Here is a 72,089-nt window from a genome sequence, read left to right as displayed (position 1 = left end):
ATTAATTGCTCTTTGAGCAGTTTGAGTGGGAAATGTTAATACTTTCTAACATTCCAGTTCCAGTTCCCATTCCCTAGAATTGATTATCCTATTATCTGTCTCCCAAACAACTCCTACTTCTCTTCTACGCTTAGAACAGAACCACCATTTTGTTGGAAAATAAACCCTGATCCAGCAGTACCTCAGCACATTCGGAGGTAGGTAAGCTGAGGCTTAATGCTTTTCTGACCTCACAAATGCAGAAACCCTGCTGATACTTTTGTTCTTGAGCAAGGTAATCCAGACTTTAGGATGACTCACTGACTGTGTTCACATTCATTTTCACAAATATTAACACAGATTACTGCATCACCTCCCTCTTGGCATGAGTTTACAATTCGTTAAGAGCAATTGCGAATTAGATTGTGACAGAAGATCTGTCTGTGTGACGAACACCATGCTCTCTTCAATTTCTGGGAAATGTAATGCTAGAGACAGACTAATGTAAACAGCACATAACGTAGCAATATCTTTCTGCCTACTCTTAATTCATCAGATTCATTATAGATGTTTCAAAATGACCTCCAAAGCCTTTTTTCAATACATTTGATCAACAGTTTTGAGCACTATTATGTGTAATTTTATTTACACTAGAGTCAGTGGCTTTTTCATGTTAAGGTGACATACTGATTTTGTGAAATATCAAATAACACAGAAATTTGGTGAATTTTTAATAATACTTACTGTTACACAAACCTTAGAGAAATACAAATATGAGCATATTTAAGTATCATGTAAACTTGGGATGTAGTTTTATATTTTTGTAGACATTCCACATGGTAAAACACCTAAAATTCTTTAAATAATTTTTTAAACCATGGCATAAACAGTTTTTGCTGGCATTCCAAAAACCCACACATTTTATTAGCATATGCCTCCCTGTCATATTTTAACAGTCCCTAATAATAACCAAAACACTTAGTACATAAATAGCATTGATAAACTGAGCCAAACCATAATGTGGAGAGAAATTGCGGTGCAGTGGGAAGAGCACTGAAAACGTGTCAGGATGTGTTGTTTCTAGGCTTGGCATCTGCACTGACTGCATAACCTTTGACAAATTACCTCATCTTTCTGAGCCTCTATTCCCTATTTCTCAGATGAGAAGTATCAGCACTAAGATTTCCTGAAAGCAGAACCTGGGAAAAAGGCCTACATGCATGTAATTTATTTCAGAAATGATCCCAGTGAGCAGAAGTGAAGAATGAGAGGAATGAAACAGGGAAAGAAGAGAAGCCAATAGAAGTATATAGAAGGCATTGAACTGATGACAGCTCTGGGCTCCTGGTACTCAGAGCCTTTGGGGAGTCCCATGAAGTGTCTCTCAGAGTAATCTGTCCAGAAGAAGAAAGGGGCAAGCATTGATTTACCAGTACTTCATCAGGCAATGATGGCCCTAAGGGTGCTGAAGCCCCCACACTTAACGTTTTGCACTTGCATGAGTGTGGAGCAGGATCTCACAGGTGTCTGTTCAGAAATGTCAGAGAAGCCCTGGATCAGGAAGTGAGAGGTATGGAAAGAAGACTAAAACAAAGTGCTCTTAGGTTGCCCTGCAGGGAAGCAGGGAAAAGCCTGCACAGAAGTGATCTCCTTGGCAGTAACTAGAATGAAAGGAAAGCCCCGTAAATGTGAAATGGAGCAAAGCAGTTGCATGATTCAGAAAAACATGCTCTCAAAAACCTTCCAGCTCTAATGACATACAGAGTGGCATAATGGACATTGGAGACTCAGAAGTGAGGAGGATGGAAGGGGGATAAGGACTGAAAATTATCAGTTTGGTACAATGTACACTACTTGGGTGACAGGTGCACTAAAAGTCCAGATTTCACCACTAGACAATTTATCCATGTATCTAGAAACCACTTGTGCCCCTAAAACTATTGAAAAAAGGAAAGAAAGAAAGAAAGAAAGAAAGAAAGAAAGAAAGAAAGAAAGAAAGAAAGAAAGAAAGAAAGAGATTTTTAAAGTCAAAGAAAACCTTTCTAGCTCTGATAGTATTTTGTACTATTTATACTATCTATTTAGTTTCTATTAAATGGATCAATCTGTTTATATTGTTAGGCATTTACATGTTATCTAATTTATGTTGTGCAAAAGTCTTTTGAGTATATATTGTTATATGCATTTTGTAATGAGGAAACTAAATCTAGAAAGGTTAAGTAATTTACCTAAGGTGGGATTTCTCAACCTTCACACATTTGATATTTGGGTCAGAGAATTATTTGTTGGGAATGAGGGGGACTGTCCTGTGCATTATGGGATGCTTAGCAGCATCCTTGTCCTCCACCCACAAGATGCCAGTAGTACTCCTCCAGTCATGAGAATCCAAGGTATCTGCCAAATGTCTCCTAGCAGGCAAAATTACTCCCAATTAAGAATTCCTGGCTTAAAGTCACAATTGTAATAAATGGCATAAGTGCAATTTGAAACCAGAAATGATTGACTCTAAAATTCATTTGAAGCACAAAGGAAGAAGAATTATTCTTACTACCTCAGATTAATCCACCATATGTTTTAAGAGAATCAAAAATCTATAACAAATAGTTTTTTAAAAATCAATTCTTAATTATTATGTTTAAATAAATGCAAAAGTAGGGACAGAAAGTTGGTGATAAGAATCCTAAAATAAGATACAGGATTCCAGTACACTCCTGACAATGTAGAAAATGATTGTACATTTTTCAATTTAATCTAATTTAATTATTTAATTCAAAAAGTGTAATCATTCATTCAACAAATACAAAAGAGCACCTTCCGCATGCCAGGCATCGTGTTAGAAGCTGGGGTTCATTCTTGAGCATAAACAGACATAATCGGTGCCCTCGTGAATGACTGCCAGATGGATTGGTAGACACCCATAAAAAATCACACAAATATGAAGTTACGGTCTCATAAAGTAAAGACACTGGGTGATATGAGAATTAAAATAGGAAGGATTTACTTACTCAAGGAACATTTGGTCCAAGAAGTGATGAGAGAGATTTCTACTCATCACTGAAGAGATGAGTAGAAATTAAATAAGAAAGAAGGGGGAGGGGAAGACTTCCAAGAAAAGGAAGAACATGCATAATTTCTGTTGAGAAAGAAGAAAAATGAGGCAGTGCAAAATAAAGGCCAGAGAAGTAAGTAAAAATGAGAATACACATGTTTAAGACCAGTTAAGACTTCAGTCTTTAAGAAAAAGGAGAAGTCACTGGAGTGGCTTAATTTGAAGCTGAGAGGAGAAATGGAGGTAGGAAGTGATATGACCAAGCTGACACCTCAGAAACTGTAGCATAAGATATAAAGGTCAATGGTATGGTCTTAGGGTTCAAGAGAAGAGCCAGTAAGTGGGAAGAAGGCTCATTTTCAGGGTCAAATTAAATTGAGCAAAGTACAATAACTATTACGAGTTCATTATGTACCCTAAGAAATTTTGTGTGGCACTGAAGGACAGGAGATACTCAAAATAGAGAAGCCACATGAGAAAAATAACCCAACCAATTGTACCAGGAATGTTAAAAATCTTAAAAAAAAGTCTTCTTGTGATATTTTAGGATGAGAACACATGATTTCCTTTTGTTATTGTTGTTTGTTTTTAGAATTCCCATAAAAGTCATATATGTTCATTTGTAAAGTACTGGTGTAAAGAGGTACATAAATAATAATAATAGTCTTGCATAATCTCAACTAGACTTTGTAAAGACATTATTGCTGTCTGACTCACCACTCTGTAAAAGAACAGCCCAGCTCAGTGGCCCAGGGTACATATTTGCTCTTGTGAAGTACAAAGTATCTACATTTGGTAATTGATGACCCTGACTAAGATTACTAGTTAAGTCAAGTATAGTCATTAGTGAAGAGGCAAAAATCTAACTCCTGGAAAAAGCTCATGTGAACACCAAAGGCTCATATGAATAACATCAAAAAAAGCTCCTATGAACACCAGGTGTCAGCGACAAGAATTAAGGTTAGTGGTCCAATGTCAAGAGATGAAAGCTGACAGAGTCAGAATTGCCTTGAACACCAGCTAGTGTTTGAAGCTTATGATTATAAGCAGACACATTTGTGTTTGGGATGTATAGGAAAATCCACATGGTGCTAACAACGTAATCTAAGTTTCAAACTATGGTTCTGAAGTGTCAGACAAGTGTCAGAACTACCTCAGATGTTTCTCAAACACACACACACACACACACGCACAAATTCCTGGCATTTCCCCCAAACTTAATGAATAAAGAACCTCTGAAGTTAAGTTCAGGATTATGCATTTTCAACAAGTCCACATCATTCTTACAAGCACCCAAATTCGAAAATCACTGGTCTGGGCTATGACTACCAAGACACCTGGCACTGAAGAAAGCTCATGCCTATGAATAGTAACTATTCAAGAACACTGACCCACTCACCCTATTCAAAGAGGTTCTTTTTCTCAATAATTAGAGGCAACTAAGGTCCAAATTTCCTAATCCCTTTCTTCACTATAATCTTCCCAAAGCCCAAAGTTTAATGGAACAACTTCCCCAATAGCATAAAATACTTAGTATCAGCAATATTTTACAAATGAATTCAATTATTAGCTACCAAGAGCTGAGTGGAATGATAATTGAGTTTCATTTTAAAAACCGTCATTACTATAGCATTCCTTAAACAAAAACAAAAGAGGACTCATTGTGCTTCCTTTACTTGAATTTCCACCAAAGTATATTAGGAGGTTGGTTAAAACCTTCTATACCAACGATTTACAACTTTTTAGGCTTCTAAAGTTCTTAGCTAATACTAGAGAAGCAAAAAATATCAAGTGTCACTTTTTGTTGTAGGCTAACACACAGTAGAGAAGGACAGGCTCTGTATAGGAATAAGAGTATATAAACGGTAAATCACCAAGCATAAAATATGAATAAGAATTAACAAAATATCAGTTTTTTTAAAGTAGACACAACTGAAATTCATAAACCAGGTACCAGATTTAAAAATTATAAAATAATCTCCCTAATATATTCAGTGCCAGATACACAAATATTGGATCCAATTTTGTAGTTCTAAAATTCACAGAAATATGTGACAAATTTATTTTTAAAAATTCAGAGGGCTTGGCCGGGCGCGGTGGCTCAAGCCTGTAATCCCAGCACTTTGGGAGGCCGAGACGGGCGGATCAGGAGGTCAGGAGATCGAGACCATCCTGGCTAACATGGTGAAACCCCGTCTCTACTAAAAAATACAAAAAACTAGCCGGGCGAGGTGGCGGGCGCCTGTAGTCCCAGCTACTCGGGAGGCTGAGGCAGGAGAATGGCGGGAACCCGGGAGGCGGAGCTTGCAGTGAGCTGAGATCCGGCCACAGCACTCCAGCCTGGGCGACAGAGCGAGACTCTGTCTCAAAAAAAAAAAAAAAAAAAAAAAAAAAAAAAAAAAAAAAAAAAAATTCAGAGGGCTAAAACCTGAGTATAGGCTTAGAAAATGCTTCTTTTAAGTCACCTTAGCTAGCAAAAAACAAAAGTGAACCTATCTCATGTATAAGCAGGAATACATGTCTTGTTAAAGCAAAAATCTGAAAGGTGTAATTTTATTTTGTTTGCCCTCTAGGCATTAGAATCTTTACTATTTAACTAAAAATTCTGTATAACAATTTATGGGATTTTTTTAACCTAGATCTTTACAAAAACACTAACAGAAATTCAGGACAAATTCACATAAAGGAATAAGAATTACATGTAATTTTTTCCAGCTAACTTGGACATATTTATATATACCAACCCATGATTCATGATATAGAATTAGAATCTGAAATAAATTTCTGATGCCTTCATTCAACAAATATTTCTTGAGCAGTTATGTATCAGGTATTATTTTAGATGCTGAGACGATAGCAGTTAATAAAACAGGCAAAAACTCCTGACTTCACAGAACTCATATTCTAGTGAGGAAAGTCAGACATCAAACATAATAAATAAGTAAATGAAATATTTTAGATAGCAGTAAGTCCTTGAAAAAGAATAAAACTAGAAAGAAGATAAAGCAATTGGGGCATGATGTCAGTTCTAAATGGGGTGAAGAGTACAGATGTCAGTAAGAGGGTGATAACTGAGCGGAGGCCTGAAGGAAGGCAGGGAGCAAGTCATGAGGATATCTGGAAAAATTCTTCCATCCAGCAGGATCAACAGAAGAAATTCCTATGATGGGAAAATGCTTGATTGAAGACTAGCAAGGAGGCTGGTGTGGCTGAACCAGATTGACCAACGGAACAATACTAACAGATGAGGTCAAAAAGTCTTCCAGGAGCCAGATAACATAGGATCATGATGGTCAGTAAGGCAGGTCAGAGCCATTGAAGGGGTTTTAGCAAATGAGTGGCATATTCTTATGTGCCTTACCAGGATCATTATTGCTGTTCTGTTGACAATAGGTAGGAGGAGTAACAAAAGGTTAAAAAGAGAGGTCAATAAGGAGGCTATTGCATTGATCCAGGGAGACAATGGTGGCAATGGAGGTGACGAGGCCTGGTGAGGGTTGATTTTGAAGGTAGAGCCAGTATGAGTTGCTGAAAGATTTGGAGGTGAGAAGAAAGAACAGAAGGGGAAGCAAAAATGATTGCAAGAACTTTGGCCTGAGTAGCTGAAAGTATGAAGTAGAGATAAGGAAAATTTGTTAGGCAGACTCAGCTTTCTGCTTTTGGGGCTTACTTTCATGTGTGGAGTGCATGGAAGTATCAATTTGCCAGCCATGTTAAAGTGTCATGGGCAGAACAGTGTGCATTTCTTCCTGGCTCAAAATTAATTTCTTTTTATTTTAACTTATACTTCTTTGGGTTAGTTTTGTAGGTTGGAATTGATTTTTCGATATGCAGTACTGATTTAGCATATGTTACTCAAGAGTGCCTAACTCACTACTTTTCCATTACAAGACTGAGCTGGGTCAAACCACAAAGGACTGACCTGATTCAAATAATGAAGAGAATGATAACTCAGAATTGTTTAAGGTTGATTTCACTTTGGCTAATTGCCAAACCAGCAAACAAGTGGGCAAAAGTCAGAAAGTAAGTATACGTGTAAGTAGACATAGCTCCCTTGTGCTTCTCTAATTTTTAGCAGTCCAGAGTTTGGTGGCTGATGTAAGCACATAAAGTTTAAAATTTGAGGGACTGGAGAAGAAACCACAATCCATTAACTTTTTTGCTATTAGACTGGGGGAAGAGCAATATCAGAACTCAAGGGCCTACATAGTACGAAATTTGGCAATTCTTCCAGAGTCACAGTTCCATAATTTTACATTGTAGTTCCCACTGTGGTGAGGCAAATAGATGCCTGAGTGAATGGCTTCCTCCTAAATAGTGGCCATTCAGGGAAATTAAACCCATATCACTAATCACCTAAATTAGTATGAGATTAGGAAAAAAGAGGCTATTATATGTCATAATTCATTTTAAGCTCTCCAAATTCATGAATTTGCATGAATAACTCCCTAATATGCCATATTTTGGTATCACTAGATAGCTAGGGCCTGAAAGGGTCTGCTGATTTATCTAGTATCTGTAATATCATTTTAGGAACATAACTATTTCTGAGAAATATCTGGCAAATCTCAATGCAAGGTTAAAACAAATTTTACTTCTTTAAAAGTAAGAACCTTCAATTATTAGGATTGCATTACTCCCATATGTATCTCACATAGCAGAACTCTAGCCATGATGGAACTCTGCATATATATTTAGGGCTAAAAATAGTTTTTATTCAAGCTTTACATTTCATCTCTAAAATCTACTGGCACCACATTGTTTACTCATATCCATCTTTGTCCTCTCAGCACTATTAATGAAACTCACTGGTATCTGAGGTAGAGGGGAAAGACAGCATGGGGAGAGTCTTCCAGGCTCCACCAGGGTGATAATCGTTAACCACTATGCATATCAACTATTTATTAATTCTTACAATGTGTGCCAGGAATTGTGTAAGTACAATTAGTTTAATCCCTACAACAAACTTGTCCAACCCTTGGCCCACAGGCCACGTGTAGCCCAGGACAGTTTTGAACGCAGCTCAACACAAAGTCATAAACTTTCTTAAAACATTAAGAGTTTATTTTTTTTCTTGCTCATCAGCTATTGTCAGTGTTAGTGTATTGTATGTGTGGCCCAAGACAATTCTTCTTCCAGTGTGGCCCATGGAAGTCAAAAGATTGGACACTCCTGCTCCACCAAAAATTCTCTAATTATTTCTATTTTACAGATGGAGAAACCAAGGTAAAGAAAGTTTCAGTAATATGAATAAGATCACATAAATAGCAGTGGAACCAGGATTCAAAACCCAGGTCACTTAGCTCCAGAGACTGTGCTTTCAATCACTACACTATGTGAGTCTACTTTTAGTCCCTATCATGGAAAGTGACATAAGAAATGATTAAGCAAAAGAGAAATATACTATCTTAGATTAAAAAAGACCAAGACTTTATTATCAAGGCAAAGTTGCTCATTTATTATGGCTTTATAAATGAAGTTCTTTATTTCATATCATAGAATCAGAGAATCAACTAGCTCTCACATTCACATATCAAACTATTTCTAAAAGAGTTGCATATGGTTCTTAGAGAAATTTAAAATGTTGAAGAGCAAGCATAGTCTAGCACTGCCTCAATATATTAGTTTCTGGTCATTTTCTCTATGAAGAAGTTATTTCATATTCAAGAGTCTCCCATAGAAGATAGTGTTAATTTTGTCACAACCAAGTTATACTACATTATTTCTTTCAAAACTCCACCACTTTTCATCTTATTTTTTTCTTCCATGGGTTGCTTCTGGTATTTCAAACATATATTTTAAACAACAAAGAAAAATAGAAGAAAGGCCAAGTGCTACCTATGGTTCACGACTGTAATCCCAACACTTTGGGAGGCTTAGGCAGGTGGATTGCTTAAGCCTAGGAGTTTGAGACCAGCCTGGGCAACATGGCAAAAACCTATCTCTATAAAAAATACAAAAATTAGCCAGGCATAGTGGTGCACACCTGTTGTCCCAGCTACTAGGGAGGCAGATGGGGGAGGAACGTTTGTGCCTAGGAGATTGACGCTGCAGTGAACCATGAGCATGCCACTGCACTCCAACCTAGACAACAGAGCAAGACTCTGTCTCCAAAAAAGAAGAAGAAAGAAGAAGAAGAAGAAGAAGAAGAAGAAGAAGAAGAAGAAGAAGAAGAAGAAGAAGAAGAAGAAGAAGAAGAAGACGAAGAAGAAGAAGAAGAAGAAGAAGAAGAAGAAGAAGAAGAAGAAGAAGAGGAGGAGGAGGAAGAGGAAGAGGAAGAGGAAGAGGAAGAAGAAGAAGAAGAAGAAGAAGAAGAAGAAGAAGAAGAAGAAGAAGAAGAAGAAGAAGAAAAAGATTTGCCCAGCTAAATATACTTAAAGCATACAAAACAAATAGAACTCTTTTTTCTTTTTTTTTTTTTTTTTTTTTTTTTTTTTTTTTTTGAGACGGAGTCTCACTCTGTCACCCAGGCTGGAGTGCAGTGGCCGGATCTCAGCTCACTGCAAGCTCCGCCTCCTGGGTTTACGCCATTCTCCTGCCTCAGCCTCCCGAGTAGCTGGGACTACAGGCGCCTGCCACCTCGCCCGGCTAAGTTTTTGTATTTTTAGTAGAGACGGGGTTTCACTGTGTTAGCCAGGATGGTCTCGATCTCCTGACCTCGTGATCCGCCCGTCTCGGCCTCCCAAAGTGCTGGGATTACAGGCTTGAGCCACCGCGCCCGGCCTTCTTTTTTCTTTTGTTTTTATAATCACTAAACACCTAACATCATGGAGATTTTATGCTAAATGCTGTGTTACCCCGATGTAGATTCAATTCACAGATACAGTTTAAGTACTGTAGAACTAGTGTATATATACTTATAGGTGATTCTATACAGCCCAACATTTTCTGGGCTCAATTTTCTGCATAATTGAGACTGTTTGCTTTGTTTTACATAAGATGTCCTATTTTATTAATAGTCAGAAGAATATATGGATAATATCTGAGTACTATTTGAGAAAATAAAGCTAATAGCAAGCTATAATGTGTTAACTTTACCTTATACTTCATATTGCTTAATGTGTCCATTCTGAGATTGGTCGCCTTAAAAGGATAAAATTTATTCAGAAAGATTTTGCATTGTGTTTTTTATAGGTTTTCACTTTTTAAATAAACAAAGTTTAGATTTTTGTCTGGCAAGCACTGTCGTTTGAATGTAGTCTATATTATCTAAATTAATACTCACACCAACCCTGTTAAATAAATATTATCTCAAATTTTTGGATGAGAAAAACTCTAACTCAAATATTTGAAGTCACTTGCTCAGAACAACAGATCTTAATAACTAATTCCTGATTTAGACCCATATTCAAACTCTGAATCAGGAGTCCTTTCCACCAGCTATATTTGACCATTGGTTTGAACTTATAAAATGTTATATTTCATATACAAACATTTCTAGTCAATGAATGACACATAAAGTATAAAATTTTAGGCAAATATGTTAAGAGTGTCAAGTCCATAAACATTAGGCTAGGCATATTAAATATTTGCAATTGATGAATTCTAATGTACAGTTTAGAATCAAAGTGAAACAATTATTCACATAGATTTTAAATGAGTATTACAAATAGAATTAAATATTTTTTTCCAGTCTCTACTAGATATCTAGATAATATCCATTTTCACCACTTAAAGCTGTTCATTTTAAATATAATTGAATGTCACAGATACAGCAACATTAGTAAGCACCATGCTTGACATAAATAATAGATTTGAATGATATATACTAATGATAATTATCACCCCATGTGTCACAGCACCTCAATAATATCTTTCTAATCTTCCATCCTTTGTGTGTTGCTTTATCGTCCCATGGTCCCAGGTGACCGTTGTAGTTCCAGGCTATGCCCACAGAAGGAACAACAGGGAAATTTCAAGGAATGCTAGAGATATTGTTTCTTTTATCAGGAAATCAAAAGCTTTCTTAGAAGACATCAGCAGAATTCCTACTTTATCTGGCCAGAACAATCACATGCTCTCCTACTCCCAATTGCAAGAAAGCTAGGGGGTCGGGTGGGAATGAGCATTTAACTTTTTCAACTTCTATTGTTAAGACAACAAAGGAAGATGGAGTTGGAAAATACACTTGGGCTAGCCCATCAAGTGTCTAGTGCAATATTATTTGTCCCATTTAACAGATAAAGACAAAAATAATGACTTATCTCAAAGAATTAAAACGAAATAGGCAAGGTAATAAGGTTTTTAGAAATTCTGAATTCGTCATTGAGCAAAGAAGCATATCCTCCTAATCCAAAGAAAAAACAGTGGGGTCAGGAAAGTTGAAGATAAGGACAGCGTCTAAGGGTCAGAGGTAACAAAACAGGACTATCTGGAGCCTATGAAAACTTGTAGAACAGGTCCATGAAGTTGTATTCCTAATAGCCGCCAGTGGGCTTCTAGCTTTGACAGGACATTTGAATTTGAAGGCAAGGTTTCACCCTATCTGACAAGGCGTGTTAGTTCATTTTCACACTTCGATAAAGAACTACCTGCGACTGGGTAATTTATAAAGAAAAGAAGTTTAATTGACTCACGATTCATCATGGCTGGGGAAGCCTCAGGAAACTTACAATCATGGGAAAGTGAAGGGAAAGCAAGGCACAGCTTACATGATGGCAGGAAAAAGAAGCCGGGGTAGGTGGGGGGGACTTCCACACACTTTTAAACTATCAGATCTCATAAGAACTCATTCACTGTTCTGAGAAAAGCATGGGAGAAATCGCCCCCATGATCCAATCACTTCTCACCAGGTTCCTCCTTCAACACGTGAGGATTACAGTTCGAGATGAAATTTGGGTGGGAACACAGACCCAAACCATATAACAAGGCTATTTAAATTTTAAAAACCCCTTTTAGTTTCTGCCCAACCATCACCAACATTGCTAGTAATATCATTTAGTGAAGATAAAAAATAACTTGGACACAATGGCAGCTACAAATATTCAGCATTTTGAAAAAGAATTAGAACCTTCTGCCTGGGAAAGTTGAATTACAAAGTCAATTAGTTTATTTTCAGTGTTTTATGCAGTAGAAACAAACAATAAGAAGAAAAACTATATACAACTTCCAATTCCATATGGTGCACTGCACCCATACTCTTTCCTTCTCCTTTCTCTGAAAATCCTGTGAAGATGATAGAAAGATAGAATAGGCACATTTCCTGAAGTTTGTACATTGAACAATCTTTGGAATTACTTTCAAAGTAAATTGGAGAACTACTGGGCTGGAAAATAGAGTGCTTCTAATTTGAAAATTGGGCGAAGCACAGAAGTGGGGCAGTGTTCTCAAGAACACTTGGTCTCTTCAATAGATATTAAAGAAAATAAACAAAAGTCAGCAGGCTTGGCTCAGCATAGTAATGAAATTTCCTAAAGCACTTTACCTTCAAGTTATGGAATTGTCTATATGCTCCATCTGGGGAGCTCACCAGTGTGTCAACTTGTTTCCTTCCCCCACAACCTTAATGGAAGTCTGAATATTGGCAAGACTTCATTTGTAGTCACAAAGCTCTGCAATTATCAGTCAGGATTAGGATTTTCCTGCTAAGTAAAATCCATACCAGCTATCATAATGGCTAAGAAATCCCACAGTGGCTATCAGTACTCACCAAACCAGTCTTTTACTTACAAATAGGATTATACCACCAAGAATTATCAGACATTTGGGGAAAAACAGTAGTCTGAAAAGGCAGAATCATACTAACTACTCATTTAGAGAAGCAAGACAATAAACCATCATAGAAATAGAGAAAACAGAATTAAACCTTGAAAAAATAAGAATTATCTGAAGAATTCTAGAGAATATCACAACCATTAAATAAAAACAGGGGCCTATTAAAAATGGCATGAGAAAAGGATTTTAGGAAGATAAAACATGATAAAATAAGAAAAAGTTTACAGCAGCACTGAATGGTAAAATGCCCCCATTATTTAAAACCTAATTAGGAATTTAGAAAGCCATGGAATGCTTCCAGAACATATTGCAAAACATCAAAGCAAAAGGAGATTTTCTGAGAAAGGTTAAGATATAGTGCAGTTAGGAAATTCAACATTTATTTAATAGAAATTGGAAAATAGAAAAAATAAATGTATAATAGAAGAAAATTTGAGCTGAAGATAAACTGAAGTTGATTATGTATACCTCAAAAATTTATTAAGTTTCTATTTTTTTAATTATACTTTCAGTTCTGGGATACATGTGCAGAACGTGCGGGTTTGTTACATAGGTATACACGTGCCATGGTAGTTTGCTGCACCCAAAATCCATCATCTACATTAGGTATTTCTCCTAACGCTATCCCTCCCCTATCCCCCAACCTCCCGACAGGCCCCAGTGTGTGATGTTCCCCTCCCTATGTCCATGTGTTCTCATTGGTCAGCTCCCACTTATGAGTGAGAACATGCGGCGTTTGGTTTTCTGTTCTTGTGTTAGTTTGATAAGAACGATGGTTTCCAGCTTCATCCATGAACTCATCCTTTTTATGGCCGCATAGTATTCCTTGGTGTATATGTGTCACATTTTCTTTATCCAGTCTATCTTGATGGGAATTTGGGTTGGTTCCAAGCTTTTGCTATTGTGAATAGTGCTTCAATAAACATAGGTGTGCATGTGTCTTTAGAGTAGAATGATTTATAATCCTGTGGGTATATACCCAGTAGTGGAATTGCTGGGACAAATGGTATTTCTGGTTTTAGATGCTTGAGGAATCGTCACACTGTCTTCCACAATGGTTGAACTAGTTTACACTGCCACCAACAGTGTAATAGTGTTCCTATTTCTCCACATCCTCTCTAGCATCTGTTGTTTCCTGACTTTTTAATGACTGCCATTCTAACTGGCATGAGATGGTATCTCACTGTGGTTTTTATTTGCATTTCTCTAATGACCAGTGATAACGAGCTTCTTTTCATATGTTTGTTGGCTGTATAAATGTCTCATTTAAGAAGTGTCTGTTTATATCCTTCGCCCGCTTTTTGATGGAGTTGCTTTTTTTCTTGTAAATGTGTTTAAGTTCCTTGTAGAATCTGGATATTAGCCCTTTGTCACATGGATAGATTGCAAACATTTTCTCTCATTCTGTAGGTGACCTGTTCACTCTGAGGAGAGTTTCTTTTGCTCATTTGTCAATTTTGGCTTTTGTTGCCATTGCTTTTGGTGTTCTAATTATGAAGTCTTTGCCCATGCCTATGTCCTGAATGGTGTTGCCTAGGTTTTCTTCTAGGGCTTTTATGGTTTTAGGTCTTACATTTAAGTCTTTAACCCATCTTGAGTTAATTTTTGTACAAGGTGTAAGGATGGGGTCCAGTTTCCGTTTTCTGCATATGGCTAGCCAGTTTTCCCAACACCATTTATTAAATAGGGAATCCTATTTCCATTGCTTGTTTTTGTCAGGATTGTCAAAGATCAGATGGTTGTAGATGTGTGGTGTTATTTCTGAAGCCTCTGCTCTGTTCCAGTGGTCTATATATCTGTTTTGGTACCAGTACCATGCTGTTATTGTTACTGTAACCTTGTAGAATAGTTTGAAGTGAGGTAGCATGATGCCTCCAGCTTTGTTGTTTTTGCTTAGGATCGTCTTGGCTATACTGGCTCTTTTTTTGTTCCATATGAAATTTAAAGTAGTTTTTTCTAATTCTGTGAGGAAAGTCAGTGGTAACTTGATGGGGATAGCATTGAATCTATAAATTACTTTGGGCACTATGTCCATTTTCACTATATTGATTCTTCCTATCCATGAGCATGGAATGTTTTTCCATTTGTTTGTTTCCTCTCTTATTTCCTGGAGCAGTGGTTTGTAGTTCTCCTTGAAGATGTCCTTCACATCCCTTTTAAGTTGTATTCCTAGGTATTTTATTTTCTTTGTAGCAATTGTGAATGGGAGTTCACTCATGATTTGGCTCTCTGTCTAATATTGGAGTATAGGAATGCTTGTGATTTTTGCAAATTGATTTTATATTGTAAGACTTTACTGAAGTTGCTTATCAGCTTAAGGAGATTTTGAGCTGAGACAATAGGGTTTTTGAAATATACAATCATGTCACTGGCAAACAGAGACAATTTGACTTCCTCTTTTACTATTTGAATACCTTTTATTTCTTTCTCTTGCCTGATTGCCCTGGCCAGAACTTCCAACACTATATTGAATAGGAGTGGTGAGAGAGGACATACTTGTCTTGTGCAGGTTTTCAAAGGGAATGCTTTCAGCTTTTGCCCATTCAGTATGATATTGGCTGTGGGTTTGTCATAAATAGCTCTTAGTATTTTGAGATATATTCCATCAATACCTAGTTTATTGAGAGTTTTTAGCATGAAGGAGTGTTCAATTTTATCGACGGCCTTTTCTACATCTATTGAGATAATCATGTGTTTTTTGTCATTGGTTCTGTTTATGTGATGGATTATGTTTATTGATTTGCATATGTTGAATCAGCCTTGCATCCCAGGGATAAAGCCAACTTGATCGTGGTGGATAAGCGTTTTGATGTGCTGCTGGATTTGGTTTGTCAGTATTTTATTGAGGATTTTCACATTAATGTTCATCAGGGATATTGGCCTGAAATTTTGTTTTGATATGTTTCTGCCAGGTTTCGGTATCAGGATGATGCTGGCTTCATAAAATGAGTTAGGGAGGAGTCCCTCTTTTTCTATTGTTTGGAATAGTTTCAGAAGGAATGGTACCAGCTCCTCTTTGTACCTCTGGAAGAATTCAACTGTTAATCTGTCTTGTCCTGGACTTTTTTTGGTTGGTAGGGTATTAATTACTGCCTCAATTTCAGAACATGTTATTGGTCTATTCAGGGATTCAACTTCTTCCTAAGTTCATATTAATAGTTGAACACAGTACTGACACTGAACACTATTTTGATTTTGAAGAACTGTGCGAGTGCTGGAAGCTAGTATTAAAAAAAGACACACCTGGATACATCTTACGGAAATTTTTGAACTCTAAAAAAAAGAAAAAAATATGCTTGCTTTGGAGAAGAAAAGGCAATAGAGTAGAACAAATATCAATATTTCATTGGGGGAGAGGAATGGACAAACGTCTATAGAGGACTAGAGGAAAAGGATTCTAAACATAAAATTCTTTGCCCAGAGAGAATTTTCATACTTTCAAGTATGAAGAGAAAATTAAGACAATTTCTAACATGCAAAGACAAAGAAATATTCTACCTGCCTTGCTTCGGATTATTTTAGGTGCAAGGGAAATCAATCTAATTCAAACAAGTTTAAACAAAAGAGAGACTCTATTGGCTTATAAAACTGGGAAGGAAAAGATGGGTGGACCTCAGGCATGACTGCACCAAGGGTCTCAACTATTATCATCAGCTCTCTCTCTCTCTCAGAATTTTTCTCTTTCCTAATGAATATCTTTCATCCTCATCACAGGAGATAGGGAAAAAAACTTGGTTCAAACGACTCTGATTTAACACATCCACTAATAAAAACAGAAGAATTATATCAGTACATATAAGTCCCCTGGAAAGATTCTGATATATCTTGAATCATACACCCATTTCTTGAGAAAAAAAAAAAAAGAAAGAAAGACATCCTTGCGATCAGGGTGATTTTGTACTATGATTGGCCAGACTATATAGATCAGCTACTCATATTGTGATCACAGGCATAGGATACTGTGACTAGCAGCTCTACGGGAGTCATTTCAAAGGAATAGTGTTGAAAAAGAAATTTTCTAAAGGAAAGCATATTACTGGGGGAAGGTAGAAGAAATACTAGGCAGCTAAAATAGCAGTAATACATTATTGCTTATTAATTTTTTTCTGGAAACAAAAATTTTAGAGAATATTCTTCATAATATAAAAAGAAGCAAAATAATTATTGAGAGAAACAAAAACACAATTGTGAGAAAAGAAACAAGCAAAATGTACAGTTCCCTTCAAAAAAATTATCAACAATGCACATGAAGTAAAGTATAATGAAATGTGTATATTTACATAGTTGTTAAGAAATGAGTTCTAAAAGCAAAATAGGCACTTTTTTAAACTCTGAAAAATTTCAGATGATTCAAGACTGTAGTGGAGGGTGAAGAAGAATATCAAGAACAACAACAAAAAAGATGTCCTAACAGTCTCATTTTATTTGAGTGGATAAGAGAGAGGAAGTTTTATATATACTGTTTAATTATCTATGTTAATAAAATATATGTTGAAATTTTAAATGCATCCAATTATTTAAAAACTTAATTAGGGATTTCAGGTAGCACTAAAATAGTGATCCTCAACACTAGCTGTATATCTTAATCATCTATGATGTTTTATTAAAATGCGAATGCTTGGGCCTCAACCGGAAAGATTTTAATTCAGTAAATCTGCTCTTTGAGCTTAGAAGAAGCATTTTTTTTAAAGTTTACACATGATTCTGATGGGTAATTGAGAAACACTGTGCTAACAGAAGTAGCATTTAGAATTTCTAAAACACTAGAAGGGGAAGAAAATTAGAAAAATTATCATCCAGAAAATGGGTTAAATATAGGTAAATCAAAAATCATAATATAAGGAAGAGATAAAATAATATCACAAAAAAGAGAAAGCATATAAGTGGATACAGTAAATATAACTGAATTTCCCCTATTCTAAGATCCTCACATACAATTTTTTAAAATAAATATAGAAGTTCACTTTTTAATTATTCTTTTTATCCTAAAAACATTTTTTAAGAAATGATAGAATGGGATTGAAAATAATAGAAATATCAAGATATTCCTGTCAAATAATACCACATTTCTATCAAGAGTGGCAATGTTAATATCAAAGCAGAATGAAGGACAAAATCATCAATGTAACAAAAAAGAAAATTTTATATTGAAAAAAGATAACTACACAAAGAAATTTTAACAACATAAACCTTTATTCACCAAACAACACAGAAGCAAAATATATAATGGAAAAAAAAGAAGTTTGATCCAACGAGATTTAACAAAGATTGAATCATGTGGAAATTTTATCATACCTCTTTTATAAACTGACAGAAGTACACAAGAAATAAAAATAAAGAGAAATGTAATTCTATAATGACCATGTTAGATTTATTATTAGGCACAACTTTATACCCAATGTCTAAAATGATACATTATTTCCAAATGTCTATGACATATTTACAAAAATGAATCATGTAATAGCCCACAAAGTATATCTCAATATATTGTAAAATGTAGTGATAGTATAGGCTACGTTGTCTGTCCATGAAGCAATACATCTGTAAATTAACATAACAGGAATGCCATTAATCTCTTTCCAAGCTTGCAAGCTTAGCAACGACACCTAAGATTAATGAGAAGATATGCTCCTCCAGCACCCCACCGGGCCCTGACACCCTATTCTTGATATTAATGGGGTCTTCAGAAAGAAGGAATATGAATATGGAATATGAGATGGAGCAAACAATTCTTGAATATGGAGGGTTTCACTCCTGTAGGTGAGGATGCACTGCCCCAAAAGCTAGTGGGAAGAGTAGTCAGGATACTTACTAACACAAATTTCTCAAGGAAACTGGGCATAATGCAGGTCATTCTAAGAATGTCTACTATTCTAAATATGACATTATTGATGAGAAAATGACATATAACTTATTTATTAAGTTACTAGGTGACTTCAAGTACAGAACAAAGTGGGAACAGGCATGAGGTAGAAGGTACAGACTGAGACAGATTCCACGAAGCTGCTGATAGCAGCACCAAACCTAAATAAGCTGGCCTCAGCTTCTCCTAGGTCCACTCTTCCCCACCTGTATACTCAGTTATCTGAGTATGGTCTCCAACAGCCCCCATGACCTGTTGTCCTCAGTCTTTGTATTTCTGCCCCATGAATCTCTTAAGTTATCAGCCTTCTGCTGAACATTACCCCTTCCCTTACTAGACCAAAGGAAACTTATTTGTCTCCTAAGAACACTGCTCCTCTTGCAACTTTCTCAAAAAGGGGATGGTTTTTCTCCCACAGCACCTCTGCCACTGAGCCTGCAGTGGGGTAAATGCCCCTCGTGTTTCTCTTTGCAGCACTCAAGCCCTCTCCCTCTCTCCTTCCTAAAAATGCATAGCTTTGAATCTCAGGTTGTCAAGTTATATCACCCTCTACCCCAATCATTGTTGCTGTCTGTACATCCCCAGGTCATCCACCTCACTTCTCAACAATTTTGCCTGGCTCACTGTCACCCTTTAGTACTATACCTTTCTTAATTCTTGGTGATTTCAATGTATATACAAATAATTATTATAGAATTCTAGCCTCTTAGCTACTTGAATTTATTTCTTAAAATAATAATCTTCTCACACTACCTCAGTCACTCTTCCACATTGACATATCTTATACAGAAACTTCTCCATAATTTCAATTTCATGCATCTCATTTTCTGACCACAACCTCCTATCTTGTCAGCTCATTTCCTATAGTCTTCCAAACCCAATAATCCTGGGCTCCCTCTTGAACTTCTAAGTCATTAATCCTACTGCTCTTTTATTGTCCCTAATCCTCCCTTGACATCCTCACTCTGTTCCTCACCCAATTTAGATTATATAATTAAAGCTGAAAATCATGCTTTGCATATATTCTCTATTTCCTTGACTCTCTTTTTCTGTTTTAAATTTGCCTGGCAAAATCATACTCCTGATTATAGCCAATCCTCTACCCACTCTGAGCCTGAGTACATGAAGTTGAACATGACTGAAGAAAAATGCAAGGCCATACATGACTTCTCTCACTTTAAATTCAAGACCATGAACCTGAAATGGGAACTTAACAATGCCAGACAAACATACCATAGAGCCTGAGTCAATTTCATCTACTCTCCTTGACAACTATTTCTTATTTTCTGCTCCATTTGGAAATCCTATCAATAGTTCCTTCCTCAACATAAATTTCAGGAGAAAAAAACAACTTCCTATATTATGAAGGATTTAAAATAATCAAAAGAGAACATCCAGAGACTCACAACCACATCTACACCCACTTACCTTCTCGCCTGTTACCAAAGATAATAAACTTTCAGGCTCCTACCTAAAGCCAATTATTCCTCAAGTTCTCTAGATACCATCCCTTCTGCCTACTCATTGACCAGTTTCGAACAATTCTTTTCTTTGTCTCCCACGTCAAGTCCCCATGATCATACAAATTTCCCATCATCATACAAACAAGCTATTATTTACTCTGTGTTTAGAAAGAAATCCTCTTCCCTCCTTTCCCCAAAGTTACCCCAACTCCATTTCTCTATTCCCTTTGCAGGGAATAGAGAACGTTGTTGGCGCTCTCCATGGCCTATTTCTCTACCATTCTTTCTTAATCTAATGCTAGTCAGGCTTTGCCTCATCACTGCACTGAAACTATGCTCAAGGGCATCAATGACCTCCACATTGCTAAATTCTGTCATTAATCTGGATTAAGAAGAGAGTGATATACTCTTTCTTCAGTTGGCTGTCAAACTATTACACTCCCTTGGTTTTTCTATAATCTTATTTTTCTCCTTTAATTTATCTTCTTTTCACTATCCATTTAGTATTGGAGCATCAATCCTTAGTCCCCTTCTCTGTGAACACTCACTCCCTTGGTGATCACAGCATTCTTGCAGCTTTAAACACCTTCTATGAGCAGATGACTCCCAGATTTGTATCTCTGACATGTATGTCTTTCGGAAGCTCCAGACTTATATATCCTATTGCATCTTCAGCAAACTCCCCACTTTGATATCTAATGAACATCTCAAACTTAATGTCTAAAGCCAAACTTCCTGGTATCAACCGCCTAAACCTTCTCCACTGTCAGCCTACTGCTTCTAATTTGATAGCAACAGTATCCTTTAAGTTGCTGGGGCCAAACATCTTAGTTATCCCTGACTGTTTTTTTCTTATACCACACACCCAATGTCAGAAAATTATTTTGCTTCTATCTTCAAAATATATCCAGAATACAATCAATTCTCACCAACTCTATGGCCATCTTCTCCTGGTTTTCTGTTCTATTTAACCTTCTAACAAGTGGTGTTTCCCACCTGTTTCAAAACAAAGTTATCCATTCAAATCATGTCAGATCTTACTCTCTCACTTCCTTCAAGTCTTTGATTCAATCTGATTTTTTCAGTGAACTCTACCCAAACCACTCTGTTTAATATTATATCTCATCCCCAGCATACTACCGTAATCCTTACCCTATTCTGCATAGGCTTACCACCTGCTAATATATTGCATAATTTACTTTATTTTTTATATTTCCTGTTTATTGTCTCTGCCTCCACTAGCATGTAGGGTCTACAAGAGCAGAAAATTTTGTCTGTTTTGTTCACTGATGTATCCCAAGTACCTACAACCAGTCTTATACATAGTAGTTACTCAATAAAGATTTTTGAATAATTATTTGACAGTGTTTAGTTAAGTATCTAAGCACTAGATATCACAATTATTAATGATTATAATAAACATCACATTATTTAATATTATTTAAAATAATACTATTTAAAAATAAACATTTGAGCAACTGTTTTATGACAAGCTCAGTTAAATATTAATTGCTACCATTTATTAAATATTTATCATGTACCAGTCACCCTATTGGACAACTTGTAAGCATTATCTGTAATTCTGATAGAAACACTGAAAGATATATTTTACTATCAACAATTTGCAGATGAAGAAACAGAAAATCTAAGAGGTTGCTATGGATGAGAGTCAGATCTCTCTGTCTCCAAAAACCATGTCCTTTCTCCTACAACACTCTGCTTCTGCTTTCAGTTTGTTTCACACCCTATTTGGAAATGCTGAATATGATGCAACCAAAAGTCATGATGATGCATTTATTTCATTTCTTGCCTGGCTCCTTTTCCACTATAAAAACCACAACTCAATCTGCTGAATATGTCTCCATATGTCAGAGAAAGAGGTACTGGTCATTTTTCCATAGTGCTCAGGTTGAGGGAAATACTGAAATAACTAAGTTATTAGGTCAGAAAGATGAATATCCAACATAAACTCTCATTAGTGAGGCTGAAAAGTAGCACATACTTTTTGGGAGAAAGATTTTTATTTCTCCATCTTGCTTCAGAATAGAAAAAGGGGACAAGCGTATTTTGCCAAATTCTGTAATTTTCAAAACTGGGAAGTCTCATGGCTGAAGGCCCAGCAATGTTACAAAACTTAAAGTTTTAAATCATATTGAATCCATGTATCAAATATTTCTTTAAAAATGTTTAATCTCCATTAATAAATAAATTTTACCTCTTACAGTCTGCAGTTAGGAATGCAATGAGATAATCATTCATTATGAACTCAATTTTAGGGATGAACATTGGATAAAATCCTTTTTCAGATAATGGTGAACCTTGTCAAATCTTACCTCATTATTCTAATCTTGTCCCGTGACAACTTGAAAACCAACGTGAGAAGGTTGTGTTTTAATTTTTAAAATATGTTCTATGTAATTAACGTAGAAAATTTTCTACTAATTTAGCAGTCTGGGGCTTCAGGATAAATAAAACTAGGATTAAAATATAGGGGAGTGTGTCTATATATATATATTTTAACTCATATTAGATTTAACTCTTATATTTTTAACTCTTATATTAGATTCAGGGGTACATGTGGAACTTTTGCTATGTAGGTAAACTCGTGTCATGGGAATTTGTTGTAAAGATTATTTCTTCACCCAGGTCTAAGCCTCATACCCAATCATTATTTTTTCTGATCTCCTTCCTCCCACTATTCACCCTCAAGTAGGTCCCAGTGTCTGTCAATCCCCTCTTTGTGTCCATGAGTTCTTATCATTTAGCTCCCACTTATAAGTGATAAGATGTGGTATTTGGTGTTTTGTTCCTGTGTTAGTTTGCTAAGGATAATGACCTCCAGCTCCATTCCTTTTCCTACAAAAGACATGATCTTGTTCTTCTTTATGGTTGCATAGTATTCCAGGGTGTGTGTGTGTGTGTGTATGATATTTTGTTTATCCAATCTGTCACTGATGGGCATTTAGGTTGATTCCATGTCTTTGCTATTGTGAATAGTGCTGCAATAAACATTCACGTGCATGCATCTTACGGTAGAATAATTTGTATCCCTTTCGGTATATACCCAGTAAAGGGATTGCTGGGTTGAATAATAGTAGGAAGGAGGAAAACTTGAGTAGCATGCCTTACTTTTGAATTATACTTCAGCACAGAAGACTTAGAGAAAGAATTTCTCTAAATGCATATGAATCACTAGAAAATGAGGCATTCATTATTCTTTATTGAGACTGTAATGTGTGAAGTACTAAAAATTAATTTGTACTAAATTCTAGGATTTCAGTCTACTGCTTCCTATCCTAGAAAGCCTCTTTTAATTTGATTTATTGAACACAAATCAAATTCTCAAAATTAAAGAGGATTTCAAAATATAAAATAAGGAAAAATAATTTTTCACCATAAAAACAGAATTAAATCCTTTAACATATTTTATTTTTAATCTATAATCCCTCAGGATTTTGTGTAAACAGTAATAAAATAAAAAATACACCACTAACATTTATAAATCTCTACCTAAATTGCTTGCCTTCATGACGTTCTGAATAGAATCTTCTTACTCTACCTAATCTATATTTTTAAAAAATCTTTTAAGATTTATTTTAAATACCAGATTTCATATAAATCCCTCTTTCCAATCAGAATCACTCCCTAGAATTTCTGCACCTCCATAGCACTGTTGGTTCACTCTGTTCTGTATTACCTGTGAATGTGTTTTTCTCTCCGATGAGATTTAAACTCCTTATCTTGTCTATCCTTGCAACTCCCACAGTACTTAGCAAAATGCCTTGTATATAACAAATTCTGAAGGATGTTTGTTCAACTGAATAATGCATTTCATCTATCTTAATCTAACAAGATTTCATGCTTTCTTTCAAATTTACTAATATGCAGTATTTTTCTATGCGTAAATATTATTATTTTGTCAATTTAATTGCGTTTCAAGTACAGTCTCAATAACTTTCATAATTTGATCCCAATTTAAAACTTTTCTCCCTGGTGTAATGTCTTTGCAAGAAAATGCCATTAAGCAAAGGAACTTTACATTCAAGTTCTAACAAATTTGCAAGCAGTTTTCAAAGACACATAGGAATGTGTTAACTATAGCTAAGAACTATACCACAAAATCAGTTTGAGTCAAAACCCAGAAAGAGATGCAAAAATGAGTTTTCCCCCTCTGTCATTATAAAGTTATGATGTCACCACTCTTATGGTAAAAATACGAAAACTGAACAAAATATATTTATTAACTAAGGCAAAGTTCCAAATTGCCACTCAACCATATACCACACCTAAAAATGATTAAAATAAAAAATTGTATGTTATGTATTTATATTTTATTATGATTAAAAAACTGCTGTATTCTTTTTAATAGTTAATTTATTTATAGTAAAAGGTCTTCCATGGAACATGACACAATACACTACACTCATTAAAATAAATTCGCCCAACATGTAGAGTGTTTGAATTGTGCCCTGAACAAGTATTCTGAAAAGTAAAAATTCAAAATATATAATAAACACTTCTTAGCATAAAGGTAATATTCCTCAACCCATGCTTTATATGTGGAATCCATTAAGACTAGATAACTTATGGTAATCTTGTTATTTATAACCTGTAAAGGATGAGAAAACTCTTTTCTAAAATGTTAATATCTTAGCTACTAGTAGCCACATGCTTGCTATGTGCCAGAAGCTATGCTAGACATCTCATGCGTATTATCTCTAATGCTGCTTCCATGGAAGTCAGTCAGGTAATTCCTACTCCATCCCCCAAATCTCTGTAATAACAAACATTAAAACTTCATTTTATCCAGATAGGGAAAATAGGTCACATCTGCAGGACTGTCTTCACAATAGCCTTCAGAAAATCCAAGCAATCATTATTGAGGTTCACCTTCTATTATTTATATGGAACAGGAATTGATTTAAAAACAAGTTCCTTATTAGTTAGAGCTAAACTATTCCTTGAATAGATTCCTGTCAAAAGCTATTGTACATAAAGAATGTTAAGTGACCTGAGCTTCATAAATGAGAGAATTTATAGAAATTAAGTCATTGGTTCAGTTCCAGACTCCTGATATGTCCTCAGTAAATGTGTGTTGAGGACATAAATATTAAATGAATAAATGAATGAGTTGAGAAAGAAATCAGATACTTCCTATGTGAAATAAATAAAAGATAAATAATAACAAATACCCTGATTTTTATTTTTTTACTCTTCATTTAATAGAAAGTAAAAGTTGCTAAAATACCTAAAAATATTACACATTCCTTTTTATTTACATTTACTGTATTTCCATCTTAGTATTTCTCCTTCCATTTACAATTAGTAACCCACAGTGTATTTCATTTGTGAACAGAGTATCAGAAGTTAATTCAGTGATTACAGTATGCCAAATGAGGAAACACCTGAAAGCCAAATGAGGTTACATAACATATTCAAGGTCATGAAGAGAGTCCCATTGAAGGCTCAAATCTCCTAACAATTCTTCTAGTTGTTTCATGGATGTTGCCTCTTAGATTCTGTCAACTAAAATGTCATACTGTTTAAAAGTAGGGGCCATGATATACACATGCATATCCTGCACAGAGCCAACTGCTAGATAGTTACTGGGTCTAAAAAAATACTTAATGGTTATTATAATTCCTGTAGTCATAGAATTGGAATTAGTAATAATATTCTGATGCTCTTGTAGCACATCATAAGGCATTCATTATACAAGACATCACAAAACTAACACATTAAAACATCCCTTTATATTGGTTAGTACATTGGATTTCCATTTACTAGAATTTTTCAAGCCTAGCCTAGACTTTTACAGCAACATCTTACCATGGACCATTTTAGTATATGGTACATTTGACTCTTAAGTACAGTTTCTGCAAACAGAAAAGAAGATAAAACCTCCTTTAGAGCCATTTTATCAAGGCTTAAAATGCTTTGAAATGCCAGTGAATGTTAACAGCATAGTTTCCTTGAAGTTCAGAATCTCTACAAGGAAAATCTATGAAAAAATATTTTCAGAAGTTTATGAATGGATATAGCCACAATTTGAAGTTAACTATAATTGTTTTGTTCCTGGGGAAAAAAATGTAATAATGAAAGGCTAAGGCATACAGCATTTAAGACATAAGTCTTCTACTAAGAGAAGATCCACCACTAGAAAAGTTAGTATTATGGGAGCCTTAGATGCATACTGCTAAGTGGAAGAAGGTGGTCTGAAAGGCTACATACTGTATGCTTCCAACTATATGACATTCTAGAAAAGACAAAACTATAGAGATATTAAAAAGGTCAGGGGTTGCAGAGGTTTGGGGTAGGAATGAGGAGGAATGTGGAGCATAGGAAATTTTTAGAGCACTGAAACTATTTGGTGTGATGCCATAATGGCTGTTGCATTAAATTATTCATTTGGCAAATCCATAGAACTTTATAACGCAAAGAGCAAATCATAATGTAAACCATAAACTTCAGTTAATAATGATGTATCAATATTGATTTATCAATGGTAACTTAGGTACTACACCAATGCAAAATGTTAATAGTGGGAGAAACTGGAGGGTAGGGAGAGTTGGGGAAAAGTATATGGGAACTCTGTATTTTCTGTTTAATATTTTTGTAAACCATACTCTAATAAACAAAGCCTATTAATTTTTTAAAGATACTATTATAAAAAATATTAATGGTTTATAAAACTGTGCTCTGCCATTTTTTAACAAGAATTTTAATCTAAATGAGAATGTTACATCTCAAAAATATTCCTAGATCCAACTTACTTTATGATATTCTGATCAAAATGCCTATAGCTCAGTACACTTATTTCCTGTTAAAACTAGGTTATTGTTAAATAAAAGCTTTTAAACTATATGTAAATTAAATCAGTTTTTAGAGAAATAAGTCAGTATATATCTCAAAATTATACATTGAGCTAATTTTATACTACTCTGCCACATACAAATTAAATTTCTCTGTCAGTAAGCATGTAGTTTGTCATTTGCAAGAAAAAAAGAAGGAATTTGGTATGTGTAGAGAAATTTTGTGAAAGTATGTTAAGATATTTGAGCAACATGCCACTAAATTAAAAGTAAATAAAAAATTTAAAAGCAAATAAAGTAATTTTAAAATGAAGTACCAGCTGGAAGACTGATCCACCCAGCGGGCTATAAAAATATCCCTTTGTCCTGTTTTTGGTTCTTGCAAGCTGAACCCCTTGGTTCTTACAAATAAGTGGCCTCCAAATGTTGTTTATTGACACTATAACTATATATCTTCTAGCAAGTTGCCCTTTTACATGAAGGCACTTAATAACTGATAATAAAGGCAGTAATAATGAGGATAATTATTCGAAGGGTAGCAGTTAAGAGTAGCAGATTTGCAAGGTGTTATTTTTGTACAGCAAATTTTAAAAGACAGGAAAATTATTTTGTGAAACATTCATTTTTGCCTATTGATGAAAATACACAAATATTTCATAATGTTTTGTCTAAAATCAGTACTGTTGGTGGATAAAAAATGTGTACAACTCAATTTGAGTAGGTGTTAGGCATATTAAAAGGCGTTTATACAAACTATGTGAGGAAAAAGTGGGGTTGTGCTTTGAAGCTGACCTAAGAAGTCAAGGGAGACAGGGTCAGCAAGAAAAGGCCAAAGACAAAAATATGCCAAAAATCCCCGTTGTATTTAGCTACATTTTTTTCTGCAAACCAAAAAACAAAAAGCTATAAGCTTACTAGATTTATCAATAAGAATATAAAGCCAAGTATAAGATGCCATGAAATAAATGCTATATTAATATTCAAATATAAGTAATAAACTTCTTTAGCATAAAGCTCTGATACACTGCTTTAGAGACTGCAAAGTTTCTAAAATGATCTCTATGCCCAAGCTTAGATAGGCAAAGATAAAACACAAAGGCCGGGCGCGGTGGCTCACGCCTGTAATCCCAGCACTTTGGGAGGCCGAGACGGGCAGATCACGAGATCAGGAGATCGAGACTATCCTGGCTAACCCGGTGAAACCCTGTCTCTACTAAAAATACAAAAAAATTAGCCAGGCGTAGTGGCGGGCGCCTGTAGTCCCAGCTACTTGGGAGGCTGAGGCAGGAGAATGGCCTGAACCCGGGAGGCGGGGCTTGCAGTGAGCCGAGATCGCGCCGCCGCACTCCAGCCTGCGCGACTGAGCAAGACTCCATCTCAAAAAAAAAAGGAAAAAAAAAAAGATAAAACACAAAGTAGGTGTAATAAATGCTCGATGATGCATTTTAAAGGAAAGCACTATCATTATTCAGAGGACTTAACAATCGTAAAATGTTCAAGCAGTTGGGAAAATCAGTATAAAGGTGGTAGTTTAAGGACAGGTGTGATTTAAACAGGTAAAAGAGAAGTGCATCTCAAGGGAAGAAAAAATTAGCAAAATGGGAAAATATTAGTTGGGATTAAGTGGTGCATTAATAGACTAGTCAAATTGTAGGGAAGTTGAGGGGTAGCCAGTTGGAAAGTTATATTAGATAAGGCCATTTTACAGAGGCTCTAAAGAATGAAGAAGGATGCACTGGTTAAGTGTTCCTTTGAAGGAAGAAGTAACAGAACTTGGCAGTATAAAATAAATGTCAGGTGGTAGAGTGAATGATGACTGATGAGATTTTAGACAACTGAGTTGAAGTTGTTAACCTATAGCAATGTGGAAATCAGAACAATATAACAGCAGTTAAGAGCTTTGGCCATAGGGCATACTGCATGGGTTTGAATTCTGATAACATAATACTTTGTGACCTTAGACAAGTTATTTAACTCACAATGTAAGATGGAGATAGTAATGGTATCTGACTGTGAGGTTATTTAAAGATTAAATTATTATTTTTTTTATACAGATTTTAGAATAGCTCCTGGACCATGGCATGTATTTCATAAATATTAGTTTTTTAAAATTATTGTTATGTTGCCAAAATTAGAATTTGAAAGATATAATTTGTTTCCAAAGCAGTAGAGTTTGTTGATGTAGAGTTATAATTGATATATAGAGAGATATAATAGACATAATTTGTTTCAAAAACTGTAGAGTTGGTAAATGTAGAGGCAGTAAATGATTCCATGAAAAATGAATGAGATTTCTAAGTGTAAAATACAGAAAAAAAGAGCAAAAGTACATGGACTAAACTTTGAAGTTTCTTTATATCTGAGGATTAGAAAGCAAAAGAGATACAATTGTTAGGAAAATAAAAGGTAGTGTATCATCATAAAGTGAAAGTTTCAAGAATAGAACTTGAAAGAATAGAACAGCTAACAACACAAAGAAATAAAAGAAAATGCAAACTGAAAAACGGCCAAAGTCCTCTGCATTTTAAGAGTATTCTTTCTGATGAGAGGAGGCAGGGCAGGCAAAGAGATAAAAACTCTGAGCAGAGAGGAGAAAGAATGTGTGTACATACAGATGAAAGCTTAACAAAGAATTGAGTAAGAATTTGAGCTAGTGGATGTATAGTAGTGAAATAGAGGAGAGAAATTGCAATGGTAATTACACAGGCAGCAAAATCAATTACAAAGGTTTTTTTTTAAAAAATGAAGACATGGACTATGTAATTAAACATACAGATAAAATTGAATTTGTTGGAATATAAATACTTTGTTAAGATAGTGTTAAAGATATTTGATATAGTTAAAAATCAGAATTTCTAAAATTGCTATAGAAATTAAGGTAATTTTAATGGAAATATCAGATTCACTAAGCCCAGTTTACTTTTCAAGTTTCTGTTTCTTAACATTGAAAAAAAGTTTTATAACCTTAAAATTGTAACATGCTAAAATGCATAAATTAATAAATTTGTTAAGTATACCAAAATAACCAAATTTATTTATAGAAACATATATTTAAGGAAAAAGTAAGATACAAAGACAATTATGCATATTTTAAAGTATAGGTATAAAACAGATAATAACTAAAAATACCCTCTATGCTTTTTAATAATAAAATATTATTTTTTCATAGGAGCAAGTAGCTGTTGACCATTGTTTCCTCCATCAACAGAAATTGAAAAGTTGAGTGTGGAAAAAGAGCAAAGGACTTATATTCACTGTTACTTTTTTTGTTCTTTATCCTTTGTATTTTGTACCATGTCTAGGTATTAACTTTTCAAAAATGAATCAGTAAATAAAGTTTAAAAGACTGTTTAAAGGGGAGTTATAAAAGTAAAAAGGCAAAAATAAAAATTTGGAAAACTCTAATAGATGTTTTTTACTAACACAAAAGGAAAAGGCCATTAGAAAATTTAAATACTGATGTGATTTACAAAGATTTTAAGTGGCATAAGAGATAGGACATGGAATTTTAAATACATACTACATTTTACTATGGTTTGCCTTATTTTTTTCTTGATTAAAAAAGACTAATTTTAAATTCAGACAAGTTAGGCAGCTAAATGCCTGAAGAACACACAGTAAATGATCTAGATCCAAGTTTGTTTTCACTTCTCTGGTTCAAGGAGAAAATACAAAACAGAATAGCAAAGAAGAAGGAAGAGACCTTTAAATTCCAGGAGGGCATAAAGCTATATGACTCAAGAAGAAGTTTATTCAGCATGACATGTTTAAGACATACTTGCTATTGGTCTCATTATTCAATTTTTTTTCAATAACATTTATTGAATACTTACGTCAAGCACTGTCGTAGGCACTGGGGATAGAGCAATAAACATAATACAAAAGACTTTTGCCCTCACAGAGTTTAAAACCTAGTGGGGAAGACAGGCAATAAACAAAATAGAAAGTAAAATATGTAGTATGTCCATAGTAAATTATTAAGGAGGAAAAACTGAAAGCAGGGAAAGGGAAGATGAATGTTAGCAGGAAGGAAAGGCCACACTTAGAGGACGACATTTGAATAAAGCTATTAGGAAGGTGGTACAAGGCAAGCAATCCAGATATCCTAGGAATAAGCATTCCAGGAAAAGAAAGTAAGTGCAAAAGCCATGAGTCAGGGGCACGCCTAATGTGTCTAAGAAACAGGAAGACTATTGTGGTTTCAGAGGAATAAACAAGGGGAAAATACAGGGAAGAGTTTAAGGAGGCAAGAGAAGGTCAGATCATTGTAGCCCTCATACATGAAAGTAAGAATTTTGGCTTTTATTCTGAGTGAGATGGAAAGGCTTTGGAAGGTTTTGAGCTAAACTGTGATATGCTACAACTTATGTTTTAAAGAATCATTCTGACTACTGTGTCCAGAATAAACTGAAGGGGAGCAAGAACTGAAGCAGGGAGATCAGTTAGGACTCAGTTGCAATAATCCAGACAAGAGAAGCTAAAGGCAATAGGATTGGTTGATGGGCCAGCCATGTGTTATGAGAAAAAAATAAGTGTCAAGGATGACTCCAGCATTTCTTCTCTAAAAGAATAGAATTGCCATTCACTGAAATAAGAAACACTGTGGAAGGAAGAGTTTGGGAACAAATATCAGAAGCTCAGTTTGGGCCAGCCATAGTAGCTTTGTAATGCCTATTAGTCACCACAGTGGAGAGGTTGAGTAAAAGTTATGAGTCTTGAATTCAAGGAAGAGATCCACAGACTTCCTTTTTTTTTTTTATTACAAGTGTCTCCAAATTATAAAATTACAGAAGAAATTACAGAGACCTTTAGATCTTGAGTTTATTTTTTGCCCATTGCCTGGATAGGAGGTATGGTTTACTGACTGTTCCTTTCTGAATATGCTGTGCTTTTAAAATAATATGTTAAATAGGCTTATCTAGCAAAGATAGTTTCAAATAATGATATGTATTACAACAAAATGGGAAAAATATAATTTCAGATCCTGATATCCTATTCCGTTTAATCCAAAAGATTCTTTTTAGCAGGATAAACTCTGCCACAATTATGTGTCAATGTAAATGTGTAATGCCTTGTGTTATTAAAAAGATTTCCCAAAATGGTGACTGACTCTATAAACATTCTTTTATGTGGCAATTTAGATGGAACTGAAGATCAACTTTATTGCATATTTTGTTTTCCATTTTACTTAACTAAATAAGGTTAAACAGGTAATATTAACTCAGAGATTTGCATACTTAAGGTACAGACTATCCACAGCACTTTTTCAAGCTGATTTAATATAAGGCTCTGCTTCTCTTCTCATGCTCACAGTTATGGATCCAGAAGCTTGTAACTTTAAACTGAAGTAACACAGAGATTTAGTCTAAGGTTGAATAAAAGCAAGTAGTTTTTAAAGTGGCTTTTCATCATTTAAATATTTCCTCTGATATGAAAGCACTCAACTTTTACATTTTAAGAGCAAAGATAAAAAAGAAAAAGGTGGAGAGAGGATGGATATCAGTTTAAAATGTCTTCTATCACAGATCCCATGCAGCCTTTCCAAACCTGGCTATGAAGAAGATGCAAAAACACAAGAGCTAAAATGTTGCCTTCCTCCTATCCTCCAACTTTCTGTTTCTGGAGAAAATAACTCACAGAACTGGGCAGGAGGGGGAAGATCCTGTGTGCTTATGTTGTGTATTTGGTTGGAGGTAGTTGAGGAAGAAGTGCTTGAGGAATTACACTAGCAGGAGTAAGTTTTGCATCTGGGGAGGTGTCATCCCTAGAAGAAAAGCTCTAGAGATCAAAGCTAGTAATAGGGCAGTGGCATGGAAAACCATTGTAAGCAGCACAGTGTGTGTTAGGAGTTTAAACTTGCCACATGTTCAATCAGTTCAGAATATGAAAGAACCAGCATTGAGTGGTTGTAAGTGAATATGCTCTTTATTAGAGAAAGGATAAAAGTATCCATAAAAGCCTTTGTGGTACTAGGAATAAGACTAGAAGCATATAATCCTGTCCTAGAGATACAGACCTGAGAACAAAATTAAATATTCACACAGAGTGACAGAGAACAGGACAAAGGACTAAGGTTGTGAAGACAGATCTTGATTGTGATGAGATTTACCTTGTATGACTACAGAAAAATCCAACATGGGGCTAATAACAATAAAAAGAAGGAAGAGGGAAGGCAGGACCTTTTAGGGAAAAAAAGAAACATTTTTATAAAACTCATAAGAATAGCATACTTCTGAAAATAATCTAATGCAAAATCCAGAACAAAATTTCAAGAAAACAAACATTCTAAATAGTTATTAACTACTGAGTAGTTGCTATGTATCAGTAAGTACTCCTTATTGAGTAGTTACTGTGTATCAGAGCTGTTACAATACGTGGTATGTATTAGTTTATTTAATCCTCACAATAATCCCAGGAGATAACATTATCCCCTTTTTAGAAATGAGGAGCTTGCCCAGGGGCATAAAGCTATTAAGAATTAAAAAAAAAACATAGCTAGTATGAGACTGGAGTAGAAATTTGTTTCTTTAGGCAGGCAAATAATAGGAGTATTGACGGGGGGCATACTATTCTAGACACTTGGGATATATCAGTGGGGAAAAGAAAAGAATTCTGCCTTCAAGGAGCTTATATTCTAGCAAGGTATAAATTACAGTTTAAGAAGGTAATGAGTTCTATGAGGGCAGAAGAAAAATTAGACTAAGATATTGAAATTGGAAAGTATATGGTGGGGGATGGAAATTAATGAAGAGAGCCAAATTTGAGGTGGTTTTCAGTACGTCTGAGAATGTTTGCTTGTAGTAAGATAATTTTATCCAGTCAAATCTATTTTGTGAATTAATACATTTAGTCCTCCTTCTGCTATCAGATGCTTTGTTTTTTATGCTTTCTTGATGCTCCTTTCTTTCCTTACATTTTGCTAACTAGCCCATTTTTTGTTATTTCTCTGTCTAAAGTATATTTTATTCTACTGATATTTAAATTATGTATATCCTACATTTTTCTACCAATGTCAAGCATAGAAAGTAAGCTCCATAAGGCGAGGTCTTACACATGTCTTCTTTATTCTATTACTGAGCCAAAGACAATAGTAGGAGTATTACAGTATATTTGTTCCATGAATAAACAAATTAATATTAAGTATTAACTACATAATCATAACTCTGCTCTGGGGTCAAAGATAGACTCTGGAAGAAAAGATAAAGATTGGAAAGTGAACGCAGAAAAAAGTGAGAAAGAATGTTACAGAGGAGAGAGTCTTTATTCCAATCTTAATACAAATGCTGTGACATGAAAAGCTTATTCATCCCCTCTGTACCTCTATTTTTTCACCTGAAAAATGGGGGAAGTGGATTAGAACAGTAGTTCATGATGAGCCACAGATCCTTTTTAGAAAATAAAGGCTATCAATTTTCTCCACAAAAGGATTACATGCATATATCATGAAAACTAATAAGTCAACATGTTTTATCCAATCATGAAATGGCTTTAATGTGTACATTTTTCAATGACATGAAAATCCATAAAATATTTTATAACTTTTAAAGGTAATACAATAATTTATACACTCAAAAAAAATATTCTCCACTTTATAATAAAGCAAGCCCCAAGCCCCCAAGCTGGAAGAACATTTATCCAAAGAAGACAAAACATTTCTAGATGTTGTAAAATATTTTGAAATATGAAAGTCAAAACTTTTCTTTTAAGTTTCCATAACACATTTGTTTCAGATAAGGATGAAGTTGTTTAATCCTTGCTTTTCTTGACAAACCAATCCTGATTGGCCTACTGCATGTCTTAAGAGGTCGTACTCTTGAAATGCCATGTGGGAAGTGACTACCTAAAAATATAAGACAATAAAAGAGTAAAAATTATCAAGTTTCTATGCCTAAAAATCTTTACTTCTAATCATCATATTAGCAACATTTACTGAATATTTACTGAGCACTTATTATTTATGTGCCAGGCACTATACTTTAAATGCATTATTTTATTTAATTCTAGCTCCAGTTTTAAAATATGAAAAACATAAGCACAAAAAGTTAAGTAACTTGCCCCATAAAACACAGCAACTAAATAAATTCAACATTCCAATCAGGCAGTCTACCTTAACAACAATCACAACAACACCGTATAGGTTTTAAAACCAACTTGATGTTGTAGCTTTAAACACCGGTCATTTTTCCTATTGGTAGCTAAACAACTATGCTGTATTGTTAATGGTTATGTTTGGTTTCTAATGGAGGTCATTGTCAGTAATAGAACACAAATGTACTCCATCTATTATGCATCAATAGAGGGCTTTGAGTTAGAAATTGTTCTTTAACATCATACTATACCATTTTCGAAGATGTCCAAAACAGTTCATGGAGATACACACATCTGTTACTAAATCAGTTATGTAAAGTCAACTACCTCTTATAATAAAATACAATATCTCTAACTTTCAGGGGTTTTTAAATAAACTGTGAGGTACATATGTAAAACCAAACATGTAAATCAAATTTTAGTGAATCTTTATGACCTCAATATAATAGCCTGTTATACCAAAAACAGTGTAATCAAATGTTAAATCTCACAAAAGGTTAGTAGCGTGATTTTTACTAACCTGAACCAAAAAGAATCTGTGTGTATCTATGTAAACCTTAATGAAGTAGAATACGAAATTAAACTACATGTATAATAAATAGGGAGAAAAACAACACAAAATAGATATAAATCAGTTTATTATACTTGATTCAATATTAAAGTTAGAAAATTAATTATAAAAGGTTAAAGAAAAATACATTATTGCTAGATCTTTGAACACAAAAGGATCATTTAAATAAGACAACACTGTTGGATCACAAGATCCCCCATTGGTCTAAATGATATATAAAGCACGGGTGAACTGACTGGTTGGCATATAACACGTGCTCAAAATAATTTCAGTACCGTACTTGCCTTCACACCACAGAGAGAAGAGAGAGATGGAAAGAGAGAAGGGATCCATTGAAGACATTTAGTAGTCAATGGAAACGTTAAGAGAAGAGGCATCATGATGGCAGGTGGGTGGGTATCAAAACTTTTCAAGATAACTGGGATCTTTCTGATGCCTTTAAAATGACTGTGTATAAGCAGGCTCCCACTCTAACCAGGCAGATCATTAAAATCCATTCATATTAACTCCATTCCCCAGGATCTTCCAACTTTTCTCTTACTGTGGATTTTAACAAGCCTCAGGAAGATCACTCAACTTTTGTGCCCTTTGAAAGTGAATCCAAGACTGCCATCCTAACATAGTATTAAATAATTCTGGCTGAATTCATACAATATTTTTCACATTTCACAACAAGTCACTTTAACTTGTGAAGGCAGAATCACATTGCTATATGGGTTTAGATATTTCAAACAAATGTAATGATTGCTTTTCCAATGTGTACACATTCTTTATCCTCCTCCTACATCTATTTTATTATCACAATTATAATCATGAATATATACTCCCAAGCTTCCTTTATTCTATATCAAAATATATTGCTAAGCCAATTTCTTCCTTTCTTTCTGCCCTAGAAGAAGCAAACCCTATCCTTTCCAGGCTAGGTCTTGCCATCCTATTTTTTGACTCAAGGAGTATTGTTCCATCAGTTATTTCCTTCATTCCGGGGAGAAGAGACTACCTGTGGGCTTTTGATCTTCCAGTGTTTTGATTAATCTTTAAAACTATTACATTGTAAGCTAAGAAAAGAGGAAAAGATACAATTCTGAGGTGACAATAAAAGTATCAGAGGTAACATTCTGCTGACTATGAGAACTCAGAAAAAATGTTTTGAGACATGATGCATGACTTAAGATGTCTTAGTAACTATATTTAACCTACAATGTTACTCTTTTTAGATCTAACCATGTTGTATAATACCAGAAATTTCTGATGGGATTATAACTTTACCTAGTTCCATAATTTCAATCCTACCACTACCCTACACTCTTGGTACCACAAGGTGAAATGAATGTTAGACATACTGTGTTTTATTCTGATATTGTAGATCTACTGGGCAAAAGATAAAGTTCATTGTTTAATTTTTCTTTAGTGTTTTTTGGTTTTTTGGTTTTTGGTTTCTTTGAGACAGAATGTCACTCTGTCGCCCAGGCTGGAGTGCAGCGGCTCAATCTAGGCTCACTGCAAGCTCCGCCTCCCAGGTTCACACCATTCTCCTGCCTCAGCCTCCCAAGTAGCTGGGACTACAGGTGCCCACTATCATGCCTGGCTAATGTTTTGTATTTTTAGTAGAGATGGGGTTTCACCGTGTTAGGCAGGATGGTCTGGATCTCCTGACCTCGTGATCCGCCCACCTCAGCCTCCCAAAGTGCTGGGATTACATGTGTGAGTCATCATGTCCGGCCTAGTTGTATTTTTAATGTAACCAAAAGTATAAACATCAGTCAAAAATCATGTTAACATGACTAAATGGCAAATATTTTTTACTTGCATAATAAAATGTCCATATAAAATCTTCATAACAATGAAAAGCATACAGCATGTTCTCTATGCTCAATGTTCTCTATATATATTTAGATAGATAGATAGATAGATAGATAGATAGATAGATAGATAGATAGATAAATTGGGAGTAACATCTCATCAATGGAAACCCAACTTATCTAAATATCTTTTTTGGTTTTGTAAATATTGCATATATTAGATGTGTAAACTAGGCATATACAACACTTAACATATAGTCATTTTAAAACATCAATACAAATATCTGAACGTAGTTTTGCAGAATGCATTTCCCAATAATATTCTAAATAGCATTTTAACTGTTACCCAATTTTTAATTATTAGAATTTATTAGTATAATATTAATGCTTTTAAAAAGTGCTAAAACTTTGTATTTATTTTGAACAACATGAATATCTATACTTTCCTCATACTAAAAATACCACAATGCAATAATCATCTTAGAAGGTATCCTAAAAAGTAACCACAATGTTACCTCCTCTCAATAAATATTTAAATTCTTCTTTACATTCATCAGGGAGAAAAGCAGGTCTTTTAGGTAAAGGTGTTTCACAATCTGAAAATAAAGAATGGTATGTTACAGCAAAAAATAACTTTTATATAAAATAACAACAGTATAAACAAAATATTTCCTTCAGTTGGCTCCTAATATTTAGAAAAATGAAGTAGGACTCTTCAAAGCTCCTTTTTAAAATTAACTTGTTTCCTTCAACTTCAGTATATTTTTGAACATTTGAATACATCTTTATGAGAAAATACTGTGCACCCAGCTAGCAGCTGCTGAGAAATTCAAAGTTCAAGGTGAAGCTGTGTCAAAGTTCAAGGCGAAGCTGTCTCAAACATTCAAGAAAACACACAGACTCCAACTGTACAAGAGGAGAGTGAAGAGGAAGAGGTTGATGAAACAGGTGTGGAAGTTAAGGACATAAGGCCGGCGCAGTGGCTCACACTTAAAATCCCCGCGCTTTGGGAGCCCAAGATGGGTGGATCACGAGGCCAGGAGCTGGAGACCAGCCAGGCCAACACGGTGAAGCCCCAATCCCTACTAAAAATACAAAAATTAGCTGGGTGTGGTGGCAGGCGCCTGTAATCCCAGCTACTCGGGAGGCTAAGGCAGGAGAATCACTTGAACCCAGGAGGCAGAGGTTGCAGTGAGCCAAGATGGTGCTACTGCACTCCAGCCTGGGCCACAGAGCTCGACTCTGTCTCAAAAAAAAAGAAGTTAAGGACATACAATTGGTCATGTCAGAAGCAAATGTGTTGAGACCAAAGGCAGTTCGAGTCCTGACCCTGAAGTACAAGTAATGATATGGTAAATGCTATTGTGGAATTAACAATGTAACCATGTGAAAACAACTTTTTTTTTTTTTTTTGGTGTTTCCAAGGAGTAACTGCAGCTTGCTTTGAAATTTGTATTGTTTCTATCATAAATAAAAGCTGTGGCTTCTTCCTGGGGGAGGGGGTGGGGGGAAGAAAGAAAAAAGAAAATAGTGTGCATCAATAAACATTGTCTTGCATTTTATCTCTACCTTCCTTCTTTTTTGTCAGAATTATACATTTGGCCTACATAGAAAAAAGCAGTAATTTTTCTAGCATGAGAAAGAATGTTTTAAAATGAATTTCATACCTTCCTCAGAAGTAGAATAAAGTAATTCTTCCTCTGAGGTACTTGGATAACAACTCTCATTAGGAACTTCCTGTTCTCCATTATTGGGTACAGTTTTCCATTTAAATAAACTTTGGTGACGTTTACACGTATTAGGACCTGCTGTAGTATCACAGAACGAGGAAGATGCATTTATTTTGTTGACTACAACCATTTTCAAATCTTTTTCTGTCTCCATTTTTACCTCCTCAGCATCATTTTCTCCAAAGTAATTTTCTTGCCCATTGTTTGTTTCCACAGTGCTTAGAATTTCATTTTCCTTACTAATTTCATGAAACATACGAAGTTCTTCAAGTACTAAATCAAATTTTCTCTTCATCTCAAAATCTTTTACTATTGTCAGAGCTTCTGTTGATAAATATTTAGCAGCTAAGTCCTGAAAACATTCATCATTCCCTTCACTCAGACCAGTTTCAAACTGATGTTTAACATATAATACAGAGTCATTCTTTCTACGAAAATCCTTTGAATTAGCTATCTCCCTTTCTGGCAAAATACTCTCATATTCATTTCTATCTGTTACATAATTTTGATTAAGGTATTTATTTTCTTCCACATTTACTTCCCTACTTATTAATGAGAGTGACTGTACAGAAAACATATCATCCATTGGAAAAAAACTATCTCTCTCTTCCTTTTCTATCTTAGTATTTTTGTGAATTTGGAAACTATTGGTTAAACTTTCAGCTGTGACTTTTACTTCCTCTTTCAAAATTAAGTCATATTTTTTTTCTTCTATTTCACTTAACAAGTTACAAAAATTTAGTACTTGAGTTATAGAAATGGTACGAGTCTCTTCATTATGGATTGTGTTGTGGCTTCTTGGTATGGCCTGCTGCCTAACATTGCAGAAACCTTCAAATATGTGCTCACAATTAAAGCTACTGATATTATGTCCCTGTTTGCTTTCCATATTTAAATCTTGTCCATGCATATTTACTTCATAAAAATTTTCATTAATATATCCATGGTTGTTCTGTATAAATTGAGGACAAGACTTAACAGATGTTTTAATAGTACTAGAACAATAGTGAGCCCAATTTTCCACATTCATGAGTTGTTGAGGACAACTCATATTCCGACAAGTAATTTCTCTTATTAAAGAAATTTCTTCCATGTCATCAAAGTCCATTAAAAGGGGAATTTTTTCATATGATTCAAAAATTGACAAACCTGTATTTTGAGTTGTCGTACTGACGGAATTAATGGATTTTTTCTTAGACTTTTCAAAAACGTGTTCAATTCTAAATAACTTCCTTTTCTTTAACATAGGTTTCATATTATCTTCTAATAGTCTTGAAGAAGTTAAAATCCTTGCTAGATATGCAGTATAATTTTCCATTATAATATTTTTTGGATACTTCAAATAAAGCATCCACTTGAAAATGCATTCCTCTTCTAATTCAAAATCATTTTCAATTCTTGTTAAAGAGTCAAAGTTATTAAGCAAAAAAGCTATGTTAGTTTTCAATATAATATCTAAAGGTTCTGAAACACTGTCTTGTAAATATATGCTTAAAAGTCCATTCTTTATATTTGTATTCATGTTTCTGGTTATTAGATTTTGAATACCAATTTTACCAATTTCCTTTTTACACTTCAAAATGTTATAGCAGGTTAAAATACTATTATCTTTTTGATTTCCTGAAATACTTTTATGGAAATAAAAAATTTCTACAATGAAACTTTCAAAAGGGTTGTTCACGTGAAAGACTTTTTGTGTAGCATTGTATCTCAACTGTACAGTATTATCATTTTCTCCTTTACCATTTAGCCAAACAGTCATTATTAAAGCTATTTGACTACCTAATATTTCTCTTATGAGAAGCTTTGATTGTTCTTCATGTACATTCATGACTTTTGTACAGCGGTAATCTTCCTTGCTTAAAAGGTCTATTTCTGATAATAATAGCCAATTCCATTTTTCTTCACTTTTTTTCATATTTTCACATTTAGTCTTGTAATTATTTATAATCCAACAATTTCCTCTATTTCTTCTCAAAATATGTCTAACGTTACAGTCCCAGTTTTGAGATTTTTCCAACCTGGTAGGTATGTAACTGTCCAGACATTCTGCTTCTTCCCAATTTGCATTTTCTAGTATAGCGAAATTCTTTCTAGAGTCTCTTACATCACATTTGATACTACTGTAGTTACAGTAGTTTGAACTGATCAAGTCTTTTCTCTTACAAGTATTTTGGCTGCTGAGTGATGCGTAGTCATTTTCATAACATTCGGAAAAAATATTTTCCGCTTCTACAACTTTTTTATCATTCTGTAACTTTTGCTTCTTAACATCAGGTCTATTTTGGGACCAGTAAATGTTTGTGAAATCCCTAACATATGCCTCTTTTTTGTCATTCTTTTTCTTCGCTATTTCCTTTAAATAGACAGAGGACATTTTGCTATTTAAGTCCGTTGGAAACTGAGGGACACTTATTGTGCTGCTATCTCTAAAATAGCTAGGTTTGGCAATTTCCAAGCTGGGCTGGTTTTGAGATTTTGATATTTTTAGTACCGATGATGAAATGTTATTTTCTCTTTTATTTGATGGCATAACACTGTCAGCTTTACATCTGTTCTTAATTTCATGAAATGGTGATTTAGTTTCCTTGTAAAAGTTAACATCTAAAAATGGATTTTCTTTGTGAACCTTGTCTCTTCCTTGGACAAACTGTTGTTTTCGATTCTCATTTCTAATTCCATGTATATCGTGTATAGAGGTGCTGGGCAGAAGTTGACTAAACCCTGCTTTGGAGCTATCACTGTGGTGCACACTGAAAGCCTCTGTGTCACGCAGTCCTGCCTCAGACCTTCCTGAAGCCCTCAAATCAGAATCAGGACTTTGTGAGGGGGGAGACTGCAAACAGCTACTCAACTGGAATTTGAGATTTGGGCATCCCAGGTTACATATCTGCTTCCCACTGACTGATTTCTCCACACACGAGTCTGTGGAGTTATCAAAAATCGCATTCGTTGAAACAAAGAGTCCCTTGAAGGGTCTAGGCGACAACTCCCAGATTTTTTCCACCTCAGACAAGCGAGGCACCAGAGGCAGTCGCCAGCCCGCCTTAGAGACACCGCCAGGCTCCTCAAGACAGAGCCGCTTGCTACTGGGTGGTTGGGAATCCGAGTCCTCAGGAGGCGTTAAAGAGGAGGTAGGCTTTCTGAGCTCGGCCATCCGAGGCGTGGGCTGAGGGAGCGACGCGACAGCGAACAGAAAGAATCTCTCCGAGGTTCCGGCGGCGCTCCACTCTTTAAATAAGGAGGGCCGGGCCACCCTGGTCACGCCCCCGACCCGCCCCTCAGAGCCTGGTCTCAGCCTGATCTCAGGGTTTGCCCCACCCCGAATCCGCCCCTCCACAGCCCCAGCCTCAGCCCCGCCCGCCACCCTCAGCCTCGCCCGCCACCCTCAGCCCCGCCCGCCATCCTCAGCCCCGCCTCTCCCTTCCCCCACCCACGCGCTCCGGTTGTCTCCCCACTGAAGTTCCGAGCACCCTGGGCCGTTACATTGTTTCTTTTTAGCGCCTTTTTCTGATGCCACGACTGTAGCGAGTCTAAAGGCTTTTTTCTCTCTGGTAGAACGAAGGGGAAAAGTTAGAATCTCTCACTTAAACAAAATTTGTGAATGGTAACAACTTTATTTTCTAAATTCTAAAATTTTGTTTACCTCAGAAACGGCATCTCCACAACGCTCGAGTGACTCGCCAGTAAAATCGTGTAGTTCTGTCAGCACCAGACCAAATCTCTCTGTGTATGGAAAAATTTTTTAATCATTCCAGCGGCATTTAAGATTATATTAATATTTCCACTTCACTAATAAAGTGTGTTTGGTGGGGGAAAGCCACCAGTATTTAACAGTCTGACTATCTGAGGAAAAACTGTGTGGAAATTATTATCCGGATAATTATTATTCTTCACTTAAGACTAAAAAAAAATAGTTTACTATGGGCTGTGGGGATTTCTTCTCAAATATTGTGGATAAAATTATTTAGAGATAAAATAATGTATGTTTGAACTACTCCATTTAGTGTAAACATAATAATAATACAGTCTGACTCATACCTACTAACAAATTTTTAGATGATATTTCTTGGGTTTTTTTTTTCCTGCTTTGAGAATCATTTATAATTTCCAGTCAATTCTGGTTTTTGTGAATTCTATAATCATAAAGAAAATATTTTTCAAAATGTTTATTATTATTATATACATGTTTCTTAAGAAACATGTAACTAGTGCTCAGTAATAAACACCTCAGTCCCCTTGGTGGTTGTTTCAAGCTTGGTATGTTTTATATCACATTTTATGTTAAAATTTGTAATAATGTGCAACTGGAATCCTAACTTCAGAACCCATGGGAGCATAGATGGCAATATATAAGTAGCCTTCTACTTTAGGTAATAAGATGTTCACCAGTTTCATGTCTTTTAAATACTTAGATACACTGTGATTATTTCAATGTAAATTCCTCTAGAGAAATGTTTACTTAAATTTGTAGAAAGCCTTGCAGCACATGCACTTCATTAACACTATAAATAAGAATGTGGCAGTGGTTCAGATTCCACATCAGTGAATTCTCCAAGTTCTACTTCTGTGTATTTTAATGTTCTATTGCTTTTTTATCTCAGATTTTCCACAAATCTATATTCTTTTCTAATCCATTCTGTTCTATGCCTATGGGAAGCCCATAAGGGGTGACTCATGTAGCTAAGGTGTATATAATTGATGAACTAGTATGATATTAGGATCAAGATTTTTAAAATCTAAAGTAAATGCCATTGATTGTGATTTCTAGGCTAGATTGATCTGGAACTTGATGTTTCATTATTTCTTCAGCTAGCTAGTTTGCCGAAGGGCAAATTGTATCTCCATCATATCATTATTTAACAACTCTACACTGTTTAAGGATTAAAATTCAAATAAAACCCAGAAGTATTGCATGTAACTCAACAATTGTTTGACTCGAAGACACAGAAACGTATAGTTATTTTCTCTATCCTGAAGAAACTTACAGCAATAACGACCAAAAAAAGAGTCTTTTCTTGCATTTACTTATTTAAACATTATACTAACGGCCACTTGCCATTTCAAACAATACCTATTAAAACCACTGTTTATGTGGGTTTTTTCCTTTATTTTTTTAAATGCCACCTAGAAAATGAACCAGTTATAAGTGAGAAATGCAAAAAATTGTGTCAACTCATCATAATCAAAATATAAATGAGACTTGTCCAAATCTTACCGATGCCTCGAAGCCCATTTCAAATGTCACATTTTTCTATATCGCTTTACCCAACCCTTCCTTTGAAGTTCTGACCTTCCTTAATAACAGTAAACTGAGCTTTAAAGACCGCATCTATCTGATTTCTTTTAGCTTGGTGTCTTCTTATAGTTCAACTCTGAATGAATAAAAGGATTAATGAGTTCATGAGATAAACCCCATACTGAAGATATGACACAATCTCCTATTAGAGTTAAATCAGAAATTCACTCAATATAAATATCAAGTTGAGTGTCCTTAAGCATGGTATGCCACATCCTCACTACTAGGTCTTACTTAACTCTTTCAACTTCTTTTTCTTTTTCTTTTTTTTTTAAAAAAAAAAAAAAAAACAAGAAACAATTTGCCCCCATGCTGCCTACACCAGAATGTTTATTTTCTTGCTTTTTTATGTCTGTTCTCAAAGCCCTTCACTTTCTCCTCCTGGCAACTTCTTATTAAACCTTAAAGGGCCCTACTCAAAAGTTACCTTTTCTGTGAAAGCTTCTCTTCCTCCTCCCTGCTGAAGCCAATCCCTGAGCAGAATTACTTGCATCGTCATCGGTTTCCTATAGCAATTTATTTCTAACTGTAGAACACTTAAAATGTGTTATTGTATTGGGTTGTTTATATGTCCCCTCCACTAGGTTCCATTAATCAGCACAAGGATTTATTAATTTTAGTATCCCCAGTGCCTCTAAGTACATCAGTTAATTAAAAGAAATGAAATGACTCCACGGTTAATACTCATTTACCAATTCAGATGGATTTATGGTGTCTTGAAAGTGCCTTAAGTTTCTTGTTTTGTGTTATTTTTGCTTTAATGTTATGCGTTAGAGACTTGCTTTTATAATCATGTTGAAATACATTTAACATGAAAACTATGTTGAGCTATAACACCATAGGAGTCCAAAATGGACTTTAAATATTGGTTTTAGCATCATTTAAGTTTCATGGTAGGACCAGAAATGTGACATGGCAGTTTTTTACTTTTACTTCTTTTAATAAATCATGTAAGAGGTGAATAAATATGCTAAATCTAAAAGTTTGTTTCAAACTGAAAGATAATAAAATATATTTCAAATAGTTAAAAGAACCACTAACAAAAATATTTAAATTAAATACAGCAGTTAGAGAGGAAAACATCATCACTTACTAAAAATATTTAAAATAAATATGGTTATAAATAACACAAATAAGCACTTTTCATCAAGTCAATGGTAAGCACTAGGGGAAAATAAAATCAAGATACTGTGTACATTTATTTGCATATGAGATTAAGTTTTTATTAGAGCAGTAATGGTAATTTGTAACATAAATATCTTAAATATGACAACATATGTGCAAATGCTTTAAACTGTAAATCACCTTTTTGTCCTCAATGTTCATTAATGACATCATCATCTATTCAGTCTCCTAAACTAAAACTCTTAGTATTAGCCTAAACTTTTTATTTTTTTGTTTTACTATTTCCCCAAAATGCATCTCCTACATAGACATTCATCAGATCTTGTTGATTTTACATCAAATATGACCCTGAAATTAATCTCCCTTTTATCCATAATGTATCATCTTTATTTCAATCCGTCATTATCTTTTTCTGAGAATATTGTAATAAACCAATCTTCATTTTACTAGTCTCTTCTCAACTTCTGCCCAACACCATTACGAGAGTTTTTTTCTTAATAGAATATTAAATCATTTTGTTACTTTCTTAAGAACTTCTTTTAACTTTTGATGCCCTACAGAATAAAATACAAACTTTAATTTGACATAGAAAGTTCCTCATAGTTCAGTTCTAAACTGTTTTTTTCAGCTTCCACATCCACTCCCACAACACAACTTACTTTCTTGCAGCACTTAACTTCTTGTCATCCCTTAAAAGTATAAAGCCCTTCGCAGTTTCAGTCTAGGTCATATGCTGCTTCGTTTGCCTAAAGTATAGTGGCAGGTCTTACTTGGGAAAGTTTTCTGCAGTGATCCAAAGTTTACAATCATCTTCAGACACCTACAGTTTTATTTACTAACCTTTTTCTTTAACTTCTAAATTTCTCCTCATTATTATGTTATTATATTTTCTGCATGCTTAGCTAATTAGAAATAACCTTTTTCCTGAGTTCTAAGTATTGGAAAAACAGGTGGAATGTTCCACTATTTACAACATCCATTTGATAATCTAATAAATTTCAGCGACAATTTAAGAACTCTGTCACTGAAATAAAGCAAAAGTTTGTATTTTATTAGAATCCATGCAATTGCAAATAACACGTTTTTTAAAAATAATTATGAGTTCTTTCCAATTAGACTTTTGTAAAAACCTTTTCAAGATTTTTGAGATGACAAAATGTCTTTTTTTAATCACATAAACTTAAAATTACTTAGATTATTTCCTCCTTTTGTAAAGATTTTTCCTGAGATGAGTTACATAAATATTTAGTTGGATGTGGCAAATTTATATAGCTATCTTTTACTTAAAGTTTTCAAGGAATTACATATATTGACATTAAATAAAAAATACATTTAACATGAAAACTATGCTGAACATAATTTAATTTTATATCCTGAAAGAAATATTGAATAGTAGTTGGAGGAGTAGAGTTGAATCAAACTAAGTTTTTGAATCTATAGTCCACTTATTCTTTGATGTGTAATATGAGCAAATTATTTAGTTTTTCTGAGACACAGGTTCCCATAAATGGGAATTAAAAAGTAGAACCTACCTTATAGGTTGCTGAGTAAAATAAATGAAATACAGTATATAAAGCATTTAGAAGAGTCCTGAGCACCCAGCCAATGTTCATTTAAAAACATTTTTAATTACAATAGCTATTATCCAAACTCGTAGTGTGCTGAGCTGACTCTTACAGATTCAGAAGAGTTGATTGTTAGCATCTCTTCCTAACTTCGTATTTCAGTAACTTCACATGGGTAGTTTGGAAGTATTTACATCACTGTAAATGGCTCATAATGGAAGTATGTATATCACTGAAATCAGCATATGCTACAGATCAGAGCTTTTTTTCTTTTTTTTTTTTTCTGGAAAACCAGTTGTTAAGAGTTGCCAGCATAGTACAGCATCAAACTCTGTCTTATGTTTCAATAATAATTTATATTATTTATACTATCTAAGTCAATTCTTACTACAAGCTTATAGCTGTAGTGAGCCAGGCAGTTTGTCTAGCTAATATTAAAGTCAGGCAATTCAACAGACTCTATATTTGATGCCAGGACATATGCAAAAACCTCATTTTAAAAAAAAAAGAAACTGGTGGTAGTTAGTTTTCATCTCATTTGATACTTCTTTATGAGTGGAGAGTCCAAAACTTAACACATACAAAAAAGTAGCTATTTAATGTTTTAAGTTTGTTTATAGTTTCATGATTTCAGAATGCACATAGGTTCTGTTCACAGGAAAACAATGGATCAAAAGAATGCTCCCTCTATCATTATCTAGGACAGAGTATAGTCACTGCCTACTATCCATGACTAATCATTGAATCATAATATAATCTTCAAAGTACTTTTAAGTGGATGCTGTCATCTGATTATTTAACTCTCCTTTGATTTGCTGAACATCTATTATGTGCAAGGAACTGTGCCTGATGCCGAATTAAATATTTTGACATGTAAGATTTAATCCTTGTCTCTAAAGAAAGCATTCTAACAAGAAATATGCATATAAAAGGATAACCAACAATACATTGCCTAATCAGGTTAACAACTTTGTCCTAGCTATTTTTTAGCCTTATCTTTGGCCACTTCACTCTCCTCTCCTGTGCCTCTCACAATTTGCCACACAAAACTACTTGCAATTTCCAAACATTCATGTTTTTTGTTGTTTTGTTGTTCAGTTCAGAAGACATTTATTGAACATCTATTATGCAACAAGCATTGTGTTAGGTATCAGGAATCCAAAATCATACACAGTCTTTTTTCCCAGAAATGTAGATATAGTAAGGAGACAAACTTACAGAATTTATTTCAGCATAATAGAATAAATGCTACAGTAAAGTTATATCTAGCCACTGAAGAAAGGGGATCAAATGTAGTCTGGAGACTTAGGGGAGACTTTCAGGTAAAAATGGTGCCCAAAAGCTGAGTCTTAAAGGTTATATTCATTCATTTAATTTATATAAGCCTATAGTTTTATGTAAAACTTCCTTTTATTTCTATACCAATCTATTATTCATCCATGTTCCCATAGCATTTCAGACATCTATTGTATACTTATAAAATTATATAGAGGTTAGTTGTAACATACTTTCTCTTCCACTAAATTACTAGCTCTCTAAGACTTGGAATAGTTAACTTGGTTATCTACATATTTCCTATATTTAGCATGGGACCTACCATACGATAGACATTTTTTTAATTGTCAGTTTGAAGATATACCAAGTGAATGATATAGAAAATAAGTACTGTTAAAAAATAAATGCTGTGGAAATTCAGAGAGGGATTACACAAATTCTATACAGAATAGGCAAGGAAGGCTTCACAGAGGAAAGGATTGAAAAATTCTTGAAAAACAGGATCTAGGAAGCCTCAGGAGAGTAGTTTCAACCAGAAACAAAATTTAACCTAAGGTCCAAAAAAATAGAGCTCGCTTTGTCAGAGACAAAGAAAGTGGGGAAATAGCTCTAACATTAAACTGAGAGGTAAGAGTAAAGATGAATTAATCTGAAAGCCACTGACTCAAGGAATCTGGTTACAAGAAGACTTGGCCAATCAGGATGAAAAGAAACAAAGGCCTGGAAGACACTGTGCAATATTTAAAAAAACTAAATCTAAATAGAGATTATGATATAGTAACTTGCCTATCCTGAATGTAGTATGTATCCCAGGATTTCTCTAATTATAATTAATGGGTTTGGTATATTCCACATAACTGAATTTAGCATCAGTGGACCTTTTAAGAGGAGAATTAGTGAAAGAAAATGTGACCAAGGCCTTGATACCCTTGAGCAGATATTTGAAGGGGTCTAGCAGAAAAAGAGCCAAGAATCATAGAAAGTAGAGAAGGAAATGTAACACTGGGAACTGGGGAGAGACATTAGTGCACACTGAAATGTGTTGTCACACAATTCTGTTAAAGGATACCCTTTTCCCTAATTTTTAATAGTTTCTCAAAGATAATTATGCCCTATGTGGGGAAAAAAATAGGATCAACATGTTTAATTTTGAAATGCAATCTGATACATACTCATTATATATGTAATATTTGTTTTACATAGTACTTATGAATAGAGAAGAAAGTTGCTTTGCAATTTTGCCAGAGGTCATTCATGCTCATCACCCGCTTAACTGTAGTTTCATATCACCTTCCAAAAGCTAAACCCGTGATTTCTGGAGACCACTCAGAGGGACTCTAGAAATGACTTTCTTAAAAGTTATCTAGCCCGCACCTTGGACAATAACCTAGAAAAACATAGATACAGAATACGGGCTGCTTGGTTAAAGTTACAATGCCTTCTTCAAGAAACATGCAAACAAGGCAATAGCTGGGCTTGGAATATAATGTGTATCTAGGCAGGAATAGAACCATAGTAATCATGATTAGAGTAAAGAGATAACATACATATATGACCCTCCTTCTTGTATGTGAAAAACAAAAAGGTAAGAAAGAGAAGAAGCAGCAAAATGAGCATATATTTCCAAGCCATGCTAATTATGATACTATATATTATATATGTAATGTATAAGTAATATAATGAATCAAGGGATTATAAATAGAATTTTAACTAATATGCTCTACAACAATCCAGGTGTATTTTTTTTAAAAAGTAAAGTATAAAAAGACATAGAGGATTTTCTTTTTTTGATTTTTGCATATAAAATCTCTGTCGGGTACAAACACATATAAAAAAATTCATTCAAACGATACTTAGTACAGAATATGTGCTCATCACTGTTCTGGATACAGGGCTCGTCTTTCGATAGGTATAGGCTTGTAGTCATGAGCACTTAAATATATATACAGTTCCTTGTTGAATATCCTTCTGCTTGCTTAGCAATGTAATAGCAGCATCATATTTTCTACTTTTACACTCCAAACTGGTAGAACTATTTCAGTCAATTGCTGCATGTCGTTGCAGGAAATACTCCCTCTACCGAGTTTGATTCATAGATGAAGTGCCTCAGACCATAATTATCCATTGTTGAAGTACTAATACGAGGTCAAATTTTGTCAGGAACTTCAATGTGGAACCAAAATATGCCAGTTTAAACTCCAAAAGAAGTATCTCAGATGTCTGCAGGAGACTTTGGTATTAGGGACTGAGAAATAGAAGACAAGAAACAGAAATGTAGCATCATTCACCACTAGCCCTTTCTGTAACCCTATGCCGTCTACAAGAAAGGCATATAAGAAAAGGATAAGAGTTTGCATATACAGTAGTCAAAACTACACTCTCTGCACTGCTCAAAAATGTGCCTTAACTGAATTTGCCAAAGATTCAGTAGAATTACAAAACTATGTTGCACTTTTTTTTAATGAGAAAGGTTTTCAAACTTTGGCAAGAAAACAAGCTCAAAATTCAGGCTTTTTGGTTTATTTTGATTTTTTTCTATTGCTTTTAGGAATGAACACTATAAACTTGTATCAATTTACACTAAAATCATAGTAAGAATTTTAAGAAGGCCAGAAATCTATTGACAGCCAATATAGAATAGTAAAGATCTTAAGAAATATGGGCTCTGCACCCCAAAATTTATCATGCTTTAGCTTTCCACTTCTTTACCTGAGTGGTGTGTTCATTTTGTGATAATTCATTATGTTGTACATTTATGAATGATATCCTTCTCTATCTGTGTTTTCTATTTTTAGAATGAAAGAAAAAGAGAGGAAAGGCAGAAGGGAGGAATGAGGGAAGGGAGGAAATGGAGAGAAAAAAAGGATGGGAGGAGGGAAAGGGACTGAGGTCAGGGTGTTCAGAACCTTGCATGCCAAAGCTAAGAAAAGGTGAACTTCATGCCACAGGCAAGATGATATTTGTGTGTTTGTTTCAGGAAAATGATATATGTAAATACAATTTTTAAAAATTTATATAGTAGCCAATTTAGCATGAATCAGAAGCAAGAGAACACCATCTCTAGGAAAAATTGGTCTAGTTTAGAAGACATTGAAATAATATAACCAGAAATGTTAAGAATCTGTATTGTAGTATTGACCATAGGAATAATATATTTTAGAAATTTTCATTAGAACTTTGTTACAGCTTCTTTGAGGGTAAGAAATCTGTGATTATTTCAAGGTTTCAAGCCCAGTTGATTAGAAAAATAAACATATAATTAATGTCAGAGGAGAATAGAGAGGTTGAACTTGCCTGAAAGTATATCATAAGGATGAAGGTGAGAAATCTGGATTTAAACATATTGCGTCGAAGAAAGTGCTATTGCTCTAGACTGCTAGTTGAAAAAGCATAAATGGAGTTCCACAGCAGATAAGGATTACAAATGCAGATGATTTCATGTTCATATGCATATTAAAAAGATTTGGCATGGTTATGAAGGGCAGAAACATCAGAACTTCATTCTTCCACCTCCTTTTCACCACTATTAATGTTGTTCTAACTATATATCATCATGGGAAAAATGATATAATTTATACTCTGTTCTACTTATATATACCATCAGATGATATCTATAAATTCTTTGTGGGCATAGAAACCTCTTAACACTTGATGAAAAATAAACCTCTTACCTCTTTCTACTAGTGTGGTTGGCTTGGTTTTAAAAAATGATCTCAAATTTTGATCCCTGCTTTGATGTAGTCTCATTTTGACTGTATTGCAAGCTGCCAAAATTTTTACTGAGATTTGCTGTCATCTAAATACTTTTAATTAGAAACTCCTTGAAGATATTTTATTGATTGATTAATATGGTAAGTGTTAATTTTGTGATTTTGGGAACTAATTTCACAAAAATTAGTTTAAGTACAGGTAGGTGACAAATAATCAATATTGTCTCCATATAGACAATCACTCTTAAAACATAAAAACATATGTGGAATTTTCCTTAAAAAGAATGAAAGGGAAAAACTATTTAAATTTTTACCAAGACCTTGGAAAGCTATGATCAGTTTCAGGGAAGCTACCTAATGAACAGTTAGAGAAAAAATAAAGTCAGGTAGGCATGGTGGTTCATGCCTCTAATCCCAGTAGTTTGGGAAGTCAAGGAAGGAGGATCACTTGACGCTAGGAGTTCAAGACCAGCCTGAGCAACATAGGAAGACCCATCTCTACAAAAAATTTTAAAAATTAGCCTGGCATAGTGGCACGCACCTGTGGTCCTAGCTACTCAGGAGGCTGCGGTGGGAGGATTGCTTGGGCCGGGATAGGTCAGAGGATGCAGTGAGCCATGATTGTACCACTGCATCCGGGCCTGGGCAACAGAACAATTCCATGACTCAAAGAATAAAATAAAGTCTAGCGCAACCTTCATTTGTCAGTAGCAAAAAAGGAGGACCACTACCTAAGAAAGAAGATAAACATATTTCTTGGCTTTCAAATGATTATACTAGTTGCCAAAAGCACATTCACCAGTGTCTATTGCCAATTCTAAAAACTGTTCCCAGTCATACAAATCTAGAAACTCCCTGTCAAGTCTTATGTGTTTTCATTCGTCAATCTAATCATGTTATATTCATGAAAATTAACTTAAACACACAGTCACTTTTTCTTAAATACTTTCATAGTATAGTCCAACATATTATAAAATACCTTGTATATTAAGAAATATAATCACTTGTTGGGACATGTCAACTTTTCTCTCCATACATTTACCATAACATCACATTCATAATTTGTCAACTAACAATAAAAAATAAATAAAATTACTTAAATTTTTTTCACTTTAGAATTACTATAAAAACAACTGTTTTCTACTGTTTTTGGTTCTGTAAGTATAGAATTATGTATCATAATATCAATTATGAAATAAAATTATCAAGTTATAAAAATAATCTTCCCAATTATCAGAATTTCCAATGGAATGTTAATTCTTCTAGATAGTAAAATCATAGAAAAATAACCCACTGAGAATGAAAACTAAAGAGAAAGAGTAATTAATCAACCAAATAATGTTGAGCTCTATTATGAATCAGGAACTTAGCATTCTGAATGATACAAAGTAAATATATAAGACACAGTTTCTGTAATAAGTAGCTTTACCATATTGTTGGATACTAAAATCTAAAAGAAGAACTATGTGTCCTGGTGATATTTCATTGAATATTCCATTCATATTAAGACTACTAGAAATTGAAATGAAGAAAATATCACCCTGGGATAAATAAGCAGGGAAGTATTCATGGGATTTAAACAAGACCTTAAAGAATAAGTAGAAAATTCACAGTTATACAAATTAAGCAACGCATTGTAATCTGAATCTTCCTATGGAATTCCATTGTACAATTCGTCATTTGGGGGTACAAATTTGAGTGGAGCTCTAGGAATACTATAAACTACAGGTTGGGGGATCACTTTTGTCTGGACATGCTCTTAGTAAGTCAGATCTTTGAGAGGATCTTGCCCTGCTCAGATTCATCTAACTCCAGGCATAGGATCTGATCAGAAATCACTGACTGATACTGCCTGTTTCTTGCCCCATTCCCAGTTCATCTCACAGAAGAAGAGTGTCACCATAACTACCAAAGAGTACAATTCTCTTCTCTCCGGAGAAGATTCTATCATAAATCTCAGGACATTCATCTTTGGCACCTTTCTGCTCATTTATACTATTTGAATAAAATGTGCCACCAAGTAACAGCATACGCCTTGCTATAGCAGGGACCAAAAAGAAATATTCAGAGAAGGAAATAAAAAGCACACTCACCTGACAGCATCGGGAACATTTTATCTTAACTCCCTTAATGTTCCTGGGTAAAGATTTCTTAATTAGTTTTTAAGTGACCCTACAAGTTATTTTGGCAGCTTTCCGAGAGGCACTGACTCCTCAGATGAATACTGATGTTCCTAAAGACATAAACAGATGAGCCAGGTGTGGTGGCACATGCCTGTGGTCCCAGCTATTTGGGAGGCTGAGGTGGGAAGATCACTTGAGCCCAAGAGGTTGAGGCTGCTTTGAGCCGAGATTGTGCCACTGCACGGGATCCAGCCTGGGAAATAGAGTGAGAACCTGTCTCAAAAAAAAAAAGAAAGAAAGAAAAGAAAGAAAGAAAGAAAGAAAAGAAAAGAAAAAGACATATATTGAGTTACTATATTCTTTCCTGTAGACTAAAGTGAGAAATTATCCACACGTTTTTTAGGATAAAAAGAATACAAGCATAAATAATATTAATGATCCATTCTCTTAGATTGATAGATCTGTTATCTTCAATAATGGGAGAAAGAGCTTCAATCTATTTAGAAGTCTTAATAAAGGCCTATTTTTAAAAGTAAGTGTTGAAGGCATAAATACCAAAGAGTAAATTTTAGTTCATTTAAAATGGGCCTTAATACATCAGATTCAAACAGCTTTCAAAATGGTCATGCTGTCAAGTTTCAACTACTTCTTTTTCAAGTTGTACAATGATGTATGAAAATTTTCATTAAGTTTTCAGGTAGCAGGATTTCCATAGAATGTAACCATTACAGATTTAATATTTGGGCTGTATCTATTTGTAAATGACTCTGAAGGTTATCATGACAGGTAGTAATATGTTATTTTGCTAAAGCACAAATGTGAATTTTATGCAACTGTAAAGCTGTTGCTTGCAGTTAACTAAATTAGTAAGTTTAGTCAGCTGATCACGTGGTATGTGCAGCTGAATGTAGCTTTGCTGTTGTTATTTCTCATCTGATTTAATACTCACAGGCAAAAGTATGGCCATTTACCACAAAGTAATTTTGTCCTAGAGTAATAGTCACATACTGGGGAGTCGGGAAAGCCTTAGGACATGTCCCTTATGAATATTAAGATATATAACATGTTAAATAATGTTATTTAGTCTTATTTTTAACCAATCTACAATCAAAATGTTTGAACTTCTAATACTGTACTACAATCTATACAACCAGAATTCAGTCAATGAATGTTTCTAAAAACATTATATGTGCTGTGAACCTAAATCTGCTCTAAAAAATAGTCTATTAAAAATGACATTATATGAGGCCGGGCGCGGTGGCTCAAGCCTGTAATCCCAGCACTTTGGGAGGCCGAGATGGGCGGATCACGAGGTCAGGAGATCGAGACCATCCTGGCTAACATGGTGAAACCCCGTCTCTACTAAAAAATACAAAAAACTAGCCGGGCAAGGTGGCGGGTGCCTGTAATCCCAGCTACTCGGGAGGCTGAGGCAGGAGAATGGCGTAAACCCGGGAGGCGGAGCTTGCAGTGAGCTGAGATCCGGCCACTGCACTCCAGTCTGGGCACAGAGCGAGACTCCGTCTCAAAAAAAAAAAAAAAAAAAAAAAATGACATTATATGGATCATTGGCAAGGTGTTATATAAGTCTAATTTCAAAATATTGTTTAACATTACAGTGCTATTAATACTGAATTTTATTCAAACATCCATAAATTAGCCTAGGAAATCTTAAGCAGAATTTGAATTACTTCTAGCAGTGGTACTGTGATCAGTATACCTAATCTGATTTCCATGAGCAACAATAATGAAAGGTCTCTAAGGAAATTATTTTAAATAAGACTAAAACCATGAATTTAATTTAGTTTTGCATTGGAAGAAACTGGCTCAATATCATCTTAGACGGAAATTAGCACTATTAACTTATTATCCGGAATTTCTTAGATGCCCAATATCTTGAATTTTTGAACCATAGAGCTCACTTTTTAATCTTTCCCAATTTATAAATAAGGAGATCAGAACATGAAGGGAACTTAAGTAATTTGCCCAAGACCACATCTAATAAGTAGCAGAGTTGGTTTTTGAATCCACATCTCTTCATTCAAACTTCAGCAATTTTCACAGTAAAAAAAAAAAGGGGGGGATGTATATTTGTAGAAAAGAAAACTCTATTCTTGCACTGCCAGAATATTCTTTACTGTAAACCTAACACCCACATGCTGTATTTAAATGCGATTGTCCTCTACAACAGTTTCCTAGGGCTGCTGCAACAAATACCACAGTCTTGGAAGCTTAAAACAACAAAAATGTATTCTCCCACAGTTCTGGAGGCCAGAAGTCTACAATCAAAGTATCACCAGGATTGATTTCTTTTGGGGGTTCTGAGAGAGAATTTGTTCCATGCCACTTCTAGCTTCTGGTTGCTGGAAATCTCTGGTGTTCTCTGGCTTGTGCATAATTCCAGTCTTTGCCCCTGTACTCATGCGGCATTCTCCCTGCCTGTGTCTTTCTGGGTCTCTGTGTTTTTTTCTCTTATAAGGATATCAGTCATTTTGTATGAGTTTGAGACTAGCCTGGGCAACATAACGAGACCCCCACCTCAGGAAAAAAAAAATTCATAAGAAAAAAACCCAATTGGTCTAGCTAGGTTCTAGTGTTCAGAACAAACAGCAGTCAGGAACCTGTTTCTTTAGACTCTCTTGGAGGCAACGGAACTGTTGACTTGTGGGCTAGGCATACTTCTCCAAAAATATCTACTACAGACTCCAAATATGAAAATAAAAAGTTAGATAGACAGATAATGATAAACACATATATGTTCATATGTATGTGTGTATATGAAAAGTTATTAATCAATTTAATTAAATATTAAAATTTTCTAAAACAATTTAACCAACATGCATATATTTGAAACAAATTACTATTTTTGTTATCAACAGACTATGTCCTACTTTATCTGGGTTAAATACACATCGTCATTTTAATCTTGCAAATACTTTCTTACAGACAATATTCTAAGTGCTGTTTGACTATACTAAAATCAGTAAAACTGTTACTACTTTCTAGGAATTTGCAAACAAATATGTAGGGAGAATAACAAGTGCACAATCAACTCTTCCAAATTCCTTTTTTCTAAACTTTGGTGGTTCTTTAAGTTTTACTCTTGTTGTCTCTTCTCTCTAAACTCCTCCTTTGTCAATCAAATCTCTTCTCTGGCTACAGCCATTACCTGTACATGAATAACCACCAATTCTATATTTCTAGTGCAGACCTCCCACCCAAGTTCCATACCTGCAATTTCTTGAGGTCTGCTGGACTTCGCCACCTATATGTGCCAACAGCCTTTCAAATGCAGGAAACACGTCTAGCAGTTAAGCCAATCCTCTTGCTCTCCTCTTCTCCAAACTTGCACTTCTGTTTTTACTAAAATCAATACCGTTTTCCCAATGTTCCAGTTCCAAATCTTATAATTGCATTTGACTTAACCTTCTCTGATACACATAATCAACTATCAAATTTTGTTGATCCTACTCTAACAATATCAAATTCATACACTTTCCATTTCCACTGCTACTTTTCTAGTTCAAGTGTTTATTTCTTCTAATGTGACTGTAAAAACTTTTCTTCCAATTCTCTTTACCCTTAGTTATGACTCTTCTAGTCCCTCTGTGATTTAAACATTAAAAATTAGCAATGAAATTTTGTTTTCAAATAAAATCATGTATGTGTAATCCCAGCACATTGGGAGGTGAAAGCAGGAGGATTGCTTGGGGCCAGGAGTTCAAGAATAATCTGGTCAACCTAGCCAGATTCCATCTCTACAAAAAATTTAAAAAATTAGTTAGGCATAGGGGTGCATGCCTTAGTGCTAGCTACTTGGGAGGCTGAAGCAGGAGGATCACTTGAGGCCAGGAGTTTGAGGCTGCAGTGAGCTATGATTGGACCACTGCACTCTGGCCACTTGGGCAACAAAGTGACAACCTGTCTCAACAACAACAAGAAAAAAAACAAAAGAAAGAAACAAGGAAATTCTATTTATGTACAGTGTAGAAAACTGAAGATGCTCTAATTATAAATGACGTTTTACTGATTTCACTTTAATTTTCTTTCATTAAAATCCAAAATACACCAAACCAGTCTGAAATGAGACAGTAAACCACATCTCTATCACCAAATATCAGTAGATAGCCTCGGAAATATTACTCCATAGGATTTTCCAATAGAATTTCTTCCTTCTTTGTTATATTTCAAGCAACATGAATAAAAATGAATTCCTTGATGCCTCTGAGTTTTGAGGTAAAATGTATAAATTTTTAAAATGCAGCCGGGTGCGGTGGCTCACGCCTGTAATTCCAGCATTTTGGGAGGCCGAGGCGGGTGGATCATGAGGTCAGGAGATCGAGACTATCCTGGCTAACACAGTGAAACCCCGTCTCTACTAAAAATACAAAAAATTAGCCGGGCGTGCTGGCGGGCGCCTGTAGTCCCAGCTGCTCTGGAGGCTGAGGCAGGAGCATGGCATGAACTCGGGAGGCGGAGCTTGCAGTGAGCCGAGATCGCACCACTGCCCTCCAGCCTGGGAGACAGCGAGACTCCGTCTCAGAAAAAAATAAAAAAATAAAATGCTTTAGTAAGTATATAATTTTTAATTTTAGTGCAAAATTTTCCATGGTATTTTAGACTATGAACTAGTAGTGGAATAACCAACACTATTTGACTTTTTGTTTTTATATACTCTGGTTTCCTAATCAAGGAAAACAAAGTAAGCCAAATATTTTTGGTTTTCTCCTCTAGTAGTGTATGTATTGGTAATTCATCCTCTTCCTAAATTATAATCTATTACTGCATGTTCTTGTCATCCCAAGCAAGAACCTGAAACTCGGAAAGATAGAAACTAGTAGCGCATTTTTTTCAGCATCGGAGGGTAGTAGTTGCTGAATAACTAGTATTACATTACTGGGTTGCCCCTACCTAGTTTCGTCACATTATACCACTTCACTTTTTAGAAAGCATTACAATATGGCCTTTCTCTTCTTCTTTTTTTTTTTTTTTTTTTGATCAGGTTCATAATGTTCAGTAATATGGCCTTTCTAAGGAGTTGATCTCACCTATGAAATGGGGGTAATGCTCTCTGTTTGTGAATCAAATAACATAAGAATAGTAAAATCATTTAAAAGCTATAAAATAGAAGATACTTTAATATAGTTTTATATTTTTAATTTATGCCTAATGTCCAGAAAAACAAACAAACAAGAATAACTGAATAAAAGTCCTTGAAAAATCACTTAGTTAATAAATGCTTTTAAATACTTTGCGGATTATTTGCATGATAATAATTTAATCAAGGTGGAAGACACTCACGCTTAAAAATGGCGAAGTTTCTTCATATCACAGTTAAGAACCTTAAATGCAATCAAAATGATTTGAGAGTTTTTTCTCATATCAATGTAACATTATTTTGCCTTTTGAAATGAAAAGCAGGCATTAGCTTTTATTTAATAATTAATAGATGTATTGTCATTATATAGTATCTTATGTTTAAATAGACCTTCCTAGTTAAGTATTTTCATATATACTATCTCGGTTAATCTTCACAACAATTCTGTAAACTGTCTGCTATGTGGCAGGAAAAGATTCTTCTGCTGGTAAATAATTTTTTGACTGAATTTGAAGGATTAATAAGACCCTTAAAGGCAAGACAAGGGAAGGATGAGTTTCCAGAAAAAGGGAAAGAGTATATGGACAAGTGCGGAGAAGTGAAACATTATTACATAATTGGTAAACTGCAGGTAACACAGAATGGTTGAGCATAGAGCACTAAAAAGATGTGGCAAGAGATGGGGCTCTCAAGAGCCAGAAAATGATCTTGCATGCTGTGCTAAGGAATATTAATTTATATTGTTTAAAGTGAGAAACCAGTTAATGATTTTATTCAAGGAAGTGAGGCGATTTTATTTGCAACAGTTAGGAGAATGAAAAAGAACACGTGTTCCAAGAGTGAGATGATGAGAGGCTGAACTAATACAGTGGCAGTGAAGAATGAATTTGCAAGACATTCAGAAAATGGAATTCACAGGATTCAGTTAATGACGTGATGGGGAATTAGAGAAAGGGAGAAGCTGGAGATAACATCCAAAGTTCTAATTTAGAGGACTAGGTTGATAGTGGGCATCGTCAAAGTGCTAGGCAGCACAGGGGGAAGAACAGATCCAAGGAGGCAGAGGGGCAGGGGAGAAAATCATTTGGAGACGTTGAGTTTGAGGCATCTGTAACAAATTAACATGAAGATGCTCTATAGGTAGTTTTAAAGGAGAAAGTGGAGAGTAGGGTGAATGTCTGGATTTAAGAACACCAGTGATCCTTCTTTCCCTTCTTGAACACAGCCTTAGGAATGATAAAATGAACTCTAAAGGATATATGCGGTAAGAATACAAATAAATAAATGAGGGATCCCACTGTTTCTTTCCTCCTTCAGGCAGGATAAAAATTTTTTTTTTTTTTTTTGAGACGGAGTCTTTGTTCTGTCGCCCAGGCTGGAGTGCAGTGGCGCGAACTCGGCTCACTACAAGCTCCGCCTCCTGGGTTTACGCCATTCTCCTGCCTCAGCCTCCCGAGTAGCTGGGACTACAGGCGCCTGCCACCTCGCCCGGCTAGTTTTTTGTACTTTTAGTAGAGACGGGGTTTCACCGTGTTAGCCAGGATGGTCTCGATCTCCTGACCTTGTGATCCGCCCGTCTCGGCCTCCCAAAGTGCTGGGATTACAGGCGTGAGCCACCGTGCCCGGCCAGGCTAAAAATTTTAAACTATTTGATTTAAAAAAATGTGGGTTTGTTTTAGTTGGTTGTCTCTGAGGGGGCATAAAAATCACTATTTGTATTTTCTCTTAAATTTTATGCTAAGATTCCCTGTTGAGGTTGAGAGTTTAATTAAAAACTCTAGATTAAAGAAAACACAGATTAAAGGGAGAAACACGTCAGTAAGATCTGCTTTAGGCAAGAAGGGTTTTTGAAGACCCTTCTGAACCCAATGGTTTCCAACTACCAAGGTCCCCCAAAATGGATCCATGATATTATCTGCAATGGCTATTCACACAACTGAAAAAGAGTATAGCCTAGCAATAAAGACACCTAAAAAGTCATTAATGAAAAAAAACAGGTCTCATGCACAGTGCAATTCTATTATCATCATTTATGGAGTGTTGCCACTAATGATAATGGTAAAAATTTCCAGCTTCAGAGCACTGCTATGAATCTATATGTCAGGCCAAATAGTAGAAGAGAAAATGGAATAAAGTATTTTCTATTCTTGAGACTGCACACTACCTGTATTTGCTATGACTATTTCTGAGGCCCTAAGAAACTTCCAGGAAACTCAAATCTTTCGTGGTGATTCATCCGGCAGGGCCTTACGCAATTTTTATTGTGGATTGTCCAAATTTTAAGGAAATTAGTGTCTATAGACACAGAGTGATCTTTCAGACTGAATTTAGATCCAGTCATGGATTACAGAGTGAAATCAGAGGAGGACTGAGAGACATGATCAATCAAGTTCATTAAAACTAGAGTTTTTATTCCCTTCTCTGCAGAAGGATGCCTAAAACTTGCCCATTAACTGCATGGGAATCTCTGCATCATGGTCTTGCATTTTTTTCAGTATTTTAGAAAAACATGTAGAAGGGGCACAGACATATACAATGAAATATTCTATGTGTCAGAAAAAAAATGCTGTAGGGCTGTATTCTAAGAGATACTTCTTTGACGTTAGGGAAGTTATTTTATTTTGTTGGTCTATCTACATCTTTCAAAAAAAAAAAAAAAGATTTAAAAAGTCAGAATAGGACTGGAAAAGATGGCTCTTGCCTATAATCTCAGCACTTTGGGAGGCCAAAGCAGGAGGACTGCTTAAGACCAAGAGTTTCAGACCAGCCTGGACAACATGGCAAGACGTCCGTTTCTACAAAAATGTAATAAAATGAGCCAAGCGTGGTGGTGTGTCTGTAGTACCAGCTACTTGGGAAGCTGAGTCGGGAGGATCACTTGAGCCCAGGAGTTTGAGGCTACAATAAGCTATGATCCTGCCACTGCACTCCAGCCTGGGCAACAGAGAGAGATCCCTGTCTCTTTCTCTCTCTCAAAAAAAAACAAAAAAACAAACAAAAAAACCCCAAAAACTTACGTAACATAATTATCTTACATAACACATCTTTTCTGTAATGATTAATACCCTTTGCTTTTGGAATAAGGATATGCTATCCATAGAAGTAAATTACTATCATTATTCTTTAAGAATAAACAAGTATAAATCCATTCTTCAGTTCCTCTTTTCATTTTCTAATAATGACTTTCAATTTTTCTTCCAATTTTTAAAAAAATATCCCCATGCCTTAAGTTCCACCCTTCTTGGCTCATATATTTTACACACAAATATTTCTAATAAATAATATTACCATGAGTTCCCAGGACTACGAGCTGTTACACTATTAGCATTTCACACTTTTACTATCATTCTCCATTTTCAATTCGTCCACGTCACAAAGCTAGTGGGAATATTATATGGAGTGTTGTACACCTGAAAAGTTATTGTTGGTTTTGTTTGTTCATTTGTTTGTTTGAATCTGGGAAGAAATAAGGTGGAAGTAAGGCTAGAAATTTCTATAAAGAACATAATTTGCAACTGAAGGAAGAAAAATAGATCTTCAGTTATTTCTGGTTAATTTAGGATTCCACCAGATACACAGGAAGAAACAAACAAGCCCCTACCTACAGCACCTTCCTCCTCTTCCTCTATACCCCCTACCCCCCCCCCCCAAAAAAAATCCAGTGTGTGAAAGTTGTAGAGTTGGGGACCTGGCCTTAGGTAACGGGACAACTGGTAAAGCTGATGGCATTCTTCACTCAGCATGGGGCAGTGCTCCAGTCCCTCTACAACAGGAGCGCCCGGCAGCGCAATCTCCCTTTTTGTGATCACCAGTGCCATCAGCAAATGCCTGAAGGAGGAACAGCGGGCTCCCTCACTTCTTAGGGACCCTCCCACATTCCTCCCTTCAAGTACATTCTCCCATCCTAAAGAGGGGATTTGCCTTCTGTAATTTAAACGACAATTCCCTTAGGAGTCTTAGAATTGGCTTTCTTACTGTGACTTCGTATATACAACTGGACTAAAAGGCAAGCCAAAAAAATTAAACCACAACAAAATATTAGAAGCTGAAAAAGAAAAAGCTACATAATAGCTGGATATTAAACATTACAATATCGCATTTAGGAAGCAAACAGCGCTGCAGTGCAAATGGAACTTTAAAAATCTGCCCGCCCACTTAGACAAAGCTGCTTTACAAAAGCGCAAGCATCGATGTCAATCGTACCCTACAACAGAGCATGGTTTAAAGTATCAGTGTACATTTTTTCCTAAACACAAGTTGCAAGTAAGTTATCTAAAATCGAACGCCGCCACGAAAGAGACCTCCAGGGTGCAATAAATAGGTACATCTCGTTAAAGCGGAGAAATGGCATCATGACCCTTTGGGTTGATGCAGACAGATTACAGTGCGGAGGCTGTTCTCGAGAGAGAAAACAGAGAACCCAGCGTAAAATGCTGTAGTAGGGGAAATCGACCAAAGACGAGATTTTGAAAGCCTTGAAGGTCGTTTTTCTAGCTAAAAAGAAGTGACTTATTCAGAACGGACTCCCCCCGCCGGTCCCAGGAAACAGGAGCAGTCCAGCGCGCCCGGGAGTCCCGCAGCGCCGTGCGCACTGCGGCTCCAGAGCCAAGGGCTGGAGCCCGCCAGATTCTAAACCTCCTCGGCTGCCGCAGCGCGCCGGGGCCGCGCGCCCTGGTCCGCGCGACTCCGCGCTCCGGGTTTCCGCGGTCACCAGTACCGGCGGAAGAGCCCTGCAGTGAGGGAAGAGCCGCGGGCGGTGTCCCGGGAGTCCCGAGAGCGCGTCCCTTCTCTGCGCAACCTCCCCTAGGCGTCCCTCCCGGGAAGCCAGTTCCTGGGTTCTGGGCTGGCCAGGTTGGCAGTGAATGAGGCTTAGGCGTCACTGCCTGAGGCCTTCACTTAGCATGTCGGTAGCCACAGACTTGTCTGGCGGAGTTTCTCCTGGTGCCCACTTAAGTAGTCTCAAGTTTGTTCAAAGCTAGACTCCTCGACTTGGAACCAGGAGCAGCTGGAGATTTGTCAATTTAGAGCTCATTTGCCACGGGAGACGATCTTGGTGTCCCCCAGCACCGAAGGGTAGGTCAACTCTATAGTTTTCCTGAACGTGATAAGGTGTGTGAAGACGCTGTGCAAATTGTACAGCGCTCTGCTTTAAGGAGAACGTCGAACTTCATCGCGCCACCAAAACTTCCCTCCCTTGAAAATAAAACTCCCACCTGAATGTAAAGCCCAGGAGGGGGGTTTTGTTAACCGCACTTATTCCCAAAGTATGAAAGAGTTTCTAATAGTTTTGTAAAGTCTTCAGTGAATAATTGTTGAATGAGTGCAGGTTCAACATACACACTTGAGGAAACTGGTCTGGTTGGGAACACCTGGGAATTCTCCTTGCTTTTCTGGTAGGGAAGCGACCGACCAAACATTTATTGGGCACTACTCCTTGCCGAGCCTTCTAGGCTTTGGGGGCAGGCCAATGGGGAGCCGGGGGAGGACTGGCAAACCTGTTAGTTGTTCAAGGACACAAACGGGGCTTTTTACCATGGCCTAATCAGAGCCCTTAAACGTGGATTCGCAAAATGGTTCATTCCCGCCCTTTCACCCACCCCCTCCCACCCCAGATGCAAAGCATATTTTTAAAACACTTAAGTGCATACAGAATGCGCTTGCCTCAGGGTACACAGGGCAAGAAGCCTCGGATCCCATCTCCTTTTAACACACATTTTTCCAACGCCGTTCTGGACTGAGACTGTCCGGGGCACTGGGTGCTGGAGGAACCGGCTCCCAATACTCCTGCAGAAGACCCTCGGATGAAATGGCCCATGACAAAATGACCACCATAACCGTTCCTTCAGTAAGCCAGGTAGACGAGCTCACAGCTTGCTGGGAAGTCTTCCTTCGGAGATTTCTGCAGTTTTCTCCTTCACCTTACAGCCTGACAAAGGGTGGGCCGGGGGCCGGCTAGGACAGAGAGCAGCGGGAAAAGCGGCTCCACGTGTTCCATCTCTGCCCTCGGCCTTCAGCCACCAGGTTCGGTAACCGCGGGGCGTGGCGAGCCCAACCCGCACTCCCTCGCGCCAGTCCAGGTGCAGGTTGCTCGGATAGTCGGACTCCCTTTTCCTATCTACTTTCCTTTTGAGTTTCTGCTAAAATCTGGAGACGTGGAATCCACCCGCGGAAACTCCGAGCCCCTCCGACTGAGCATGCGCCATCGCCAGGCGGCTTTTGGTCACAGGCTCCCGAGTTCTCCTAGCTGGGGCTGCGGAGCTGAGGGAGGAGGGAAGAGAGGAAAGGGGAGGGGGTGCCTGGAGAGGCGGAGGCTCGCGCGCCTGCGCATCCAGCTCCAGGGACCCTAGATTTTCTATGGGATTCCCAATCTGCAGCAGAGATTTACCCGAGCGTGTTGCGGCAGCGGCTGGGCTTGCTAGGCGCTATCCAAGAGGGATTTAAGCAGCCCAGAGCTCCGGAGAAAAAGAGAGCGAGAGAGAACCACACACGCTTAAGCGTTTACCCGAATTAAATATATATTTTTAAAAAGAACTGTTGAGTTTTATCATTTTCGTTAAGTGACCGTGCGCAGCGCTATAACTGTAAGTGGAAAATACAATCTTCGTTGCATTTCTGCATGTGTAATGCAACCAACTGTCAGAGAGATGCTTTGGCTATTGTCACATACTTTGCTTTGCATAGATGCGTCTAAATGCATGGTGACAATTGCCTTGCTTAATGCTGGCGATCTGAATGTGCTGTTAGTCCATGGGGGATCTTTTGGAATATTGTGGGTGGGGGAAGGGGGAGTGTTTATATGCGGCGTGTTTGGGGGATTGTCTTAGACTAGATTTAAGACAGGTGAAACTGAGATGCTTTCTTAGTTTGTCTTAGACAGATTTAAGTAGCTAATTGACCGATTGTGAAGTTTTCCGGTTGCTGATAAAACTATTGAGCGGGTGCAGTCGAGTAGCAACCTGTCATCCGTGGGATTGGTGCACCATTTTTCTCACCGTGGAAGGGCAGCAAAGGTGTTTGCTAAGTAAAACTGAGTGGATGAGATTGGTATGGAAATCATGGTTGATCTCTGAGCGGGATGTTAGTTTTTAAGATCCACGGAGTCAGGAGCTAAATGAGCACATTTCTCTCAGTATTCAGAAATGAGTAGATAATTTTTTCGTTTTTGATTTTTCGTCACAATGGTGAATGGGCAGAAAAGGGAAAGATGCTCTACCGCACTGTCGATTTTGAACGGAGTCACAGATTCGGTCGCTGAATGGGGACTGTCAGACCCAAACTAGTTACCTGCCTTTGCATTCCGCGTTCGCCATCCGGAATCTGGGGTTAAAAAATGTAAATCAAGGTGTGTTACATTCGGTAGTATTTCTTTAAAGGATAAAAGGTCGTTTTGTGTTTTAAGTTAAAATGGGTTGTTCCTTGCCCAGAAACTGGAAGAAGGAAGGGTCTTTGCAAGGTCAAACCCCGAGTGGAAATCAGAATGCTGAATACCCTCAGGGGTACGAGAATGTGTATGGGGAAGGAGCGAGGAGAGGCTGATGCTCCCTGTGTGGTGGAAATGATGAGTGCTTAGCATTGCCTGATCAGTGCCCTGTGAGATGCCAGAGTGGGAATCCATTTTTCTAGAGTTGCCCTCCTGTCCATATTTTGGAAACTAAAATAAAATAGAATTGTTGGTGGGTGTGGAAAACACTAAGTACATACTATTTGTGTATCACTTTCCACTTGAAGGCAAGAGAAGCTGGGGAGTTTTATTTCTATGTATTAATATCTATTTTAATTTCTAAAGGAATTTCAGGTTGAGACAAATTTAAAATGAAACTCTTGTGAAAACACATTTTACCCCCACTATCATTTAAACTGCCTATGTGTGTTTGTGTGTGTGGGGGGTGGGGAGTAGGGGGTGATCCTGCATCATTGAAGAACTTACTCATGAATGCACTCTCATTAAGCCTTGGGTGTTTAATAACCCCAGAAAATGCTGCACTGAAGCAGGTTGGCAGAATGGGAGGCAGAAAGATGAGAAAAAAGCATGACTAGTGCGTGCTGGATTTCCATGAAATAAGCAAATCCAATTTTGGGGATGAAATGAAATAAATTTTCCCTCAAATCAGGTATGGGGCCCATCAAATACGGCTCTTTGGCCTTTGATCAGTCCAACCATTTGGAACCCCTCAAAGGAATTTATAATTTTTTTAAATGCATGAAATTTGTAACCGAAAATTCGAGAAGAACCTCTCATTGGAAATCCAAAGTATAAATCATACTGCCTTGTCTATTCCTTCTTTCCTTACTCCAGGGCAGAAGGACTAATCATTTGTCACAGTTGAGCCATATTCCTTGTCATCACTGAGCGTTGGCATCAGTTCAATGAATGGTGCAGGTGTTGGCACTGCATTGATAAAGAGGGATGGTAGAAGAAAAAGGGGGGAATTGGGTATCAAAACTAATAAATCCTTGGTCTTGGAGTTCCTGGCTCGTAGGTTGACAGAGAGGATCAAGTTAGGTAGAGACCCTGTAAGGTATCTAGTCTAAACCCCTTGCTTTGTAGATGAGGAAACTGAGGCCCAGAACCATGGATCTAGAGAAAAGTCAATTAAGTTCTAGTCTATGGAATAAACAATTAAAAAGTAATGTTGAGTGTAAATGTTTCCTTCTCTCCTTCATTTTCAGCAGTCTCAGTGACATTGCTGCAGACTTCAAATAAATAACTGTCTGCTCTCCAGCACATCTTTTGAGATTGTCTCTAGGGGTCCCTTTTTATTACCACTTCATTTCTCTTCCTTGCCTCTCTTTGTCTTTGTAAGGTCTCTTTCTCTCTCTTTTTTATTGCCCCCTCACCTTTACTATCCCCACCTCATTAGATGTTTAGTCTGGCTTTTCTGGCCTCCTCTGCATCTCAGTCAATTTCTTTCGAATCCTTGGCGTTTGGGGGAAGCACTAGCGTATCAGAATATGCAGTTTCTGTTTGAGAACTGCCCAGGGCCCATTTCCATCCTTTCCCTGCTCTGTTCCCCAAAATTCTTCAGGGAATCCAGCCTTCAAAGACACTGCAGTTACATTGCCACTTTTCTCCCTATCTATCCTCCTCCAAAACCACTGCAGCTGCAGAGATTAGGACTTCGTGGAGTGAGGAAACTGTAGGGTAAACCCAGAGTGGACTTTGCCAACTCTCCTCTGGCTCCTAGGAGGCAGAACCCAAATTAGAGATGCCTGTCTCCAGCCTTCCTGGAAATCCTCCAGATAAAGCCACCTGCAGAGAAGGGAAAGGGAAGAGACAGAAAGACGGAAGGAAGAAGGCTTGACTGGTTTAACCTGAAGTTGTGCTGTAGAGGAGAGTAGTGCAACGTTTTCATCCTTTAAAGCTTTTAAGGTATTTGCATAGCTTTTCCTCAGGCAGATCTTTTGTTTTATTCTTGCGCAGTTTCTGCTCTCATCTTGCTGGATGAGGACTGCAAAGCAGACAAGATGACCTGCCTAACTGGCCTTCCCACCTTCCTCCTGTTTTTTCTCCTTTTTTTCCTCTTTTGCTTTCTCCATTTCCTCCTTCTTTTCTGCCTTTCTTCCATAAAAATTCCCTGAGTGCCTATACAATAACATTCTACGCCTCCTAAAGATAGTCTAGGCCTTCCTGTTTTCTTCTCCAGAAATGTAATCTCCCAGGCACTCAGAAAGATACGCACAACTACCACAAATGCGGAAATACTAAGGATTCTTACCTGAAAAAAGCTGAGGCATTAGGAAAGGAGGAGCTTGAAAACTGGAATGCAAAACCAGAGGAAGGCCCAGTTGGAGTTTCTTTCTTATTTCAAAGATTAGGTAACTACTCTTGGAAGTTGTTGAAGCTTTTAAGAAGCAAGGTGGTGAGTTTCTCAACACCTTTACCAATTAACAATTTAATTTAACCCCTCCTCTGTCGGTAAATCTTGACTGAATTGGGATGAGCTCTGTCTTGGATAGAGTCTGTTTCTGACAAATGGTCTTGGGTTAGTTAGATGTTACCTGATCTTGCTGATATACCCATTCATACACCCTTGCAGAATACCCATTCCAAGGTATTCTGAACACCAGATAGCCTTCCCAGAGATGTGGAGATTTGTAGTTGCTAAGTGCCCTGCTTTGATTTACTACACTGTGAATCACCTCCCCATTACATGTGAGTCACATGTGATAGGATTACAGCATCAGGAATATCGTCCTGGGCAAGCTATAGATTTTCTGTTTGGGTTGCATGTAGTTATGAATTCCAAACGTTGTGGAGAAGCTCCCTAGGGAGTTTACAGAATAACAGTTCAGCATCAGTATAAAACATGTGGTTTCCTAATTGACAACAGCAATATATTTTCACTGTTCTCAAGGTCTTTTTCTTTGTTTTGAGTGATTTCTATGCTCCTAAAATTAGTGATTATTTAGGAAAATAGGAAGGCTGTCTTCACAGAAATGATCACATTTAATTAATCTAAGGTTGAAATTGACAATGTCCATCTTCATTATGTATAGCGAATATAAACATATTAATTTTCCTAAAGTATCAAATGGTACAGAGATATATTAAAGAATGATTGATATTTTTGCTGTCCCAATGGTTAATTCATATGATTAACAGAATATGTGAGCTGGACAAGATCCATATAAGTCACCTAATCCATCCCTCCAGTCTATTTTTAAAAATAGTATCTTCAGGAAGTTTTTTTATCTTAAAGGTGCCCCTACAATATGAATTCACTGCCTAGAAGAGCAATGATTTTAATGACCTTTTACAATATTTCCACAATATCAGTACAATGTCTTTTATAGTGGAAACTCAATATTTGTCAATTAAATATTTGTTCTAATAAGAATCAGTTGCATGTACCTTGTTAATTATATCAACAAATTAAATTTCTACTAAAACCATGTGCACAATTAACATTTCTTTAAATATCTTTGTTAATAATGAGAAAAAACTGTACTAAAAATTATTTTATACCTGGGTGACAAAGTGAGACACTATCTCAAAAAAATTATTTAATGATTTATTTTTTGTAAAGATATTAAAGCATTATATTAATACCGCTAAGAATGCTTTTAAATCTATTTACATGTGTATTCTCCTTTTTGTCTCTTAATAAGTAAAAAGATAAAGTATTTTTACCTATTTACAAGAATAAGAATATTGATAAGTAAAAGAGTGAATATAAATCTAGACTGTGGTAGCTATGTCCTCCACTTAGATCATGCTCCCTTGAACTATGGAATTATTTTAACATGTTCACACTGTGAGGGGACCACAGCATTGCATTTCTCATTTACAGTTTGTTTCTAAAGATAACTTATGCTCTCTAAAATGAATCAAAATAGTTTGTGTTGCTCCCAGCTTAAATCATTGAGAACTTTTACTAATGGAAGGGTCTTGGAGATGCTTTAGAAACTATTTAATGAATGAAACAGAAATGGAATAGTAAATTACTGAGGAATCTTCAAAGAGGTTTGACACTTTAATAATAAGGTGCCTGTGAATACATTCAAGAGCTGTTCTATACCCCTATCAGCTAACTTAAAGCATGCAGATTGGGTGATTTTCACAATTTTTACACTTTCTCTGAATTTCTCCACCTCTTTACTTATTTACTGCAGTCCTAACACAGATGACCTGCTGTGTAACCATCAATTGTTTATTCTTTTTTTTTAATGCATGGTAATTCCCAGGATTTGTTGGATTATTTCCAGGTGAGCATTCTATTTCCTTTTGTTCTAAATTACAATTAAGACTTGGAATACTCTCATTCACTAAGTGGTCTTCAAGCTCAGTGTACCTAATACAATAATTACTGAACTTTTTGTAGAAAGTAGATCTCTTTTACTTAAAGTAGATTTTATTTTTATGAGGCATTGCTCATAAAAGGCAAAGTGTTAACAAATCAGTTAAATTTATCTGCAATTATCATCGATCCATAGAGAGAATCCTATTCATTGTTGCCCATATAGTACTTTTCTGAGAATAGAAATCTCTCACTTTTTAAGTACATTTTTTCCTCGTTTTTTTGGATCTTGTTTATTATTTCTTAGGCTCTGAAAGACTATGAACTTTTGAGGAGCTTTATGTAAATAGTTTTTGGGGTTTTTTTGGCAAATCATTAACATGTTAAATGTACTTTGAAACCTGGGTGAATTTTTTCTAATGTAAATCAACAGATCCTAATATTTCTGTTATCTTATATTTTAGGATCTTTTTGCAATTCAAGAATTCTTGAAATTGTAAACCCTGGTGCTACAGGAGACTAGTGTTTTATATTTTTCATTGGTTTTAGTAATTTGTGATTAGTGTGTTTATTTCTGATTTCTTGAAGTCTAATTTTAAATTTTGAGTAAAATGTCCCGTTGGAGACCCATTAAGCATTATTAATGAAGTTGAAATCTTATTAATACAATATTTTGCTTTTAATGTATCAAGTAGTGCTGCACAAGGCTCACGTTCAATTACCAAGTTCTGTTTGCTGAAATTCTTGGCATTTGATGTTATGAGTTAATGGAAGACTATCAATTTTGTTAATTCCAGAAGTTCAAGAGTTTCTGTAACTTTATATAAAGTGCTTGATGTTTTTTGCTTTCTTGTTCATATGAAAAATTTTATGAAAAATGAAAGGAAATTGTGAAGTAAACTTAAATCCTGTGTATAAAATTGTTATTCTTTTAAATGATTATAAAAGTATTGATTCTTCAGAGTGAGATGAAAACCACTAAACTGTTGGTCTTTCCTCATTTTTAGTTTGTGAATGGAAAAACTTCTAACCGTGATTTCAGTTGGCTCAGAGAAAATTATGAGCGGAAGTACAAAGTTCTCAAG

At 35.9% G+C, this 72,089-nt stretch overlaps 2 protein-coding genes across 3 annotated transcripts in view; one reads left to right on the top strand and one right to left on the bottom strand.

Moving 5' to 3' along the window:
• Positions 1-34,350: 34,350 nt before the first annotated feature.
• Positions 34,351-42,280, bottom strand: RAD51AP2 (RAD51 associated protein 2). Its single transcript, XM_050754264.1, has 3 exons — positions 39,009-42,280; positions 37,857-37,937; positions 34,351-34,720 (listed from the first exon to the last, which is right to left on the bottom strand). The coding sequence occupies exons 1-3, from the start codon at positions 42,226-42,228 to the stop codon at positions 34,569-34,571; spliced, it is 3,453 nt and encodes a 1,150-aa protein (XP_050610221.1). The 5' UTR covers positions 42,229-42,280; the 3' UTR covers positions 34,351-34,568.
• A 23,146-nt stretch (positions 42,281-65,426) lies between these two features.
• Positions 65,427-72,089, top strand: part of VSNL1 (visinin like 1) — a 112,841-nt gene continuing 106,178 nt past the window's right edge. Inside the window, exons 1-2 of one of the 2 annotated variants that reach the window (XM_050754285.1) lie at positions 65,427-65,847; positions 70,952-70,972. The gene's annotated coding sequence lies outside the window, so the exon portion shown is untranslated. The remainder of the gene's footprint in view (positions 65,848-70,951; positions 70,973-72,089) is intronic. The other variant, XM_050754284.1, reaches the window with a different exon arrangement.

The sequence above is a fragment of the Macaca thibetana genome, chromosome 13 (genome assembly GCF_024542745.1).
Source record: "Macaca thibetana thibetana isolate TM-01 chromosome 13, ASM2454274v1, whole genome shotgun sequence".
NCBI classification, from domain to species: Eukaryota; Metazoa; Chordata; class Mammalia; order Primates; family Cercopithecidae; genus Macaca; species Macaca thibetana.
The sequence above is the reverse complement of the archived record's forward strand: the minus strand, read 5'-3'. Positions and strand labels throughout refer to the sequence as shown.

What these genes read in the sequence shown, in the direction of transcription:
- RAD51AP2 (XM_050754264.1), bottom strand. Translation starts at nt 42,228, where the DNA reads ATGGCCGAGCTCAGAAAGCCTACCTCCTCTTTAACGCCTCCTGAGGAC. An exon ending in TTATTCTACTTCTGAGGAAG is followed by an intron (nt 37,938 to 39,008) that starts GTATGAAATTCA and finishes CTTTATTTTCAG; the next exon opens with ATTGTGAAACACCTTTACCT. An exon ending in TAAATATTTATTGAGAGGAG is followed by an intron (nt 34,721 to 37,856) that starts GTAACATTGTGG and finishes TTATATTTTTAG; the next exon opens with GTAGTCACTTCCCACATGGC.